Source organism: Neomonachus schauinslandi, chromosome 6 (genome assembly GCF_002201575.2).
Source record: "Neomonachus schauinslandi chromosome 6, ASM220157v2, whole genome shotgun sequence".
Taxonomy (NCBI): Eukaryota; Metazoa; Chordata; class Mammalia; order Carnivora; family Phocidae; genus Neomonachus; species Neomonachus schauinslandi.
The window spans coordinates 32,389,795-32,442,307 of record NC_058408.1 but is presented as its reverse complement, the minus strand read 5'-3'; the positions used below and the strand labels follow the sequence as shown (position 1 = coordinate 32,442,307).

Below are 52,513 nucleotides of genomic sequence, written 5' to 3'. Positions count from 1 at the left end.
TAATTCCCTCTAACCTCTTCCAGTTGTCTAAAATTTATAAGATAACTTCAAGGCTTTCTGAGTCAACTTTACTTCCTCTGAAATAAAGTTGTTAATGTAATATCTATCTTTCTATCACATCATAAAAATTCAAAAACTATCACCTCTTATGCTTGTAGCAAGCATTAGTAAGTATTAATAAGTCCTCTAATGGGAGCCTAATTATTCATCAAGTACTAAATAATGCTTAAAGGCACAAATACACCATCTTCCTCAAGTGAGTAGAAGGCTAAAATATTTACAAATCTTAGTACAGAACTACTAGTATAGTCAAGAGGCGATATAAACATACACAAAGGTAACTATAGTTATAAGTGGAAATTAGGAGGTTACAATATTGCATTTATAGTACTATCTAGATATATATAAATACTTAAAGAATATTGAGAGGAAATACAAAGTATGGCTGTAATAATTCTATGTGGTTTGAGGTTAATAGGCTTAAGAAATTAGAATACTTGCAAATTTTTATATTTCCTGTGTTTTATAATTTTTCATTTTGAATTATATTACTTTTACAGTTAGATGAGAGTTATCAAGAACTGTGATGAGAAACCAAGAAAGTGAAGATGAGAGAGTAAAGACCCTGTAGGTCATGAAACTGATTTCAGGAAAAAACTCCATTATTTTTTGATATACCATAGTTCAGGGAAATATTGAACAGGAACTTTTAGAAATATACTTTGCATGTTCCTGTATTTTAAGTAGCATTTCATAGTTAAAATATTTTTTGGTCAACAGGTTTTCTTTCTTTCTTTTTTTTTTTAAGTATCTATGAATATGCTGACAACAAATACAGGTAAAAATTAAGGCTCAAAATCTTCATGACTATGGATATAGCAATAGATTCTTCCATATGACATCAAAACATAAGCAAGCAAGAAAAAATGGACAAATTGGACTTCATCAAGATTAAAAACCTTAATGCTTCAAATGACACTGATAAGAAAATGAAAGCACAGCAGATATAATAGAAGAAAATAGTTGCAAATTATATATCTGATAAGGGACTCATATCTAGAATTAAAGAACTCTTACAACTCAAAATAGGAAGACAGCCCAATTTTAAAATGAGCAAAAGATCTAAATAGACATTTCTCAAAAAAAATATGTATGAATGGCCAGTAAACACATGAAAAGATACTTAACATCATGAATCATTAAGCAAATATAAATCAAAATCTGTCAGATAGTAACAAGTATTGTTAAGAATATGGACAAATTGGAATCCATATATGCTGCTGATGAGAATGTACAGAGGTACACCCAATTTGGAAAACAATCTGGAAGTTGTTGAAAGGTTAAACATAGAGTTATTATAGACTCAGTAATCTATTTCTAGATATATACCAAAAGAAATAAAAATGCATATTCACACAAGCATTGTAAGTGAATGTTTCTAGCAGTATTATTCATAATAACCAAAGTAGAAACAACCCAGATGCTTATCGATATACATAAAACATATATATTATATAATATTATTTGGTTATAACAAAGGAATAAAATACTATTACATGCCACAACATGGATGAACCTCAGAAACTTTATGTTAAGTGAGAAAAGCCAGTCAGAAAAGACTACATATTATGTGATTCCTTTTATAGGATATGTCCAGAATAGACAATTATATAGGGACAGAAGGTAAATCAGTAGATGCTTAAGGCTGGAGGAGGGAGGCAGGGGCTGATAGCTAACAGTGGTAAATGTTCTAAAATTGATTGTGGTGATGATTATACAACTCTGTGATTATACCAAAAAACACTGAATGCACAATACATTTTAAATGAGTGAATCGTATGATATGTGAATTATATCTCAATAAAGCAATTCAAAAAAATAGTGGCCAACATTTTAAAATCATGACAAATACCAGGAATTAAAAAATAAAATGAAAAATCAAGACAGTATCAGAATTTATAATGAATTTATACTAACTCAAAGATTGATGGGGTTGAATAAAAAAGTAAAAACTTATAACTCACACTGGCTATCTATTAAAACAGCTGACAGGAGGAAGGCAGGTAGAAGTTTCATTTCTCCTCCTCAATTCTGAGGGGGAACTCTTGAAAGGGAACTGTTAAAATTTTAGAATGATAAAATACATAAAAAATGTTTTATTTAGAGAATAGGAAACAGTATTTTATTTAAAGATTTTATTTAATTATTTATTTGAGAGAGAAGGAGCATGGGGGGGGCAGAGGAAGAGGGAGAGAGAATCTCAAGCCGACTCCCTACTGAGTGCAGAGCCTGCCATGGGGCTCAGTCTCACGACCCTGAGATCATGACCTGAGTCAAAATCAAGAGCCAGATGCTTAACTGACTGAGCCACCCAGATGCCCCTGTAACAGTATTTTAAACTTGGATATTCTCGCTCAGTTTCTGAGAATTTCTTTCTCAAACTAATTTGTGGCACATATTTCTAAACAAGTTGCTTGAGCAGCAGTATAGTATTTGAGAAGCTTTGCTATCCTTAGCTTACTACTCTCCTCTAAGATGTAAAGAAAGGTAAAAAAAAAAAAGAAAAGGAGTAGGATTGGAAATTCCAGAAAGCATTTCTTAGTTGTCGGGTGAGTAAATTATGTGATATACAAACAACTAGAAGAATGTGATCCAGACCCATTCTCAAGAGAAAGACAATCAACTGATACTGAGTGTGAGATTATCCAGATATCAGAATATACAAGTATTTTAAACAAGCTTTATAGCTATTCTAAAGGACAAAATTAAAAAAATTGAATAAAAATATAAGACATTAATAGAAAAATAGAAACCATAAAAAAAAGAAATTCTAGAACTTACAGTTCAATATCTGAAAAAAAAATCTTCACTGGGGAGACTTAAAACAGATGGAATTGATAAAAGACAGTGAGCATAAAAAATAAATGGAAATAATGGAAATAAACAATGGAAATAATCCAATTTAAATAAAAAAGAAAAAATTATAAAATGAGTTTGTGGGAATGGTTGGACAATAGGAAAAGGAAATATGTACATGGAGTCTGAGAAGGAAAGGAGAAAGAGAGAGTATGGAAAAAAAAAAATACTTGAAGAAGCAAGACCATCAATTCCTCAAATTTGATGACTGACATAACTATATAGGATCTAGAAAATTAATAAAGTCCATGCAAGATGAATACAAAGAAAATACATTATATACGAACTACCAGAAACTAAATATAATGAGACTCTTGAAAACAGCCATAAAAAAAAATGATGCATTACATACAGTGGAACAATAATTTCAATGAAGGCTGACTTCTTATTGGCAGATATGGAGGCTGGAAGATAATGGAAAACAGTTTTTAAATACGAAAATAAAACATTCTGAACTCAAAATATGTCTAGTGAAAAAAATCCTTCAAGAAAAAAAAAAAGCAAAATAAGCGCATTTTCAGAAATAAGAAAAGTAAAATAATTAACCAGGGCAAGCCATTGCCAGGAGACCTGCACTACCAGAAATAAATGCATCCGGAGTTAGGAGGCAGAGAAGTTAGGGGGACCCTAAGTTTGTCTGGTTCCTCTAATACAACTAGATGGTTATCACATCATTCTGAACACCTGAGGAATCAATCAGAGATCTGAGAAAACAAATACTGCAATTCTACAAGTAGAAAAACAACCACTGTTTGGAAGGTAGGAGGTGCTGAGACTTGAATCTAGTGTGACATAGCTGAGGCTAGGCGGAGGGGAGGGAGCCTGCTTAAGGAGGCTACCACGAAGTGGTAGAAGGAGCAGAGTGCAAAATAGGAACTTTTAGAAGTCTGCTACAGTGGGGGACGTGCCTGGCTTAAATGTGCTCAGATGGCGAAGCGGGGTGGAATCCCAGGTGTGACAGGGTGGTCTGAGGATCCCTGGGGTCTCAAAAAGATCAGGTGGTGCCTGAGTGCAGCCGAGTCCCCAGGAATTCGAGCGGAGAAATCAGCTAACAGTGAATTAGGCGCCAGCTATCTGCTCTGTGTTGCCATAACCAGCGAACCACCGCAGGGTCATGCGACAGCTTTCCAGGGAGGGGTCTGGCAAAAGGCAGAAGGGTTGAAAGACCCTCCCCGGGAGGAACAGCAGAAGTCCTTAAAATTTGGAGTTTTGAAACTCAGTTGCATGGCCCAGATAAAAACGCTAGGCCACAGGCTGGGTGAACACAGAGTTCTGACGGAAACTGGGGATACAAGAGTGCTTGATTGCTCTTCTGTGAAGGCTCAATGAAGAGTGGTGGGTGCAAATTTTCAGGAGCGGGGCTAGAGAGCAGGGCACAGCCATATTCGTCCCACCCATCAGTGCTGAAAGCTTTCAGGGATCAAAACAGCACCAGCTAGTGGAGTCCAGAGCCGCTTACACCGAGCGCGGCCTCCCTGCACCGTGGAGGCTCCTGTCCGCTAGGGCAAGTCCATCTGAGAATCAGTACAACAGGCCCCTCCCCCAGAAGACCAGCTCGAAGAACTCGTTCACACCAAGTTTACTGATCATGGAGGGCTCCAAAGCTTCAACCCTTGGGGAAAACAGTATATAGCAATCTTTGTATTTTTATTCTTTATCCTTTTAGTATTACTTTTTCTTATTTTCTTATTTTTTTCAATTCTTTTTCAATTTTATTTTTATATATATTTTATATATTTTTTCTTATTTTTTGTTTCCTATCATTGTATTTTATTTTATTTATATATAATATATAGTTATATATAATTATAATGTATAATTATATATATACATATATAATATATATTATATACATAATACATCTATTAATACATAATATGTATATTATATAATATGTATAATTATATGTAAAATATAATCTATATTATATTATGGATAATACAATATGTAAATATGTATGATTATATGTAATTATAATACATAATAATATATTACATAATATACATAATATTACATACGTAATTACATACATATATTAATACATAATAATATTATGTATATATATATCTTTCTTTCTTATTTTGGGATCTAGTTTCTTTTAACAAGCAGACCAAAACACACCCAGGATCTAGCTTGTTGTTGTTGTTGTTGTTGTTATTGTTTTTGTTATTTTTTTCTTTTTCTTTCTTCTTTAGAGTGGAAAGAGAGACCAAAAGTAACAAAGACCAGAAAGGAACAGAAACAATCTACAGGAAGAGCAACTCTTCAGGTAATACAATGGCACTAAATTAATATCTTTCAATAATTACTCTGAATATAAAAGGACTAAATGCTCCAATCAAAATACATAGGGTATAAAAAATACCCATCAGTATGCTGCTTACAAGAGATACATTTTAGACTCAAAGACCTCCAGATTGAAAGTGAGGGGGTGGAGAACAATTTATCATGCTAATGGACATCAAAAGAAAGCTGGAGTAGCCATCCTTATATCAAACTATATTTAAAACCAAAGACTGTAATAAGAGATAAACAAGGACACTATATCATAATAAAGGGGTCTATCCAACAAGAAGATCTAACAATGGTAAATATTTATACTCCTAACTTGGGAGCAGCCAAATATATAAATCAATTAATAACTAACTTGAAGAAATTTATTGATAATAATACAATAACAGTAGGGGACTTGAACACTCACAGCAATGCACAGATCATCTAAGCAGAAGATCAACAAGGAAAGAAGGCACACTGGACCAGATGGACTTAACAGATATATTCAGAACATTTCATCTTAAAGCAGCAGAATACATGATCTTTTCGAGTGCACATGGAACAGTCTCCAGAATAGATCACATACTGGGTCACAAATCAGGACTCAACTGTACAAAAAACTGAGATCATACCATGCATATTTTCCTACCACAATGCTATGAAACTTGAAGTCAACCACAAGAAAAAAATTATGGAAGGACTACAAATATGTAAAGGTTAAAGAACATCCTACTAAAGAATGAATGGGTCAACCAGGAAATTAAAGAAGAAGTTTAAAAATACATGGAAGCAAATGAAAATGAAAACACGACAGTTCAAAACCTTTGGAATGCAGCAAAGGCAGTCCTAAAAGGGAAGTATATAGCAATACAGGTATACCTCAAGAAGCAAGAAAAATCTCAAATACACAACCTAACCTTACACCTAAAGGAGCTGGAAAAAGAATAGCAAATAAAGCCTAAATCCAGCAGGAGAAGATAAAGAATAAAGATTAGAGCAGAAATCGATGACATAGAAATAAAAAAACAAAACAAAACAGTAGAACAGATCAATGAAACTAGGAGCTGGTTCTTTGAAAGAATTAACAACATTGATAAACCCTTGCCCAGAGAAAGGACCCAAATAAATGAAATCATGAATGAAAGAGGAAAGATCACAACCAACACCAAAGAAATACAAACAATTATAAGATAATATTATGAGTAATTATATGCCAACAAATTAGGCAATCTGGAAGAAATGGCAAAATTCCTTGAAACATATAAACTACCAAAACTGAAGCAGGAAGAAACAGAAAACTTGAACAGACGCATAACCAGCAAAGAAATTGAATCACTAATCAAAAATCTCCCAACAAATAAGAGTCCAGGGCCGGATGGCTTCCCAGGGGAATTCTACCAAACATTCTTCTGAAACTCTTCCAAAAAATAGGAATAGAAGGAAAACTTCCAAACTCATTCTATGAGGCCAGCATTACCTTGATCCCAAAACTAGATAAGACCCCACTAAAAAGGAGAACCACAGACCATTATCCCTGATGAATATGGATGCAAAAATTCTCACCAAGATACTAGCTAATAGAATCCAACAGTACCCTAAAAGGATTATTCACCATGACCAAGGGGGATTTATTCCTGGGCTGCAGGGGTGGTTCAACATCCCCAAATCAATCCACGTGACATACCACAATAAAAGAAAGAATAATAACAATATGATCCTCTCAATAGAAGCAGAAAAAGCATTTGACAAAATACAGCGTCCTTTCTTGATAAAAACCTTCCACAATGTGGGGATAAGGGGAACATACCTCAACATCATAAAGGCCATATACAAAAGACCAACAGCAAATATCATCCTCAATGGGGAACAACTGAGAGCTTTTTCCCTAAGGTCAGGAATATGTTGGGGATATCCACTCTTACTGTTGTTGTTCAGCATGGTACTGAAGTACCTAGTTTCAGCAATCAGACAACAAAAAGAAATAAAGGGCATCCAAATCAGCAAAGAAGAAGTCAAACTTTCACTCTTCGCAGATGACATTATACTCTATGTAGAAAATCCAAAAGACTCCACCCCAAAATTGCTAGAACTCATATAGGAATTCAGCAAAGTCCCAGCATTAAAATAATCATAGATAAGTCTGTCACATTTCTATACACTAACAAATAAGCAGCAGAAAGAGAAATCAAGGAATCTATCCCATTTACAACTGCACCAAAATCATAAGATATCTAGGAATAAATCTAACCAAAAACATAAAACATCTGTACTCTGAAAACTATGAACAGTTATGAAAGAAATTGTGGAAGACACAAAGAAATGAAAAAACATTCCATGCTCATGGATTGGAAGAACAAATATTGTTAAAATGTCTATGCTACCCAAAGAAATCTATACATTCAAAGCAACCCCTATCAAAATGCCACCAACATTTTTCACAGAGCTGGAACAAATCATTCTAAAATTTGTATGGAACCAGAAAAGACCCCAAATAGCCAAAGTAATGTTGAAAAAGAACATCAAAGCTCAAGGCATCACTATTCCAAACTTCAGGTGTATTACAGAGCTATACTCATCAAGACAGTATGGTACTGGCACAAAAACAGACACATAGATCAATGGAACAGAATAGAGAGCCCAGAAATGGACCCTCAACTCTATGGTCAACTAATCTTTGACAAAGCAGGAAAGAATATCCAATGGAAAAAAGACAGCCTCTTCAACAAATGGTGTTGGGAAAATTGGATAGGCACATGCAGAAGAATGAAACTGGACTACTTTCTTACAACGTACACTAAAATAAACTCAAATTGGGTGAAAGACCTAAATGTGAGACAGGAATCCATCAAAATCCTAAAGGAGAACACAGGCAGCAACTTCTTTGAGCCTGACTGCAGCAACTTCTTGCTAGACACATCTCCAGAGGCAAGGAAACAAAAGCAAAAATGAACTATTGGGACTTCATCGGGATAAAAAGCTTCTGCACAGCAAACTTAACAATCAACAAAACTAAAAGACAACCTACAGAATAGGAGAAGATATTGACAAATGACATATCAGATAAAGGGTGAGTATCCTAAGTGATAAAGAATTTATCAAATGCAACTCCCCAAAAAACAAAAAATCCAGTTAAGAAATGGTCAGAAGACATGAACAGACATTTCTCCAAAGAAGACATACAAATGACCAACAGACACATGAAAAAGTGCTCGACATCATTCAGCATCAAGGAAATACAAATCAAAACCACAAAGAGATACCACTGCACACCTGTCAAAATGGCTAAAATTAACAACTCAGGAAAACAACAGATGTTGGTGAGGATGCGGAGAGCCCTCCTACACTGTTGGTGGGAATGCAAACTGGTGCAGCCACTCTAGAAAACAGTATGGAGGTTCCACAAAAAGTTAAAAAACAGAACTACTCTATGACCCAGTATTTGTACTACTAGGTATTTTTCCAAGGGATACAAACATAGTGAATCAAAGGGGCATATGCACTCCAACGTTTATAACAGCAGTGTCTACAATGGCCAAAATATGGAAAAGCCCAGATGTCCATTGACAAATGAATGGATAAAGAAAATATGGTATATATATATATATATATATATATATATATATATATGGAATATTACTCAGCCTTCAAAAAGACGGAAATCTTGCTAATTGGAACAACATGGATGGAATTAGATTGTATTATGCTAAGTGAAATAAGTCAGAGAAAGAAAAATACCATATGATTTCACTCACATGTGGAATTTAAGAAACAAAACAGATAAACACAGGGAAAGGGAAGGAAAAATAAAATAAGATAAAAACAGAGAGGGAGGCAAACCATAAAGGATGTTGAACTCTTGGAAATAAACAGGGTTCCTGGAGGAGGGGGTGGTGCGATTGGTAGTGGGAGATGGGCATGAATAAGGGCACTTGATGTAATGAGCACTGGGTGTTCTATGCAACTGATTAATCACTAAATTCTAACTCTGAAATTAATAATACACTATATGTTAACTAAATTCTTAATTTTAAACAAAAAAATTTTTTTAAAAAGAAATATGTGTGCATCTAACATGAATTTTCAGCTATACTCTCTTCCTTCTCAGGGTTTTTTCCTGGTAACCAACCTTCAGTCACCTGGTTTGAGAAGGAAAATATAAGTCACTCTTGCAAACCAGTAGCTCTTCTCAGGTGTCCCAAAACCTGCCGGTCCTATTACTTACTGTTGGTTCTTAAATGAAATACATTTAAGAAGATGAAAATCATATCATGCATCTTTTCAGACCACAACAGTATCATACGCATCAAAATATTGTTAGTAAACCACGTTGAACAATACATTAAAAGATCATTCACCACAATCAGGTGGGATTTATTCTGGGGATGCAAAGATGGTTAAATATTGGCAAAGCAACGTGATACACCATATCAATAAAACTAGAAATTAATCACAAGAAAAAAAACTAGAAAAAACACAAACATGTGGAGGCTAAACAAGATGCTACTAAACAGCCAATAAGTCAATGAAGAAATCAAAGAGGAAATAAAAAAATACATGGAGACCAATGAAAATGAAAACACAACAGTCCAAAATCTTTGGGATGCAACAAAAGCAGTTCTAAAAGGGAAATCTTTAGTGCTACAGGCCTATCTCAAGAAATAAGAAAAAATCTACTAAGCAATCTAAACTTACACCTAAGGAACTAGAAAAAGAACAATAAACAAAGCCCAAGGTTAGCAGAAAGAAGGAAATAATAAAGATCAGAGTAGAAACAAATGAAATAGAAAGTAAAATCAAATAAAAAAACAAAAAACCATGGGAAAGAGCAATGAAACCGGGAATTGGTTCTTTGAAAAGATAAACAAAATGGATAAAATTTTAGCCATACACAGCAAGAACAAAAGAGAGGACAAAAATGAATAATACCAGAAACAAAAGAAGAAATACAAATGATTTTAAGAGACGCCTATGGAGAATTATATACCAGCAAATTGGACAACCTAGAAGAAATAGATAAATTCCTAGAAACATACAATCTTCCAAAAGTGAATCAGGAAGAAATAAAGAATCTGAACAGACCAATTATTAGTAACAAAAAAAATCAGTAATCAAACAAAACAAAACAAAACAAAAGCCCAGGACCAGATAGATTCATAGGTGAATTCTACCAAAGGAAAAGAAGAGTTAATAGGTAAAACACCCATTCTCCTCAAAGTATTCCAAAAAATAAGAGAAAGAAAACTTCCAAACACATTTTACAAGACCATCAACACCCTGATATCAAAGCCAAAGACACTACCAAAAGAGAAAATTATAGGCCAATATCCCTGATAAGCATAGATGCAAAAGTCCTCAACAAAATATTGGTAAACCACATTGAACAATACATTAAAAAGATATTCACCACAATCAGGTGGGATTTATTCTGGGGATGCAAGGATAGTTAAATATTGGCAAATCATTGTGATATATCATATCAGTAAAAAAAAAAAAGTAAAAATCATATTATTATCTCAATAGCTGCAGGAAAAGCATTTGACAAAATTCAACATCTGTTTATGATAAAAACACTCAACAAAGTGGGTTTAAATGAACTTACCTCAAAATAATAACGGCTGTATATGAAAAACCCACAGCTAACATCATACTCAATAGTGCCACTGTGGAAAACAGCATGGAGTTTTCTCAAAAAATTAAAAATAGAAATACCATATTATCCAGTAATTCCAATACTGTATTTTTGCCCAAACAAACAAACAAAATAACTAATAAAGATATATATATCGCTATGTGTATTGCAGCATTATTTTCAATACCCAAGATATGGAAGCAACCCAAGTGTCCATTGATAGATGAATGGATAAAGAAGATAGTTCTTCTTATAGTTATATAGTTATATAGTTCTAGGGCCTAGAGGGTATTATGTTAAGTGAAATAAGTCAGACAGAGAAAGACAAATGCCATATGATTTCACTTAAATGTGGAATCTAAAAACAAAGAAATCTAAAAATCTAAAAAACAAAGAAACAAAAAGCAGAAACAGATTCTCAAATACAGAGAGCAAACTGGTGGTTGCGAGAGGGGAGGATGGTGGTGGGGGAGGCGCTGGGCAAAATGGTATAAGGGGAGTGGGAGGTATAGGCTTCCAGTCATGGAATGAATAAATCATGGGGATAAAAGGTACAGCGTAGGTAATATAATCAATGGTAATGTAATAGCATTGTATGGTGACTGATGGTGGCTAGGTTTGTGGTGAACACAACATAATGTATAGATATCCTGAATCACTATGTTGTATACCTGAAACTAATGTAACATTGTGTGTCAACAATACTTCAATTAAAAAAAAAATTAAGGCTGAGATGCACATATGTTCCCTGAATTTTCCAGATTAGAATAAACTGAATAATGGAGCAAGAAGACAATTTGCAGAGTTGAGGAACTATTACTGCATATCATTTCTTGTCATTTATATTTGTGCTTTACTGTATCTTTATTTATTTTTCTATCTTTTTTTAAGTCAATTTTTATTTACTTACTCTTTGTATGTTTCCTATTTTATTAAGGTTTCTATTTATTTGGGTTAATTTCTTCCTTTTTTAAAAGATTTTATTTATTTATTTAGGAGAGACAGAGAGAGAGGGAGAAACAGGCTCCCCACGGAGCAGGGAGCCCAATGCGGGATTCAATCCCAGGACCCTGGGATCACGACCTGAGCTGAAGGCAGACACTCAACCGACTGAGCCACCCAGTCACCCAATTTCTTCCTTTTCTTTTTGTTTTACCTACTGTTCTTTCTCCAACTATTAGGTTGTTTAATACGTTTTTAAGAACATTAATTGATATAGTTTTTAAGCTAATATTTTCTCTGAGCACTATTTTATCTATAGCCCATGAAGTCTGATATGTAATGTTTTCATTATGTTTTCTAGAAATCCTGCAATTTTAGTTCATATTTCCATTTCAACCCAACTTGTCTAAGAGAAAGTTTGTACATTTTTAGGATAGCCTTTTTTATTTTGCTTAAGTTGTAAATGCATTGCATATAACCAGAGAATTTTTCTTATATAATCTATTTGGAATTTAATTAGACTTTTTTATGGCTTAATATATACAGCCAGTTTTCATGACTGCTTCATGCCCCCTGTTATTTGGGTACAAAAATTAACATAAATTTATAAGATGTACTTTATTGACTACTTGTTAGAATGTTCTATATCCTTTACCTATATTTTGTTCACATGAAGTATTTTAGACTGAAATAATTACTCACTTGCCTTATTACCTGTCTGACGTAGTTCCTGCTTTATAAAATTTACTCCAACAAGCTTCAGGCAATCTCTATTTGTCCTTATGATGAGAAACAATAAAATTAGCTTACAACTTCTTCCTTTCTTCTTCTTCCCTCCCTCTCCTCCATCATTTAATTTTACTGAATGTTAAGCTCTTTCTTGGTGTTTATATTTGTTGTTTTACATGTATTTAGAATTCGATTTCATTTCAGCTTTAAATTGTATTATTTGATTTCCACCTACAACCTATGAAGGAAGGAAGAAAAAACAGAAGGAAGGTAGAAAGGAAGTGAGGAAAATGAAACTGAAAAGTCCATCAATTAGAGAATAATTAAATATATTATGTTACCACCAGCTTTTGAAATATTATTGACATCTTATAAAGAATGAGATCATGTGTATTGATATGGGGATAGGTCTATCATATACCAAGTGAAGATGAAAGTCTTAGAATATATGCAATGTATGATATGCAATATATATGCCACCTTATATAAAAACAAAAATATGCACGTATGTATAAAAATACACTTTTAAGTGTGTATAGTAGCATCTGGAAGACAGAGCAAATTCTTTACAGTCAGAATCTCCGGACTGAGGAAGTAGATAAAGTTTGGGAGAAATAAAGGGAATTTTCATTCTTTATCCTGTTTACATTTGTATTGTTGAAACTGTTTTACAATGTGGAAGAGTTGGCTCTTACACGCGACAAAAATAATACATTACTTCAAAATTGTAACTTAAAAAATACCTGGTCATAGAAAAATTTACTTGATGAATTTTTTAATCTTTTCTAATCTTTGGAAAATTTAATTTGGACCATACTTTCTTTCTCTTGCTGAGAACATCAACTACATCTGTATGTTTTGGGTTCCACGGACCACAAAGGGGCAGTGGGTTTCCGGCAGTTACACTGTACCCAACTTTCTATAGAAAGATCAGACATTTTCCAACCTTGCTTTAGAATGTTTCCTTAAAAATGATTTAAAGTTTTCTTACAATAAATGGCAAGTAAAACAAAGTAAGGCTTTATTTTCTCCTTTTCTCTTTCTTTTTTTCTTTTTTGGAACTTACATATATTCAACATTTTATTTACTTTTTATAGGATATTACTTTTTAATGGCATAATTTTTCATGCATGTAATTTTTATATATATTGATACATATACTATAAAATATTATAAAACAATACCTTAATAACGTTAAATATTACTGATAGTGGATTGAAAAAAATAAAAAGGTATTTTTTTTTTTTTTTTTTTGATGTTGCATGTTGGAGGAAGAAGGAAGAGAGACTTGTCACATCAGTGTTGGTCCTCTGAGGAGTGCTCCTGGGTCCCCCAAAGGGCACCCGTGGCACTGAGGCTTGGACGCGCCCCCGCCCTGAGGAACCTGAGGTGCCAGGCAGCCAGTCACGGCACAGGGGGGTCTGCGGACCACCTGGTTCTTGGCGGTGCTCACAGAGCTCCTGGCCTTCAAGAGTAACAACGGAACGAGCACCAAATCATGACCAGAGGTTTCCCACCTGCTACTGCAATACCATAGGTTCCCTTCTGCAGGCCTTGTAATGTAAATTTAAAGACTGAAGTATATAAAATACAACACAGGGCGCCTGGGTGGCTCAGTCGCTAAGCGTCTGCCTTCGGCTCAGGTCATGATCTCAGAGTCCTGGGATCGAGCCCCGCATCGGGCTCCCTGCTCCGCGGGAGGCCTGCTTCTCCCTCTCCCACTCCCACTAAAGATAAATAAAATCTTTAAAAAAAAAAAATACAACACAATGTTCATTTAAAGACTAGAATAGTTCCTGAGAAAATAAAGTATATAAAAACAAATTAAAATCCTTGTCAGTTAAAACCTTGCCTGTTGTCTGATGATTAGTCTTAAATTACATTTGAGAAGAAGTGTATTAGGCAACGTACTTCTCAGTTTGGGTTAGACTTTTTATACTTCTCATGCTCTCCATTTTTCCTCCAAAGGAATCATGCTGAGTTTCCCTGAATTCAGTTTTAACGTGTAATGTTCTCTAGAGTTGCGATCTTTCACTATGAAGTAACAGATATCTATGGTCTTAACTTCCCTTTGAAAAATCAGTTTCTCTCTGCAGAACCAGGCAGCACCCTTTTAAACTTTGGAATACCCTGGGGCAATCACCATGGTAGGGATTCTTTGATCGTTGACTTAGCTGCCCTATACAGCAGAGGTGGCAAATCACCTAAACGCAGTTTGCTTTCATGTTGAGCATCATGCTCAAGATAATCTTACAACCTAACGTTCTCTAAAAAGCAAAATGGCCATTATTGCAACGTTATTATCAACACCTCACACATCTCACTGAAGTGATAACTCACTGAAACAGTTAGTTTGCCAAACCACCTTGTTGGATTGTGCTGGCTTATCACCTCATTGTCTGACTTTTTCAGTTTCTCTGGTCTCCTCAATCCTGCCCACATATCCCACCACATTCCCAGCAGTGACTTCCCTTCCTTCACAGAGGAGACAGAAATGACCTGACATGAATCACCTCCCAGCCAAGGGCCACCCTCTACTTGTGCCTTGGGTCCCATCTCTTCCTTTTTCAAGAATCCTCTGCGATCTGTTGTGCAATATGTTCTCAGTATCTTCCACTTGTCCTTCTTTACTCACCCATTCTCATCGAATTAGAACATGCTCAAATTTCTTCCATTCTATTAAAAAAATTCCTGCTTTATCCCTATCTCCCCCATGCCACCCTACCTCTCTCCCCTTCACTGTCACACTTACTGCCAAGCTCACTATAGTCATGTCTCTGGTTTTTGTACCTTACGTTTATTCCTCAACCTGTTCCTCTCTCAATTTCACACTTAATGATGATGATGTTCCTTTGAAGGTAATCAATAACATCGAAACAGCATTTTCAGTCCTCCTCTCTCCTGGTTTTCATTGGAGCAGTCCGGCCATTCCTTATCAGCTTCTTTCATCATTCCTTTTCCTATGGCAATCACTACACTTCGGATACCCTCAAAGCCCTGAACTCGGCCTGCATCTACCCCTGAAAAACTCATCTATTGCCTTAGTTTTGTAGACATCTGCTAACTGATAACTGCAAATTTTTTCAGAGCTCTGTTCTGACACCCAGGCTTGTATAATGCTCATAGATTGGGTTCCCAGACTGTGGGATGGAAATTAGCAGCCAGGAGCATTTTTAGGGAACACTCTTAGAATCCACATCTGTGGAAGGGAAAGGCGGGAAGCAGTGACGTCTGCCAACTCTGGGTACCTCTGCAACTGGGATATCCCTTTAGAAGTGTCCTCAGTTGGAATGGAGGGTCTTTTCTTAATCATTCCTATCGGGCAGGCACTGGTTAATGGCAGACCACCCTTGGAAGGAGCTATGACCTTGGGAGGAAAGATTTTCTTCAGCTGAATCAACTGCCTTAGGAAGCTGGTAATTGAGAACTTCCAGCAGTTGAGAGAGTAAGTCTTTTGTTTCTGAAAGGAATCTGCGTCGGTCATCACAGCATCGACTGCAAGAATCAACTGCTTACTTAATATTTTTTCTTGGCTTCCCAAGAGATACTTCAAAAATAACATTTTTGATACTAAACACTTCATGTTAAACTCCACTCCTTCACACTGCTTCTTCCTCCGAGTCCTCCTACCACACTTAGATGGCTATCATCCACTTAGTCAAGCCAGAAACCAAAGTGTCCTACTGAACCTTTTGTCTGCCTCACCCCCACCCACATCTGATCAGTCTAAATGTCATGATGACATCACATCCTAAATACCTCTTGCTCCAATCTAAATTGTACCCTCCCTGCTGCTGCATCTGTTGATTTGCAACCCTCCTGGGAGTTTCCCAGGTAAAATCTGAAACTGGCCGCTGTACTCTGTGAGCTGGATAGGGCAGAGGGCAGGGAGACCGAAGAGAGGCAGCCCACTCCAGGTTGGTAGGTGGCAGATGTAATAAGCAAAGGGAACTTACAAATGAAGATTGCCTTGCAGGGCAGCAAGATCACAGGATCCCTGCACCTGCTCATCAGATCTTAAGGTTTATACAGAGGCCTTAACTAGGTTCAGTCATGCATTCCATGCAGGTGTTCTCAATACCCCATGACTATCTATCTATGTCTTTGGAGTAACCTCTGGGAGTGGGAAAGGCGGATGGAACCCATATTCCAAGGACAGGGGAGGGAGTGAGGAGCTGAGATCCAGCTCACAGGTCAACCGGTGGCCATATCTTTTCGATGACCTTCCCCAACAGCCTCCAGTGTAAATTACCATCATAGTTTGCTTGGATGATGGCATTTTTGTCTTAAAAGTGGTTTCTCTATGCCTACATTTCCCACCCTTCAGACCAGTCTCTCCCTACAACAGTCAGTGGTGTCTCTTTAGCAATTACTGTAAACATCTCATTTCAATCAATGACTTCCAATATCTTTAGTTTGGCCTACAAAGGCCTTCATCATGGGACTGCAATCTCTCCAGGTTTACCTCGCTTCACTCTCTCCTTCACTCCTTTCCACTCATTCCACACTGGCTATATACTAACTTCTTGGAAACATCGTGTTCTCTGCACATGCTTTCCATATGATCCTCCCTCACCCAAAATATTTTCTTTCTCCCTTCAAGTCTCAGCTTATATATCACTTCCTCAAGGAAGCCTTTCTTGAGCATCCAGGACTAGGTTGCATCCCCTGGTGTTCACTGACAAAGAGAGTGTCTTTCCTGGCACATGTCATCTTGTATAGATTTGGTTCACATCTTCCTTTCCCACCAGAGCACATGGTCCATAACAGCAGAAACAATATGTCTTATTCACTGTTTTACCCCCAGTGCTCAGCAGGGTGCCTGCTTAATATTTGACTTAGTGTGTGCCATTCCCTCTCTGTGGGATGTCTTCTCTAGGCTTGCAGACCTCAGGCTTTTCCCAGGAAGCTTCCAATACACCCCCTAAAAAGTTAATTACCGCCTCCTCCATGCCACCACTTTACTTTGCATATACTTCCATTGTTACATTTTCACACATTCTTTTATTTAGCATTTAGAGTTTACAAATTGACGGCTCATGAGCCACATTGCTCACAAAATATTTTTAGACTCCCTCTCCACATATAAAAATCAGTAGATTTCACTAAAAAATCAGAAGATATGACAATACTAAATACGTAGTCCCAAGACAGTTACCCACCTTGAGCAAATTTTCTGTTTGCTGGGATATAGCAGGCGCTCAATATTGTTTATTAATGGATTAATTGATTAATTGAAAATGATTAACACTTTTCTATTGATATTTAATTTCAATCAAATTTCAATTTTATAGGATCCACTGTGGACAATGACTATAGAATATTAAAAAAATAATTATGAACTCAAGGACAGTTCTGAAATATACATGTTGAACATTGAATGAATTCATATTTAATCCACAGAGTTAGGTCCAGTTGTCCTTCATTAGCAAATTGAAACTTGAGGGTTTAAAGAATGTCATCAAGGCGCGTGGGTGGCTCAGTCATTAAGCGTCTGCCTTCGGCTCAGGTCGTGATCCTGGGGTCCTGGGATCGAGCCCCACGTCGGGCTCCCTGCTCTGTGGGAAGACTGCTTCTCCCTCTCCTACTCCCCCTGCTTGTGTTCCCTCTCTCGCTGTGTCTCTCTCTGTCAAATAAATAATAAATAAATAAATCTTTAAAAAAAAAAAGAATGGCATCATATTGAGAAGATCTTGAGTTAGGTGAACTGAATGGCTTCCAGATAAGAAAATGTGCTATTCTAGTAACAACAACCAGTCCTACTAGGGGGTTTTGGTAACCTGGTAGTGCTACTACACATGCTTATGAATGAACACTAATAACAAATGGAACTATAACTGTTACTTTAAATGGAAGTGTAACTGTTACTTCAAAATATTACTTGAAAGTGTAAAATATAAAAATGGAAAATGTTGTTCTTTTTTTAGCCACGCTCCTTGGGCAACATTTTAACATGTGGATAGTTCACCACCTCATAATTGGATTAACCTTGAAGCTAATACTACAGTTAATTTTTGAAGCTCTTTACATTTAGAAAGTGTAAAGGGCAGTCTTTTCTCTATTTAGTAAGGTAAATCCTCTAACATGATGTATAGTTTCTTATCTCTAGTGTTTGGTTCTTTAATATTGACAGAAAGATTGAATTAAAAGTACCAGAAAACCCTAATGTTAATGAATATGATAAAAACAAATATCTTGAAGGCAATAATATAACACAATGAATGGATATTAGGAAACAGAAATACTTTGACATGTAGATGAATCTTTTTAACAGAGGAAAAGCATGCAATAAAGGTTAGGTTACATGTCAGATCAGTCAAATTAGAACAGAAACAACATGTTCTGGCTTATTTATAAATAAAAAAATGTTCAACATAGACAATTTAGATTCAAATCTTCAAGCAAGTTAAAACTTAGAGACTTGTAATTTTTCTTCTAAAAATTATGTTTTATAAAGGATTTTATGATGTGTTGATATACTATTCTTCTTTCTGCCATACATTTTTATGTCATGAAGGGTTGTTGATAAGACAGCATCCTTGATGAGAAAGAGAGAGGAAGGAAGAGAGATTTTTGAAATAAGCACCATTTTTGGTCAAGTATTTATTATAACTTAGCCTTTCAATACTTCATATAATTAGTCATTGTTTTAGCTAGTTATTGATAAAAGCAAGTAGACAGACTTGGTGAATTATACTACAAATTTCTTTTTCAAATCTCAGTGTCATTTGATAGAATAATGCCATTTTTTAAACAATTTTTCTAAGTTATTTACCTCATTTTCTCTTTGAAATGAGAAATACAAGATACACTAAGACACTTAAACACATATAAAATTTTTCTGTCCTGATTTTACCATAGTTAAAAATTTTTAAAGTTTTCCACCCATGTGTCTCTTATGAATGTTTTTATAGACTGTTCAAAGTATCTAAAAAGTTATCCTTATGTTGTTCATATAGTTCATTGTTCACGGAACACATACACTTTGCCATTAAGTTATTTTTATAATATTCTTTTCTAAAAAAGATTTTATTTATGTATTTTAGAGAGACAGAGCAAGCACAAGCATGAGCAGGGGGAGGGACAGAGGGAGAAACACACTCCTTGCTGAGCAGGGAGACCGATGTGGGGCTTGATCTCAGGACCCTGGGATCATGACTAGAGCCAAAGGCAGACTCTTAACTCTGACTGAGCCACCAAGGCACCCATATTTTTATAATATTCTTAATCAAATAAGTATAATTTCCATTTTATACTGTATCTTTAAAAGTGTCAAAATCCTGATTCTATAAAATGATTTACATCATTTTATTGTATTATTGTAGTATTTTACTAAAAACAGGATTATATTTCATTCATCAAGAAATATAAAATAGGGTTATTGTTTTTCTTTGTCTGACTTATTTCACTTAGCATAATACCCTCTAGGTCCACCTATGTTGTCACAAATGGCAAGATCTCATCCTTTTTATGGATGAGTAATATTCCATTGTATATATAATATTCTGCATCTTTTTTATCCATTCATCTATCAATAGCACCTGGGCTGCTTTCATATCTTGGCTATTATAAATAATGCTTCAATAAACAAAAAGGTGCATATATCTTTTTGAATTACTGTCTTTGTTTTCATTTGGAAAATACCCAGAGGTAGAATTATTGGTTAGTATAGTATTTCATTTTTAATTTTTTGAGGAACTTCCATACTGTTTTCCATAGTGGGTGTACCAATTTACATTCACACCAACAGGGCATGAGGGTTTCTTTTTCTTCACATCCTTGCCAACACTTGTTATTTCTTGTCTTTTTGATTCTAGCCATTCTGACAAGTGGAAGGTGATATCTCATGGTTCTGATTTGCATTTCCCTGATGATTAGTGATGTCGAGTGTCTTTTTGTCTGTTCATGTGTCTGTTGGCCATTTGTATATCTTCTTTGGAAAAATGTCCTCTGCCCCTTTTTAATTGGATTATTTGGGTATCTATTTATTTATTTTGAGAGAGAGAGCATGAGCAGGGAGGGAGGGGCAGAGGGAGAGGGAAAGAATCTTAAGCAGACTCCACACTGAGCATGGAGCCTGACATGGGGCTCAATCTTATGACCCTGAGATCATGGCCTGACTAAGCCAAAATCAGGAGTCAGACACTTAACTGACTTAGTCACCCAGGCACCCATTTGGGGGGATTAAAATTCTTCATATATTGGGGCACCTAGGTGGCACAGTCAGTTGAGGGTCCAACTCTTGGTTTTGGCTTAGGTCGTGATCTCAGGGTCCTGGGCTCAGGCCCCACATCAGGCTCCATGCTCAGTGAGGAGTCTGCTTGGAATTCTCTCCTTCTCCCTCCACCCCTTCCCATTGAGCTCACTCTCTCTCTCAAATAAATAAATAAATATTTAAAAAGTAAAATTCTTCATATGTTTTGGATATTAACCATTATCAGATATATCCTTTGCAAATATCTTCTCCCATTCAGTGGGTTATCTTTTTGTTTTGTTGATGGTTTCCTTTGCTATGCAGAAGCTTTGCATTTTGATGTAGTCTCAATAGTTTATATTTGCTTTTGTTTTTTTTTCTCAGGAGACATAACTAGAAAAATGTTACTAAGGCCAAAGACAAGGAGATTACTACCTGTTTTCTTCTAGGAGTTTTATGGTTTCAGGTCTCACATTTAGACCTTTTACCCATTTTGAGGTTGTGTTTGTGTGTGTCATGTAAGAAAGTGGTCCAGTTTTATTCTTTTGCATGTAGTTGTCCAGATTTCCTCATACCATTTATTCCCCATTGTATATCCCTGCCCCCTTCATCATAGATTAATTGACCATATAAAAGTATGGGTTTATTTCTGGGCTCTTTATTCTGTTCCATTTATCTATGTGTCTATTTTTATTCCAGTACCATACTATTTTGATTACTATAGTTTTATAGTATATTTTGAAATCTACAATTGCAATACCTCCATTTTTGTTCTTCTTTCTCAAGATTGCTTTGGCTTTTTGGGGTCTTTATATAAGTCAGACAGAGAAAGACAAATACCATATGATTTCACTTATATGTGGAATCTAAAAAAACAAAGAAACAAAAAGTGGACATAGATCTATAAACATGGAGAACAAATTGATGGTTGCTAGAGAGGAGGGGGATAGAGGGATGGACAAAATTGGAAAAGGGGACCAAGTGAGAGAGGCAGGCTTCCAGTTATGGAATAAGTAAGTCATGGGAATAAAAGGTACAGCATAGGGAATATAGTGAATGGTATTATAATAGCATTGTATGGTGACAGATCATGGCTACACTTGTGGTGAGCATACCATAACAATAGAGTTGTTGAATCACTATGTTGTATACCTGAAACTAATGTAACATTGTACATAAACTATACTCAAATAAAAACCAAAAAAGAATGAGGAAAAAAAACAAATAAAAAAGTATAAAATATGTACTTTTAAATTATCTTATGAGGAAACACTTTCGTGTTTCCAAGCTCTTACACAGACATGTGTTCCTGAAAATAACTTAATTTTAATCATTGTTATTAATATGCTCTTCTATCACTAGAAAGATTTGTACAACTTTGTTTCCCATCTTTATAACTGATACTTGGACCTATACTGGGAAGTGGAAGAAAATGCAAACATCTCTCTCAAAATATAGGTTAATTTTTCCACATTTAAATACTACACATATAAATCAGTTTATTTTCCAAATTGCCAAAGTGTCACAAATATGAAATAGCAAACAATACTCTGACTTCAGACAACTCAGACAGTTTGTTGAATTAATTAATACTTCTAGGCCTAAAAAATGAAATTATTTTTTCCTATATAATGACCATGAAGTAGGAGTTTTGTAGAACTTATATTTCTGAAATTTATAACATAAAGAATCTCTTGAATAACAATCTGAAGAAAATAATTAGTTGTAGGCACAAGCTTCTTCTTACCTTTCTCTGTGAATGCATCTTGGATATTTTAAGTGCCCTCTGTCACACTGCACTCTGAGTTCAGATCCAGTAATAGAGAATTCAGCTATATACGTATTTCTCTTACAAAGAAACTCAATATACTCGCCATGGAAAATATGTGGTCTATCATCAAAATCCCATTTCAGGAGTAAATTATTATTTTCCATTTCAACAAAAGATAATGTGCAAGGCTCTGAAAAAATAAAAAGAAGAAAATTATCTTGACACATCTTGGCACTAACAGGAAGCACTGTGGTTCCTATTCATGATGACCTTAAAATTCCCAGGCATTAGAGTGGCAACTAAGTTAGAATTAATATTTGAGTCAGAGAATATGTTCAACGTTCACAGAAAACAATCTGCCATTTGTTTGTGTGGTCCGGGATTTGGAAAAGATGTATGTCCTGCCAGTCACTTAGCTTTATGCCATTATGGTTTTCAAAGATAGTAAACAAAAAAGGTGGGTTTTTAAATTTTTTTTATTGTTATGTCAATCACCATACATTACATTATTAGTTTTTGATGTAGGGTTCCATGATTCATTGTTTGTGCATAACACCCAGTGCTCCATGCAGAACGTGCCCTCTTTAATACCCATCACCGGGCTAACCCATCCTCCCACCCCCCTCCCCTCTAGAACCCTCAGTTTGTTTTCCAGAGTCCATCATCTCTCATGGTTTGTCTCCCCCTCTGTTTTCCCCCCCTTCATTCTTCCCCTCCTGCTATCTTCTCTTTTTTTTTCTTCTTAACATATATTGCATTATTTGTTTCAGAGGTACAGATCTGTGATTCAACAGTCTTGCACAATTCATAGCGCTCACCATAGCACATACCCACCCCAGTGTCTATCAGCCAGCCACCCCAACCCTCCTACCCCACCCCCCACTCCAGCAACCCTCAGTTTGTTTCCTGAGATTAAGAATTCCTCATATCAGTGAGGTCATATGATACATGTCTTTCTCTGATTGACTTATTTCGCTTAGCATAACACCCTCCAGTTCCATCCATGTCGTTGCAAATGGCAAGATCTCATTCCTTCAAAAAAGGTGTTTTTATAAAGAACATTGATAGTTACCAATAGTTATTGAAATAATGTTCTTTTTCTTATTTTTTTCTTCAGAAAGCTTAAATAAAATCCCCATGAGACAAAGTATTTGTTTATTAGATAGATAAAATATTATGGAAATGTAGAAAGAAGCTGGATTGTCAACAATGACTCAAACTCTATGACCTGATGGCATCCAGAGTGGTTGACAATTTCCTCTCTTTGAAATTTCCAGTTATTATGGAATATCAATATTAGATTAAGATGTTTTGAATTCTAAGCATTGAAAATATTATTGTGTCCTTTCACTAATGCATTAAAACAAAACAAAATAAAAACTTAAGATAATTGTTAGGATACTCAACAAATTCCTTTGATTTTTTTCATAATAAAAATATCGCTATTTTCAAAATGTCAAGTTATTTCAGAAAATGAGTTGTTTGTGTCCTTATTTGCCTCCTGGATGACATGGCACCAAACAGTAGGTCCTGAGACAGGTTAAAGGTCCAGAGCTGCTAATAGAGCATATAAATCATATAACTGTAATACATTAACAAACTTCTTTATTCAATATTTTCAGTAAGTATTTATCGATTCCCTAAGTGTCAGATGTTATGCGAGAAGTTCTATAGACAGAATAAAAATGAAGAAAAATAATCAGAAAGACTCTAAGAGAATCTTTATAGTCACTGCAAAATATCTTTGAAAATGAGGTCAAATAGTACTATAATTTAAAATGTTATAGTTCTGGGCGCCTGGGTGGCTCAGTTGGTTGGGCGACTGCCTTCGGCTCAGGTCATGATCCCGGAGTCCTGGGATCAAGTCCCGCATCGGGCTCCCTGCTCTGCAGGGAGCCTGCTTCTCCCTCTCCCACTCCCCCTGCTTGTGTTCCCTCTCTCGCTGTGTCTCTCTCTGTCAAATAAATAAATAAAATCTTTAAAAAAAATGTTATAGTTCTACAAAACATAAAATTTTAATTAAAACAAGTTAAAAATTAATTCATGGACCTTCTGTTCTCAGCTCTGACAGAATAGTCTATATCAGACCAGCTAATCAGAATAGTGACAGAATAGTCTGTATCAGACCAGTTTTTTCTACTAAAAACTAGAAAATTTGAAAACTGACATGAAGCATGTATTTCAAGGAATTAGAGCATTTTGAAGGCACTCAGTACTCAAGATGCCAAGGTTCTGGTAAAAGCTCATTCAGATGAGTCCAACATTCTGTGTGGCATTTCCTCTTTGGGCATTTGTTGATTCTCAGCATGAGCTGAGAGACTGTAGAGAATGGTCAACAGCAAACATAGAGCTAGCAGAGCTTTTGGAAATCTCATGTTGTTGAGGATAGAAAAACAGAAGTTTAGGTCAGACATGACAGCCAGGACTTGAGTGGTCAAGAACCCAGAGGAATGGGAGATACAGAGAATGAATGTGATACTCTGCACTGGCTGTTTGCTCCCTTGAAGCATTTGCCTATTCTCGGCTTGTGCAAAGAGAGAGGATAAAGAGCCAAGCAGAAAGTGAATGAAAAGCTACATTAAGCTTTTTTGGCAGTCTCCCAGTAATATGAAAGGCAGTCAAGAAGGAGGAACCTTGGTATAAATACCAAACTCTTCGTGAAAAATCCTGCAGGGTTATGTTCTATTAGTAGGAGCAAACAAAGGTCTGAAAATAAGCTTAGAAAAAGCTGCATTTCTAATTAGATTGAAGCCAATTTCCCCTACACTATCAGCCAAAAGAAGAGATGCGTATTCTCTGGAACAAGATGACATCATCGTTTCAAGTCTCTAAAATTTTCCATACATAATATTTGATATTTAATCAACTGTTTACAGAAATAGCAAAAAATTAGGCTAGAAATCGAAGTAGGCCTACAGATGATCCAGATAATGGAGTTTGCAGGCAAGGACTTAAAGATAAGTGTGATTAACATGGTGAAGAAATAGATGTTAAGATAAAGTTTTTCATCAGACAATTGAAATCTACAAAACAAAAAAGGCATAAAACGATATTCTAGAAATACAAGGATATTGAGAGCTCAGTAGATGAGTATAAAGCAGATTGGACACATCTAAAGAAAGGATTAATGAATTGGAAGATATATCAGTAGAAAATTACCAAATGGGAACAAAGAAGATTAAAGGCACCTTCCAGAACTATGAAAAACATCAAGCCACAGATTCAAGAAGTGCTACCAACTTGAAGTATGAAATGCTCAGGGGCGCCTGGGTAGCTCAGTCAGTTAAGCATCTGCCTTTGGCTCAGGTCATGATCCCAGGGTCCTGGAATCCAGTTGTGCATCAGGCTCCCCGCTCAGTGGGGAGTCTGCTTCTCCCTCTGCCCCTCCCCCATTCTTGTGCGCACGCTCTCTCTCTCTCTGTCGCAAAAATAAATAAATAAAATCTTTAAAAAAAAGAAAAGAATGAAATGCTCGGAGAAACACATACCAAGGCCCTGCATAAATAGCCTACTGAAAATAAAGGGGAAAAGAATTTCAAAACCAGCAGAGTACAAAAAGAAACTTAGTTTCAAAGATGTAGCATTAAGAATGGCATTGACCGGGACACATGGGTGGCTCAGTTGCTTAAGTGTCTGCCTTCAGGTCAGGTCATGATCCCAGGGTCCTGGGATCGAGTCCTGCATCGGGCTCCTTTCTCAGCGGGGAGCCTGCTACTCCCCCTGCTTGTATTCTCTCTCTCTCTTTCTCTGAAACATGAATAAGTAAATAAATAAAATCTTAAAAAAAAATAAAGAATGGCATTGACTAACAAAAACTATAAAATGCAGGGGCTCCTGGGTGGCTCAGTTGGTTAAGCGTCTGCCTTCAGCTCAGGTCATGATCCCAGGGTCCTGGGATCAAGCCCCACATCAGGCTCCCTGTTCAGCAGGAAGCCTGCTTCTCCCTCTCCCACTCCCTGATTGTGTTCCCTCTCTCGCTGTCTCTCTCTGTGTCAAATAAATAAAAATCTTTTTTAAAAAAGCTATAAAATGCAGAAAAGGATAAAAATGACATCTTCTAAAGCATGGTAAGAAAAAGAGGGAATTCTATCTCTGGTAAAATTCCTCTTCAAAAGTGAAGGAAAATAAAGAAATTTGCAAGCAAACAAAAACTGAGAAAATAATAAAGAAATAATATTTTTCAGGCATGTGCAAAATGATCCCAATCAGAAATAGCAACAGAAGAAGATGAGAAACAAATCACTGAAAAACATCAACAAGTCTTAAAGAATATTTTTGGAAAACATAATATTCATTGTATCTTTGGGACTTAAACTATATGTAGAATGAAAATCATGACACAGTAATACAAAAAGTGGGAAGGGTAAATCAAGCTAAAGTGTTCTGGGTCTTGGAGAGGTGGTAAAAGTCCTAATTTATATTCAACTGTAGTAAGTCATGGTTGAATTATGTAATTTATGTGATAACAATTTGAAAGGAATCCAAGAGGAAAGTATAATCAACAACCTAGTAGAGAGTGAAATGGTTTAAAAAGAATTGATTTACCCCGAAGAAAGAAAAGAGAGAGAGAGAAGAATAAAGAACAGATAGGATATATATCTAGTACAGTAAGATGGTAGCTATAAACCAAATATATCAGTACTTATATAACATGTATATGGACAAATAATATAAAAATTTGTCAGACTAAATAAGTATGCTTTAAAATAAACAACTATATATTGCTTACAATATACACACATTAAAAGTAAGAAACCAAAATGTTGAAAGTTAAAGAATGAAAAAATGTACGCCTTGTAAATACTTGTTGAAAGCTTGTACATCTAAAGTAGACTTCAGGCAAAAACAAACAAAAACAAAGTATTAGTATAGATAAAGGAAGACTCTTTTAAAATTATACAGGGCCAGTACACCAAGATTTAATATGCTTCAATTTGTATGTACCTAGTAGAATAGTATAAAAAAACAAAAGCAAAAATTGAGAGAATACGAGAAATGTTTTTAAATGCACAGAGTATAAGGGATTTTAACATACTTCTTTTGGTGACTGATAGAAAAACAAACAGACACAAATCAGCACAGATATGAATGAACTTAATATGAAAAACAAAATTCAACTGACATATATGCACCAACAGTGAATCCAACAATGACAATTATTTGTTTATTTCAAGTACAAAAGAATGTGTACCTACAATAAATATATGCTTGTAATAAAGTAAGTATCAATGAATTTCAAAAGATTTATATAATTCAAAGTGTGTCTCAATGGATTCAAATTAGAAATCAATAACAAAAGGAAACTAGAAAATCTTCCAATGCTTAGAAACTAAAAAACAAACTTCTACATAACTCAGAGTGCATACAAGATATCAAAATGGGTATCATGTATTTTTTAACTGGATGGCTGAATAATAATAAAATTCCAAAATATAAAAATGTGTGGGATAAAGTTAAAGTTGTGCTCAGTAGGAAATTTAAAGATATAATTATATCCTTACTGTATCATTAACAAATTAAATTAAATTTTCTTTAAAAATCCTTTAAAAAAGAAAGGCTGAAAATCAGTAATATAAGTATCCACCTAAAAAGCTAAGAGTAATAAAATAAATTTAAGAAATTAGAAGAGAGAAAATAATAAGAATTTAAATTATTAAAATAGTAAGCAACATTTGATGAAAGGGTAACAAATGCAAATACTAGTTGTTTGAAATGCCTAATAAAAGTTATAGACCCAGGGCCTGGATGGCTCATTTGGTTTACTGACCAATTCTTGGTTTTGGCTCAGATCATGAATGATCTCTGGGTCCTGAATTGGAGCCCTAGGTTGAGCTCCAGGCTCAGTGGGGAGTCTGCTTTCTTTCTCCCTCTCCCTCTGCTTCTGATCCTCCCCCTCTCTAAAATAAATAATCTTTTTAAAAAAAAAAACCCAAACTTCAAAAAAAAAAATAGTAATAGACCCTTAGCAAGACATGTCAAGAAAGAAAGAGATACAGCTTAATAGCAGTAAAAACAAATGACATATCACTAAAGGCATTAAAAAGAATGTAAAAGGATGTTGTAAACAACATTATGTCAACAAATTTGACAATTTAGATATTACTGACAAATTTCTATAAACCACCCTACCAAAACTGACAGCTGTCAGGATCTTTCTTTAGAGAGAACTTGATGTTCAAATGGCATGTTCGGTGGATTCCTACAATTATTAAGGAAGAAATGTACCAATCTTACACAAATTCCAGGGAATTGAAAAAGAGGGAGCTTACCAATTCACCATATGAGAAAAGCAGAAACTTCATACCAAACCCAAAGGAAAATAACAGACTGATCTCTCTCATAAAAATAGATGTGAAACTTCTAAGTAAATATAAGCAAATAAAATCCAGTAACATGTAAAAAGCATAATTCATCACAACCAAGTGTGATTTATTACAGGAATGTAATCATGCTTTAACATTCAGGAAGAAGCAATATAATTCCAGGGAGAAAAAGTAATAACATGATTATTTTAATAGACAGTGCTAAAATTAAACACTCACTGAAGATTTTTTTTAAAACTCTTAGAAAAATAGAAATTAAACTTTCTATATTTTTAATTTGATTTTGAAGTATTTATAGCACTATAATTAAAGACGAATTGTTGAAAGTTTTACTTATGAGATTGGGAAACAAGATACCCACTATCTCTTCTATTCAGTATTGTACTCAAGTCCAAGCTGGTGAAATAAGATAGTAAATAAGTCAGATATGGAAACAAAAAGAATTTTCTTTTTATTTAAAGATATGCTTTTTTATGTCTCCTGATAATTTTCACTAATAAGGCATAACTTGCTTCACCTTTCTATCTTTGTTTCCCCATTGCACTCATGTTTTCCATTATAGTACCAGTCACATGGTACTAAATGATAACTGTTAACATATGTACCCATACCACCATGACTTATTCATCTTATAGCCCCATAAAACACCAGTACTTAGTGTATGGTTTGTATTTAGTAAATATTTGTTAGGGCAAGATGGACTATAGTTATTTATGATCTACAGGAGAGAATAGAAACCAGTGATGAAATAGGCACACTGATACACAAAGATAGCAAATTAAGCATTATAATAGTATTATATTAACTAACAGAGAAGAGAAAGTGGGAAAAGCTATGGTTTTATTTTATTAAATAGGTGGCTATTTTGTAGTACATACCTAAACACAATGGTGGCGTAGTCCACACTCCCTCTAAACAATAGGACTCCTTAGATCCTTGAAGGAAGTGGTGATCAAAACATTTGTATTCTACCGAGGAACCATTTTCATAGATGTCTGATGTTGAACTAATTATGACTCCATTTTTAATAAGTGGAGGAGATACACACATTCTTTTAGATTCTGAAAAAATGATTTTAAAAGCATACAATGAATTTCTATAATAAACATCCAATACTTTAATAATTGCTATAGATATAAAATAAGATAGGGACTCCTGGGTGGCTCAGGTGGTTAACCACCAACTCTTGATTTCTGCTCAAGTCATGATCTCAGGGGCATGGGATTGAGCCCCACCTCAGGCTTTGTGCTCAGCGTGGAGTCGGCTTGAGGATTTCTCTCCCTCTGCCCCACCCCCACCCCCACCCCATGCTCTCTCTCTCTCTAAAAAAAAAATAAATAAATAAACAAAAAGAAATAAAATGAGATATTTCATGTAAAAGCATTTTTAAGATAGCTGTCAAATTTTAACTATTGAGAGCATAGTTCTACAATAACTTCATACTATAAAATTGATTATTGCAATTAGAATCTCATATTATAATATTGAAAAACATATTTAAAACTGGCAAAGTATTAATAAACATTATTTTATTTTTCCCTTTTTATCTAGATGTGAAAATATATGAAACCCATTTGAAGCCATGCTTTCTGCATGTATTCTCTTCCATTTTTTTCTTATTAAAAGTAATAGTTCCATATCTAAGCAGCACACAAAAACTTTCAATCTGATCAAGCCCTTTTCTGAAACAATAGTCTCCAGCAAACCCCAAGAAAAGCAATGTTTTCCAGAGTTATTGATTGTTCACATTAGGGGGATCAGTCCTCTGATAGTCTGGTGATATCTATAAGATCTAGTAATTTCTCCCTTTATAAAACTGACTTATTGGAATTAAAAGATGTCAGCATAGTCATCCTATTTAGGTGTATGTGCTTACTGGAAATTGATCAGATCATTCCCAATTTATAGATTAGAAGATGATGGTGGTGAGTTGGGTAGGGTCTGTCTTATACTTTGAACCCAAGTGGTGATATTGATCACTTGAGAAATTGTCAGAAAGCATTGTTTTACCTTTTCTAATACATAAGGGATATTTCACTTCTCCTCTATTGCATTGTACAGATAATTCAGACAATGAGGTTGATGGAGATAAGTCATATCCTTGTTTACATACAAAATCTATTAAATCTCCATGTAAGACCTTTCCTTCATACTTCCACTTCATCTCTATATTATTTCTGTACATGTAATCCACATTAATAGTACATGGCTCTGTAAAACAAAATGTTCTTTTAAATTATTTATTCATTTGACAAATATGAAGTTTAATGTATTTTTAAAAGAAAAATTTTGACAGGTATCAAAAGCAATGTTTTATATTTAACATTTACATTATTAAAACTCCTCACACATATACATAATAAAGTATACTTTATTGCTATCAAATGAATTTATACATTTCTTCTTCTTATTATTATATTATAAATTAAAACCACTTAATTTGAACATTAAAAACTATTATTTAAGGGGCGCCTCTGTGACTCAGTTGTTAAGGGTCTGTCTTCGGCTCAGGTCATGATCCCGGGGTCCTGGGATCAATCCCCGCATTGGGCTCTCTGCTCAGCGGGAAGCCTGCTTCTCCCACTCTCACTCCCCCTGCTTGTGCTCCCTCCCTTGCTGTGTCTCTCTCTGTCAAATAAATAAAGAAAATCTTAAAAAAAAATTATCTAAGCTAGAAGAGACACATTTTAGATTTAAATGTGAAGAGATACAAAAGGATATACCATGCAAAAAGAAGCAAAAAAAAAAAAAAAAAGCCAGTGTAACAATACTTATATTGGACAAAAAAGACTTTAAAATAAACACAGTAACAAGAGATAAAGAAGCATTATGTAATCATTATGATTAAGAAATCATTCTAACAAGAGCATATAATAATTGTAAATATATATGCACCCCAAAAAAACAGTCTAACCTTATACCTAAAGGAACCAAAAAAAAAAAAGCCCAAGATTAGAAGAAGGAAGGAAAAAAAAAAAAAAAGAGAAAAAAAAAAAAATGATGTAAAGACTAAAAAAAAAAAAAAACAATAGAAAGGATCAGTGAAACCAGGAGCTCTCTGAAAAGATAAACAAAATTGATAAACCTTTAGCCAGATTCATCAAGAGAAAAAGAGAGGACAAAAATAAATAAAATTAGAAATAAAAGAGAAGTAAAAACTGACACCACAGAAATACAAAGGATTATAAGAGAATACTACAAAAATTCATATGCCAGCAAATTGGACAACCTAGAAGAAATAGGTAAATTCCTAGAAACCTATAATCTTCCAAAACTAAATCAGGAAGAAATAGAAAATCTGAACAGACCAATTACTAGTAACAATATTGAATTGGTAATAAAAAAACCTCAACAAACAAAAGTCCAGGACCAGATGGCTTCATAGGTGAATTCTACCAAACATTTAAAGAGGAGTTAATACTTATTTTCCTCAAATTATTCCAAAACATAAAGGAAGAAGGAAAGCTTCCAAGTACATTCTACAAGGCCAGGATCACCATGATACCAGAACCAGACAGACACTACAAACAAAGATAACTACAGGCCAATATCCCCGATGAACACAGATGCAAACATTCTCAACAAATTATTAGCAAACTGTATTCAATAACACATTAAAAAATCACCATGATCAAGTGAAATTTATTCTAGACATGCAAGGATGTTTCAATAGTCATAAATCATTCAATGTGATACACCACATCAAAAAAAAAAAAGGATAAAACTGTATAATCATCTAGTATATGCAGAAAAAGCATTTGAGAAATGTCAACATCTACTCATTTAAAAAACACTCAATAAAGTGGTTTAGAGGGAACATACCTCAACATAATAAAGGCCATATATGATAAACTCACAGCTAACATCATACTCAGTGGTTAAAATTGGAGAGCTTTTCCTCTAAGATCAGGAAAAAGACAAAGATGTCCATTCTTGCCACTTTTATTCAACCATAGCACTGAAAATTCTAGCCACAGCAATTAGAAAAAAAAAAGACATCCAAATTGATAAGGAAAAAAGTTAAACTGTCACTATTTGCAGATGACATGATACTATACACAAAAAACCCTAAAGACTCCATAAAAAAACTACTAAGTAAAAAATGAATTCAGTAAAATTGTAGGATACAAAATTAATACACAGAAATCAATTGCATTTCTATGCACTACTAACAGAGTAGTAAAAAGAGAAATTAAGAAAATAATTCTATTTATAAATACGCCAAAAAGAATAAAATACCTAGGGATAAACTTAACCAAGGAGGTTAAGATCTGTACTCTGAAAACTATAAAACATATTGATATAAGAAATTGAAACTGACACAAAGAAGTGGAAAGACATTCCATGCTCATGGATTGGGAGAATTAATATTGTTAAAATGTCCATACTAACCAAGGCAATCTACAGATCCATGCAATTCCTATTAAAATACCAATAGCATTTTCCACAGAACTAGAACAAATAATCCTAAAATTTATATGGAACCACAAAAGATTCCAGATAACAAAAGCAATCTTTAGGAAGAAGAACAAAACTGGAGGTATCACAATTTCTGATTTCAAGATATATGACAAAGTTGAAGTGATCAAAACAGTATGATATTAGCATAAAAATGGACACATAGATTTATGGAACAGAATAGAGAGCCCAGAAATATATCCATGCTCATATGGTCAGTTAATCTATGACAAAGGAGGCAAGAATATTACAATGGGAAAAAGACAGTCTTCAATCAATGATGTTGGGAAAACTGGACAGCAACATGCAAAAGAATAAAACTTTTTAAGATAATATAGTAAGAGCCTGATCTTACCCCATACCCCAAAATTAACTCAAAATGGACAAAAGACCTAAATGCGAGACCTGAAACCATAAAATTCCTAGAAGAAAACATAGGCAGTAACCTTCTTGGCTTTGGCCTTAGCAACATTGTTCTAGATATGTCTCCTGAGGCAAGGGAAACAAAAGCAAATGTAAATAATTGGAACTACATCAAAATAAAAAGCTTTTGCACAGCAAAGGAAACCATCAACAAAACAAAAAGTCAACTCACTGAATGGGAGGAGGTATTTGCAAAGGATATTTCTGATAATGGGTTAATATCCAAAATATATGAAGAAGTTATACAACTCAACACACACAAAAAACAAATAATCCAATTAAAAAATGGGCAGAGGACCTGAATAGACGTTTTTCCAAAGAAAACATATAAATGGCCAACAGACACATGAAAAGATGTTCAACATCACTCATCACCAGGGAAATGCAAATCAAAACCACAATGAGATATCAGAATGGCTAGAATCAAAAAGAGAAGTAACAAATGTTGGTGAGGATGTGGAGGGGGGAAAACCCTCGTGCTGTGTTGGTGGGAATATAAATTGGTGCAGCCACTGTGGTGAACATTATGGAGGCCCCTCAAAAAATTAAAAATAGAAATACTATATGATCCAATAATTCCACTTCTGGGTATTTACCCAAAGAAAATTAAAACACTAATTCAAAAAGCTGTATGCACCCCTATGTTTATTGCAGCATTATTTACAATAGCTAAGATATGGAAGCAACACAAGTGTCCATGTAATGGAATATTACTCAGCCATTAAAAAGAATGAAATCTTGCCATTTGCAACAACAAATCTTGACATCTACAACAACTAGATGTATCTAGAGGGTATTATCCTAAGTGAAATAATTCACAGAAAGACAGATACCATATGATTTACTTTTACGTGGAATCTAAAACATAAAACAAACGCATAAACAACCCCCCCAGAAATTAAGTCATATGTAAAAAAACAAATTGATGGCTGCCAGAAGGAAGGGGGGTATAGGAATGGGCAAAATGGGTGAAGGGGTGTGGGAGATATGGGCTTCTGATTATGGGATGAATAAATCATGAGGATAAAAGGTACAGCAGAGGGAATTTAGTCAATGGTATTGTAATTGCATTGTATGGTGACTGATGGTATCTACATTGGCGGTGCTCATAGCATAACATTTAGATTTGTCGAATCAATATGACGTAGTCCCCAAAATAATGTAACATTGTGTGCCAACTATACTTCAGTAAAAATATATATATATACATATATGTATACATATATATGTATATTCCAATCACTTAGGTTAAGCATGATCTTCTCCCTATAAAATAAAAATCATGAGGGGCGCCTGTGGCTCAGTTGGTTAAGTGTCTGACTTTTGGTTTTGGCTCAGGTCATGATCTCATGGGTCTTGAGATCAAGCCCCAGGTGGGGCTCCATGCCCAGCACAGAGTCTGCTTGAAGATTCTCTCCCTCTGTCCCTTCCCCCACTCATGCGCATACTCTTTCTTTCTCTCTCTCTCTAAAATAAATAAATAAACCTTAAAAAAATAAAATAAAAATCATGAAATAGAAAATGTATTTACTGTACAATATTTGTGAGACACCTACCACTTGAGGTACATCAAAGAACAAAGCAAAGATCCCCACCCTCATGGAACATACCTTCTAAATGGGAGAAACACGCATGGACAAGCAATAACTATAATAAATACGGGTGTATAATCTGTGGCCATCTTTAAACCACATGCAGTAAATAAGATGGGAAATGAGTAGTGGAGGGAGAGGAGGGGCTATCAAAAGGGATGAGGTAAGAGAAGTTACACTTTTAAGTTAAGTGGTTGTGATAGGCCTAAGTAAGAAATAGTATTTGCACAGATGAGTGAACCATGGCATTTTCTGAGGGAAGGGTGTTCCAGGAAGAGGAAACACCCCTGAGGTGAGAGCATACTTAGCTTATGTGAGGAAGAGCAAGGAGACCAGAGTGGCTGGAGAGAATGAGATGGGAAGATCAGTACTGGGGGGGATTAAAAAGGTTCATAATGTCTGGAACAATAATTCACAGATGGAAGATTCTGCTCTTTATCATACCATTTTTTCCCATTTGTAGTGAGAATACTTGCAGTTCCTAAGGATGAATAAGATGTACCAAGCTCTGCCCTCTTGCCCTGATGACAATAAACAATCTTCCCCCATTCAGTATTTGCTTTGATTTATTAGCACCAAGTCTATGTGTCTAGAGGCAATTTTTCCAGAAACAGAATGATAGATTTCCTTAAACCTTTCCAGTCTTTATCCTCCGAGATGACTGTATTTCCATTCAATGCATTATCAGTCACATCATCAAAAACTTAATATCAAAAACCTTTATGAAAATATGAGAGCAATAGAAAAGCTATAGGTAGACATATCTGAATTTGAACGAGATCAGCAGCTAAGAATGATTTGGAATAGAGAAGCCACAAAGGAGATGTTGAAAGAGCTTAAGACTTAAAATTTAAACATATAGATATATACATAAACAATATAAATAAATAAAATAACAGGAAAATAAAAATGGTTGCAATATACATCATTGTATCTTGTATCATTGTCAAATGAATAATATAATTTATGTAAATAAAACTTTTATTACAAGTATGAAAAATCAAAGTCATTGAATAAAACAACCTCTGGCCACTAGAAAATTGAAAAATGCTCAATTGAGTATACTTAAATAAACCAAATGAAAGATATTAATATATTAAAAAGTTAATATATTAATACTTAAACAAATCAAATGAAAATAAACTCAATTGATTAGCACTTAAATAAACCAAATTAAAATAATTTTAATGTTGGGTTAACAATATATGAAGATTAAAATATTCAAGTTGACAAGGATTAAGACAACTACTCTTTAATCCACTGATGGTAGAGTTGTAAATCAGATTAACTTTCTGAAGGACAATTTGGCAATGTTGAAAACGCACTACACTTCCATCAAAAAGTGACTAATTTAATTATGGCATATCTGCATTATGGAATACTAGGCAGCCATTAAAATGTATATTGTAGAAGTATATCCAACCATGTTCATAATATAGTTTGTGGGAAAAAAACGAGTTAAATAGCCTCTCATGACAGCATATATTTTTTGTAAATATGTGTTGTGTGTGTGTGTGTGTATAAAAAGGTTTAGAAAACCATTATCTAAGTCATTAATAGCATTTGTTTCAGCCCAAGTTACTGATATTTTCTGTTTTCTTCTAGTTGCTTCTACATATTTATTAATTTTTTTGGTAAATAACAATGATTTGCATTTATAGTTTGAAATGCTAATATTTATAATTGACTATTTTATTTTAACATAGAGAAAGTTTATGATACCATTACCTATTTGTAAAAGTCACAACGTAACAAGTTCATTGCAACTGTAGTGACCAATTACATTACTTTTAAATGTAATTCTGACTAGCAAAATTAAAAAATGAGGCAAATCTATAGGCTTGAAATGAAAGGTGAATATTATGTTCTGAAAGTTATCTCAAATGAGATAATTAGTTAGATAGCTCTCCTAATTCTCCACTTGAATCATTAATGTTAGTTACACCATGTCTTAATTCAAAATACATTTAAAATAATCATAAACATGTTTTTATTTGCTCAACAAAATAGAACAAAGGTGACCATTCAAGTGAGGAATTGACAGCCAAGAAAGCTATTAACAATATGCTCTACCAAGGAAAGAATTGGATTGATTATTCTCTCCAAATGACATTCTGGGGACAATATAGGGAGAGATGCTGAGGATATCAGTTAGGAAAAAAGTAATCAGTCACAAAAATGTGAATCTACTTAAGGCCATTGAAATGCACACTTAAAAATGGCTAACATGGTAAAGTTCTGTTGTTCAAATTTTACCACAATTTTAAAAAAGTAGTAGGTAAGAACTAATGTAGTTTTAGACCCTCTGATATTAGATATTCTGCTTACAAAAATGAGAAGGAAAAACACTTTGGAAAAAAAGATTTATACAAAAATCATCATTTCCATGCTATAAAATGTTACATAAAAAATAACATAAAAATACAAATGTAATGGTATGAGAAATTCAATGGGTTGTTATGAAAGGAATAAGTTCTAGGGATCTAACGTACATAATGGTGACTATAGTTAACAATATTGTTTTGAATACTTGAACGTTGCCAAGAGAGTAGATCTTAAATGCACTCATCATAATGACAAGAACAACAGTAGTACAACTATGACTATGTGAAGTGAAGGGAATGTTAATTAACCTTATTGTGGTAATCATTTCAAAACATATATATATGTATCAACTCATGGCATTGTACACCTTAAATTCATATTATATGTCAATTGTATCTCAATAGAGCTGGGAAAATTAAAAAAAAAATACAATGCATTCTCTGTCTTACCTAAGCAAATAGGTGGGGATGACCATCTTCCTTGTTCACAATGAGATACTTTTGCTCCACTCAGTAAGTAATATTCATTGCATCTATATTCCACCGAGGACCCTGTTGTGTAGCTTGCCCGTAATCCGTCAACAACAGCCCCATTTATTACATCAGGTGGAGGCTTACAATTCTCATTATTTACTAAGAAAAGAGGTTATTTTAAAATTAATATGAATTTATAACAACCTAAGGATATCATATAGTTACTCATACTACTGTACCTCATTATTTGTATTACATAGTTTAGGACAGTTGATTTCTAAATTCTCCAGAAATGAGAAAAATGTTATTCAGACCAAATATTCTAAAAATTTACTAACTAGGAATAAACAGTAAATGTTTTGCCTAAAAACACATTATCTGTCACTTTTCTTATGAAGGAATCATGATACAGATATTCTTAAAATGTATAGAAAGGTAAACAATAACCTGAAGATTATGGTCAATTCTAAAACTATTTTTTGTCATTATCCACTTTTATTTTTTAATTCTCATTCTTTTCATCCCAGATCTCAGTCAATCCATGGATGAAATTGTCTACTTTTTCTCTCTTTAGTTTTTCTCTTACTCTGCTCATTTCTTCAGCATCCTTAATAGCTTTTCTCTTATGCAATAAATATCTTAAGTAAACATGTTTGTGGAGATCGTTCTAGGAGAGATCAAGAAATGAGAAGGGTGACAGGAAAGGTAGCACCGAGGAGTGGGTGCGACCATAGCCTGGTTGTGCGTTAGTGAAACCAAAGACCAGGGACAGGTCTCAGAATGTATAGTATAGGGCTCAAACTGGCCAGATGCATAAGTAATATCAGAAGGATTGACCCAAAGGCAGGAACAGAGTGCTCTAACATGACTTTGTAGGACATGAAGGGAGAGAAAGTAGATCATGATCATGGCCAGTCACCCATTCCACCATTACTTATGTGCTTTCATCTAAAGCTCAGAAGTCATGGTGTCAAACAGATCAGATAAGAGTGCTTAGTTAGCACTAATGTATATTCAAAAAAATTTTTTACTTTGCCAATTCTTTATATTGGGTTAAATTCTACAGAAGGCTGCATACACACAAAAAAAGTAGCAGAGTAGGTGCTGAATCAGTGTATTTTCTAAGAAATACGTGGATTAAATAAGGAAAATAAAAAATTTTTACACAACAGGCTTAGCTATTGCTGGTAAGTGTAGCATACATACCAACACACTCAGGAGGATGTGTCCACTTTCCACGTTTACAAGTTATTTCTGTTGATCCACGAAGATGATACCCACTTTTACATTCATATGCCACTTTGTCCCCATTGTAATAAATCGTAGAGTCCAGGTTTGCTGTACCATTCTCAATGAAGGGTGGGTCCCCACAGGCTGTCTTCTCCTTTTCTTCTGAAAAGAGACAAATTAAAGAGAAGAGACCATTTAGCTACACACACAGACTTCATCTTAGGGAAAGCTGATTAAGGTGTTGCTAACCAATGCATTTTGGAGGTTCTGTCCATTTTCCATTTTTACAACGTATTTCTTCTGATCCTTGTATCTCAAAATTAAGTTCACATTCTACATGAACTGTTTCTCCATCACGATAAGTTGTTGAATATGTTTGAATTTTGGAGTTTAGAGGCAGAGGCGGAGGAGGACATCGATTTCTTCTTCCTTATTAAAAAAAATCACCGTATTTAGTCATATAATTACAAAAAATAATATGTAGATTTAATAAGCACATTTGTAGAGCCAAGTACCATAGGAAGTATGGAAGACAGACCCTAGGGTCACCCCTTGATCTCCACTTTTGATGTTTTTGATGTTCACCTCCTTGTGTGATAACCCTCCTCATAAGCAGGAATTGTGACTTGCTTCTAACCAATGAATGCAGCAAAGAAGATGGGAGTATGTGATTATGTATGCATGATATGCAACAGAGTATGGTAAGGCCATTCTTGCTGAGAGACCCTTTTCCTGCTGATTTTGATAAAAAGCAAGCCCCCACATTGTAAGCTCCCAAATGGGGAGGCAAGGGGCAGAGGGCTGCCTCCAGCTGGCAGCCAAGAAGAAATTGAGGCTCTCAGTTCAGCTGTCTGCCAAGTACTCAGTGCTACCAATAACCATGAGTTTGAAAGCAGATTCTTCCCTAGTCAAGCCTCAGATGAGACTGAAGCCCCAGCTGACATTTTATTGCAGCTTTGTTCAACAGGAGGGCAGAGGAACCAGATAAGTTAGGCTCAGACTCCTACAGAAATTATGAAATAATACAAGTGTGCTGTTTTAAGCTGCTAAATTTGTAATGGCATTGTTATGCACCAATAGAAAACTAAAAAAGCAAGAAAATTAAAACAGCATTCATTATCTCCTCTAATCCTAAAATAACTTTATTAAGCAGGGATAATTATTTCTCTCATATTATAGATAAATAAACTGAAACTTCTGAAGTAAGTAAATTAACTATTAAGTGGTGGATCTGTTCTTGTACCTATGTCTATATGAATTAAATAAAATCTCTTCTTCAGTATTCTAAAACACAGACTGTCTTAATTTTCTATTGCTGTTGTGACAAATTATTATAATTAAGTGGCTTAAAATAGCACACATTTATTCTCTTACAGTTCTGGAAGCCAAAAGTCCAGAATCAGTTTCACTGGGCTAAAATCAAGTTGTCAGAAGAGCTGCATTCCTTCTTCAAGTTTTATGAATCAGCTTCTTCACCTTTTCAAGCTTCTGGAGGCTGCGTGCATTCCTAGGCACATGACCTTTCCTCCTATTGCTCCATCCTCTTGCTTCCATTCCATTGTCACATCTCTATTCCACTTCTGTAGTCAAATTTCCCTCTGCCTGTCTCTTATAAAAAGGCTTGTGATTATATTTAGGGTCCACATGGATAATCCCAGAAATTATTCCAACCTCAAGATCTTTAACTTTATCACATGTACAAAGTCCCTTTAGCCATATAAGTAAGGTAACATTCACTGGTTCTGGGGATTAGGATGTAATTTATTATTATTCAGCCAACTGCACTGCCTACCCTACATCTAATGACTATTTACTAGAGAAAATAACAGGCACATTGGCATGCTAATTTGGATGGGGGGGGTGGAGTAGCTATTAAGTAGGTTTACCATTTATTTCTGAAATAACATGCTATAGACAATTTGCTAACAATCTTCTTCTCTACTGTTAGACCAAGGCTCTTGGGCAGGACTGGAAAATTCAAAACAAAAATAAAAACGTTGAAGTTATCATTTGGTGCATTTAAAGAATTAGGATCATTCTGGGCAATCTCATCTCATACCCCTGGTCATCTCCCTCCCCTCCTAGCATTTGCTTCAAATCTTCACCCCCTCTTCCAAGTTCTACTTTCCTGTCTTCCTCTTATCTATCAATAATGACATTAATTTCTATACTACAGAGAAAATAGAGGCTATCAAGACCTTTACCTCTCCCCATCCCCCCAATCCTCAAACTCCTACTTATCTTTCAGTTCAAATGTTATCCATCACCTCCAAAAATGCTATCCCACACCATACCAATCAAAATCTTCAGTGTTTGTTCAAATACTTTATACCTGACTTTATTATATTTGTCACATTGTGTCAATTACTTTTTCAAATTTGTTCCCTCTGGTAGGCTTGGACTTCCTTCATATCTCATTGTAGGGTATGTTTAAATGATGCTTGAATTGTTGTTTCCCAGTAGGTGATCATACTATCTGCTTGGACATGTCCAGTGGTAGAAACTTACCATAGACATTACATTTTAGGAGAGCTCTTACTCGAGGACCATAGTTTTCATTTTTATTCTGGGTAATATTCTGCTGATTTTTCTGTTCTTTACCCCCACCATTTTGAAGACTGTTTTTTCACATCAGGAAATATGTAGCCAAATAGGAAAGAACCCTCACAAAGCTGCCAGCTTGGGATAATTGGGTCTAGTAATTCCCAATAAATAAAATTTATTCATTATAATAAGAGAGTTTAAAAGTTATATCCACTCTACAAACTAATGTAAAATTTAAGATTTCTTCCAGATTAAATATTGCTGAAAATATCTAGCAATGATTTAAAAGACCATACATATTTTTAAAAATAGCACTCCGCATAATACCCTCTAGTTCCATCCACGTGGTTGCAAATGGCAAGATTTCCTTCTTTTTGATGGCTGAGTAATTGTACCTCAGTCAGAGAAAGACAAATACTATATGATTTCACTCATATGTGGAATTTCAGAAACAAAACAGATGAACATAGGGGAAGGGAAGGAAAAATAAAATAAGATGAAAACAGAGAGGGAGGCAAACCATAGGAGACACTGAATTCTAGGAAACAAACTGAGGGTTGCTGGAGGGAAGGTGGGTAGGGGGATGGGGTAACTGGGGGATGGGCATTTTAAGGAAAGCACTTGAAGTAATGAGCACTGGATGTTGTGTGCAACTGATAAATCACTAAATTCTGCCTCTGCAACTTAAAAAAAATAGCACTCAGGACAAGAATTAGATATCATCAGAAACATTTTTTTTATAGAAATTAAAGCTGATGAAGACATGGTATTTTATTTGTACGAGTGTGAAATTTTAAAAATTACCTTCACATACAGGAGATTCTGGGTACCAACCAAAGTTATAGCACTGAATTAAGTCAGATCCACTTAGATGATAATTTGTATGACAGAAAAACTGAACTACATCTCCTTCTTCATATGTTTGCTTTATAGGATGAAAATAACCATTTTCTATTAATCTTAAAGAGCACTTTAATTCTAAAATGAAAGAACAAATAAAATACAAAAGAGTGTTATTTTTTCTGTTGAATAGAATTCACCTACTACTTATATACCATATCTGGAATAGAAATTAGTAAATTTGCCATATGTTGTTATATATAACAAAACTTGTCAATTCCTATATTTATTAAATATCATTAGGTTTATTTTAATTTAATTATCTGAGCTAAAAGAAATTCTTTTTCTATTTGAGAGCTTTAAATGATCAAAGCCTATGATCAAAATAATTAAAACCAGAAGCAAAAAAAACCCAAAAAAAGTATGAAAAATGAAACATGAGTGTGACAATTTATATACACTTCTGGACAAGAGAAAGTTTTTAAAATGAGACTAGATTGTCTTTAAAATGAGAACCTACTGGTACATTTTGGTGTGAGAGACCATCCATATGTGTGACATTCTACCTCCTCGGTCTTCTTTCCTCCAACTGTATAGTAGCCAGCAGCACATTCATATTGTACTTTGTCCTTCACTTTGAATGTTTTCTGCGTTGTGGAATAATTTCCATGGTATAATTCAGGGACCAAACATGTTTCTAAAAAAAAATCAACATTATTTATTTTATGAAATTTATCACTAAAACTATGATATTAAAAAGAAATCTCAAAATGTATTTTCACAGCATATTTGGCTGAATCCACCTCTGGCCAAATTGAAAAATAGCCAGTTTGCCTTTGAGTCTCTATTTCCTTTTTTTATACACCTTGTGTCTTAATGCCACCAGTCTTCTATTCTTTTTTTTTTTTTTTTTTTTTTTTTTTTTTTTTTAAAGATTTTATTTATTTATTCATGAGAGACAGAGAGAGAGGCAGAGGGAGAAGCAGGCTCCCAAGGAGCAGGGAGCCCGATGCGGGACTCGATCCCAGGACTCCGGGATCATGACCTGAGCCGAAGGCAGACGCTCAACCATCTGAGCCACCCAGGCGCCCACCAGTCTTCTATTCTTGAAATTCTAGTCTAGTATACTTGGCAGAAGGCCACAATTCAACTGAAGACATGTACAGCTTTTTTGATTCTGTGCCATCCGAGGATTTGTACAATTTAAACAACTAAAAACACACTAACAAAGTATACATATTCAAATTACTGGATTATTTTAAGTATACCTGATACTGGTTTACCAATAAAGATAATGGGCATTATCTCAAATTCTTCTCTAATAAAGGAAACAGTAATTTATATATGTTGCAAGAAACAGGTTTAAGGTTTTTTTCATCCTATTCCATTCCATTCTTTTTTTTTTAGGATTTCATTTATTCACTAGATCCTATGGTAATTCTATGTTTAATTTTTAGAAGAACTGCCACCCACCCAAGTGTCCCTCAATGGATAAATGGATAAACAAAATGTGTATATATGATATATCTATATATGTATATATATATATTTATATATATACACAGTAGAATATTATTTAGCCATAAAAAGAAATTAAATTCTGATGCATGCTACAACACAGATGAACCTTGAATACATTATGCTAAGTGAAATAAGTCAGACACAAAAGGATAATATTGCATGACTCCTCTTATACAAAGTACCTAAAATAAGGAAACTGATAGAGACAGAAAATAGAAGTTACCAGGTACTGGGGTAGGGTGGGGGATAGAGGGATTTGTTGTTTAATGGGTACAGAGTTCCTGTTTGGGTTGATGAAAAAGTTTTGGAAATAGTAGTGATGGTTATACAACATTGTGAATGTACTTAATGCTACTGAATTGTACACTTAAAAATAGTTAAAATTTCATGTTATGTATATTTTACCGCAATTAAAAAAAAAGATCAAAGTTTGCCAATGGTTGGTGGAAGGGAAAAATGGATGAATAGGTTGAACACAAGGGATTCTTAGGGCATTGAAACTTTCTATATGATATCTTAATGGTGGATACATGTCATTATACATTGGACAAAATCCACAGCATCTATAAGACAAAGAATCAACCCTAAAGTATGAACTTCAGTTAATGTATCAGTATTGGCTCATCAATTGCAACAAATATACTACACTAAATGAAAATGCAATAATAGGGGAAAGTGTATGTGGCCAAGGGCAAGAAGGGATACATGGGAACTCTCTGTATTAGCTGCTCAATATTTCTGCAAATCCAAAACTGCTCTAAAAATAAGTCTATTAATATTTAAAAAATTAAGTAGGAACTAATGGAGTAGGTGAGTTGTGGGAGTTGATAACTCTTGGGTTAAGAAAACACCGAACACTTAAGAAAAACAATATAATATCAACTTCTTGCATTTGCAGACACACTGAAAAATTAATTCTATTAAATGAAAATGCCTATCAATGTAAGAAAGTACTAGCCTCACAGTCTCTTATCTTCAGTTTTAGGAAGTGATTCTTAAACACATACCATGTTCCTTCTTACAGGTAGGTTGCGAAGACCATCCATCAGCAAGACACTGAACCACTTCTTCATCCTTTCCTCCAGTGGTTTTATATCCTGAATTACAACCATAACGCATGTTCTCTTGAATTTTGTACATTAATGTTGCATCAGAGATGTAACCATTTCTCAGCTCAGGCTTAGTGCATTTTTCTATGAGAAAAAAATCTTTGCTTAATTTGGTGAAATTAAGCTTGTCTTTTACTTAGTTGTAAAACCAAGGCAAAAGTTTAATATTTTTCTTGGAATTTAAAGGAGAGAGAAAAATCTCACTCAATTCCTTGATTTGATTTAATTTTGGAATTATCCTGCATGTTCTGCATCAAATTTCTTCAAAAACTGATTCAACTTGACAATGACATTCTTTGTTATTAACTTCAGTTCTTGTAGTGACTCTCACCCTAACACATCTACTTTTAGAAAATATAACAGAGCTCTTTCACTAACTAATGTCATTAATGGCAAATAGAAGGAATTTCATTTGGATTTACTTCCTAATATTTTAAAATCTACTGTGTCTGACAATTTTTAACACCATGTAACAAAAGCACATACCCAGCCTATGGGTCCTTAAATAAGTCTGCAGATACCTTAATGTGAAAACTTTGTTCATTCTTTTTTCTTTTAACTCAGCAAATGATCACCTGGCCACACAGTAAGTCCGTGTAGCCAGTCCATAGTCAGGCTGTGTAGACCGTGACTGAATCATAGACATGTTACTCAAAACCTTTGAGTTTGCAGAGTTATTTTTTAGCAAATACTTGCAACAATGTTGTGTTAGATAATAAATGTACCTCAGCACTGAATGAGCTCAGTAATTTTTTTAAGCCCTACTATTAGACCCTCATAACAAACCAATTCAGAAAGGTTAAGAGACTTGTCCAAGGTTAATATTAGTTTAAATATATGTAGTACTTGCTGTGTGGCAAGCACTTTATATGGATTATCTTAGTGAGCAAGGTTTATGCCCATTTTATAGATGAGAAACTTAGGCTCACAATGCTCACTTTCCAATAGTGGATCAGAATTCAAATGCAGGCAGGTGAACAGCAGAGGTTGTATCTTAACCATTAGACTACATGCTAACCCTGAGTTCTCTTCTGGTGCCTATTTCAAAGCTCTTGCTAATGTTTAATTTATTTTTAAGCTCTAGTTATGAATATTTCTTTCTTTCTTTCTTTGAGTTAATCTGTGGTCTATGTTGATACTAAAAGTGCAATGCTTAAATTTATGGTCTGTTCTCAAGTCATGGAAAGGATAATTATCCTAAATGGATATGTTCACTAGATATATCAAGCATGGTAACCATCATACTCATTTCCTCTTCTAAATGAAACAAACCCAACTGAAGCCTCTACTCTGCAAAACAGAGCTTAGAGAATCTTTTGTTCAAGAGAGGTCAGCTGATCTAATGGAAGCCCATTAATAGTTTGACCACAGGGTAGCCTGGCATGAAATAATGAGATGAACCAATCAGATTTCCTTTTTCTAAATTTGAACTCAAAATTCAGAAAACACATTTTTCTGAATTTGTGGGAGAAGTTGGCACACAAAGGAGAGATGAGTCTCTCAAAGGATAAAACACTGGAGTAACAATTTTATTCTTCCTAAGTCCAGTGTCAAGCATTTTTCTGGCTTCCTATGCATTATTATCTGTATAAGTTCCTCATTCCTTAAAGTAACTCATTTGCATCTGTTTCTTGCAATATGATAATACCATTTTCAATAATTATCCGTATTCTCTTTACAGGGTACTGTTAAAAACAAAGACAATAACATTTTAATAAGAAATATTATTTACAGAATTCCAAAATACGTCTTCATTTTGTAAAAGAGACAGTGGGCCAGTAATTTGTTCTTATCGACCAAAAGGTTTCACCACCCACCAGGTTTTCTTGGACCTTTATGGACTGATCTCTTTAAATATTATAAACATTTTGTGGACACAGCCCACAGACTCACTGAAGCAACGTGGTTCTGGAGACCAGCCCTCTTGGGTACATGTGATTCGCTCCTCTTGTTTCCCAGTTTCAGTGGTATAACCAGCCAAGCAGGAAAACAACAGTTTTTCATTTATTCTCATTGGAAAGTAATAGTTTTTAAAAGAATAGTAATATTGGGCAATCCTTCCATTTTCCACACTAGGAAGACCACAGGGTTTCTCTGAAATGAGTAAATATCAAGCTGAAAACTGAAAAACATATCTAAAACCATGGAATGTGTGATCAAATGGCAGTAAATTTTTAAATTCAAAGTGTTTGCAGTGACTTTAACTTGTACTTATTTTTATTACCTGACTTTTTAAGGGGATTCTGTGGCAATCTTTTTCAGTCAGAATTAATCTGCTAGCAACCCCAATAACCAACAGTCAGAATAAAACTGGTCAGGCTACTTCCTCAGGGAAGCTTTCCTTAACTTTGTAACACAGCACTTTCTCATAGACATATAATGCAAGCTGCATATGTAATTTTAAAATTTCTAGTAGTCACATCAATAAAAGGAACAGTTGAAGTTAATTTTAATAATATGTTTTATTTAACCCATTAAAATATTAAAAATGTTTTTCATTTTTTTCTTACTAAGTCTGAACTCCAGAGTATATTTATACTTACAGCCCATCCCAGTTTGGACTAACCACATTGCAATAGCTGTATGTACCTAGTGGCCACCATATTGGACAGCAGGGTTCTAGAATAGATGAAGTTCTACTTAAATAGGCAAACCCACAAAATTTTGAAATGAATGGTTTTTTTTAAAGAAAAAGACAGAAAACTAATTAAAAAATAAAAATTATAAATAATAAGAAAATAATTAAAAAATAAAAAAATAAGTTTTAAAAAAAATCTTATTTAATAAATTTAAAAATCTTGTTCGAGCAAGAGCTTTACAAAACAGGACATGTAAATGGTCACAGACCTCATAAAAAGTATTCGGCTTTCTTTGGCAATATTAAGGCAGAATGTATACATGCCATTTTTAAAAAGCACTCATCCCTTATGAAACCTGCTGCAAAAATTCTCAACAAAATACTAGCAACCAGAATTCAGCAGCATATTAAAAGGATCCATGAGTAAGTGGGCTTTATCCTTGGAATGCAAGGATGGTTCAACATATGAAAATTGGTCAATGTTACACACCACATCAACAAAATGAAAGAAGGAATAAAAGTATTTATCTGTGCACTCAAAGACATGTAAAAGAATGTTCACAGCAGCACTATTCATGTAGTCCCAGACTGGAAACAATCCCAATGCCCATTCCATGGAAGAAGAGATAAACACAATTTAGACATGCATTCAATGGAATATTATACAGCAATACAATGCTGAATATCATGCAGCAGTGGTGAATGCTGAATAGTGAATCTCACAAACATATTACTTAGTGAAAGAAGCCTGTCACACATAAGTAAATATTATATGTACTGGCATAATTTTTTATTGAGGTATAATTGATGTATAACATTATACTAGTTTTGGATATACAGCACAATGGTTCCACATGTATATTTGCATATATTGCAAAATGATCTCACAATAAATCTAGTTAACATCTGTCACCACAGAGTTACAGTTTTTTTTCCCTTGTGATGAGCACTTTTTAGAACTGCTCTCTTAGCAATTTTCAAATAGACAACACAGTATTGTTAACACACATGTGAACATATACAGGACGAATTATAACAAAGAAATAAGGTGATTATATGACACATTCATAATTCTAAACGTTATTTGTGGTTAGAAGGAAATTAGAGGTAATGATGTGTCCATCACAAGTAAGATGGATAAGTAAAATATCTGAAACACTATGCAGCAGTTAAAAGCAACAGAATAGATTCAGCAACATGGAAATGTATTTAAATGATAGCAAGTAAGACAAAACAGTACAGAGGTCGAATTGATGTCAAGCTTTCATTTATGTGAATGTAAAGCACATACACAAAACAAAACATAATTCAGAAAGATAGTTACATATTGTATTTAAGAATATATCAAACACACGATAATGGCTCCATTATCAGTCTGATGCTAGGGGAAACGGAATTCAGGGTCAGGGATAAAGGGAGGAAGTGTATAAATAAAGCAAAAGTGGAACCTTTCATAGGCCAATGATGATTGCCTGCTACAAAATGAGAAATACCATTAATTCAATTCTTGCCCCTAATATTCCTAATGGGGATGAGAGAAAGCATGGAAATATGAGATTATTGTTAGCTTGTTTGTTTGTTTGAGTAAAAGAAGATTATAACCATATAATAATTAGGAAATTATCTGGGAAATGCAATGTCTTTTTTTTTTTTTAAGATTTTATTATTTATTTGTCAGAGAGAGAGAGCACAAGCAGGGGGAGGGACAGGAAGAGGGCTCCTTGCTTGCTCCCGCTGAGCAAGGAGCCCAATGCAGGACTTGATCCCAGGACCCTGAGATCATGACCTGAGCTGAAGATAGATGCTTAACCAACTGAGCCACCCAGGCATCCTGAGGAAAATGCAATGTCTTCATGGTATATAGATGACAGAGAATTATATCAGCTGGTTTTTCCCTATTTAGACAGAAAAATAAAACCAAAGGAAACTATTCATGCAAAAATTATCTTATTATAGAATTGAATGTATCAAATAAGATGAATTCTATTTATTTCACTTTCATAATCTTAATTGCAGACCCTTTTTGGTAGGAAATTTGTAGCAAACTATTACCCACAAGGCAATTATAATCCATAGGATATTTTATTTCAACAGATTCCCTAAGGTGTTTATTTTAGAAAAGTCTTATTGCTGTGGTTTCCTCTTTTGTATATACACTCTTGCTGACACCTAATTATCCTTTCTTGTTTCTTATCCCTACAGCCTAATAACACTATTAACTATTCCTAAATAACCCACACTTATATACTGCCTGCTTCACTCACACTTATTCACACACCGAGCTCTGGCTATAAAGCTTTCTAAGAGTTAGGGAATCCATGGGTTGGTTTGGACAGTCCTAACTTACACTGGTGTCTCACATAACTATTAATAGAGCTCCATTTCACTCTCAAAAGTGTCCTTATCTGCATAACCGATTATACAGCCCTCCTTCTAATCACTACTTACAAATTTCAACCAATGAATAAATTAGGATAAAAATCAAAGGGTGAAGATTCAAAAATCTTGATGATTCATGGCTATTTCTTTTTTAAATTTCCCACACTAAGCTCTTACTTTATGAACAGAGAATTAAAATTGTACAAGCTGTGCAATGTTAGGAATAAATTCTAGTATGAAATTAGAATTAAGGTTAACATATGACTTCTAAATGGTGGTACTGTTAGACTGAAAATCCTTTAAAGTGTTTAGATCCTCACCTCCTATGTCACAAAACCTAGAGATACAAAGCTGTTTTTTTTTTCTTTTTTGTCTCTTGTTTTTCTAAGTTTGTCACTATAAGAATAGTTTACTAGTTATGCCCAAAGGAAAAAAAAAAATCTGCTTAAGTATTTATAACAAATTATAAGAAGTATGCTTTTTATAAAATTGATACACAAAAATGAAAGACTATAAAAGTTCAAGTTAAATGAATGTTAGAATTTCCCTTTATAATTTTTAGAGAATAAGGAATATGAAAAATTAGTTTTACCTTCTGCATAGAGCTCTCCTGAGATGATTAATATGATGATAAAAGCCGACTCTTTTGACCTCATCTTCAATGGTGTGCCCAACAAAGATTTTAACAATTCTAAAGCACTAGGGACTCATTAAGTACACAATACTTTGCCTGAAGAAAAAGTTAATTATTTACAACATCTTTCGAAGTGTCTTTGTAAAAAAACTTATATTTCATTTAAAATATTTTCAAATAATTCTAAAATAATACGACTATGTTAATTGACAATACTTTTCATGCCAGAGTCCAATAAGAACACGATAACTTATAAGGGCAACAATAGCAACAGCACAAATCATTAACTCAGACTGCATAAAATCAAGGTAAATTTTCAACTTCAATTCCCTATTGTAAGTCCATGGAGTAAAGTTCACCTGTGGCCATTGATTTCTTTACCACCATTGATCAAATGGAGAGATGAACTTAGAAACATGAGATAATGGATACCTCATGTTAAAACACAGTTGTCTATGTTACACTGCTTCAAGAGAAAAATGACCTACTTGTCTCAAGCAATGATAAAACTATATTATTGATAGTAATGTGTAATATTTAGAGCATTTGTATTCTGTGGCGGGTGATGAAATCAGCATGTGCTATATGATCATTCATGTGTGAAAAATGTTTTGGGTGATCACTATATACCAGGTCATGCTCTAATCCTGGGTATATAGCAGTGAAAAGAAAAAGATTAAAATTACTGTCCTCATGGAGTTTACATTCTAATGGGTTTTAATTTAAACTATAAAATAATATAGTGAGGTGAGAGCTGTTATTATTTTTATTTTGTAACTTTTTATTAAAATAAAATATATTCAGAGAAAAGTACACATGCCATAACAGCACAGAACAATGAATTCTCACTAGTCGAACACACTTCACAATAAGAAACAGAATATACCAGCATCTCATAGGTTGTGGGACTGAGTCCTGCATCTGGGCTCCTTGTTTCATGGGGAATCTGCTTTAATGATTCTCTTCCTCTGCCCCTCCCCCCCACGTGCGTGCGCGTTTCTCTCTCTCTCCTTTCTCTCTATATTGCCATGGTATCTTATAACACTCCTTTGGTTTAATTTTTAATCAATGAATATAAAATAAATCTTTGTGAACAGTGTCAGAAAAGTACACAACCTCATTTTTTTTTAAAAATATTTTATTTGAGAGAGAGAGCGCGCCCACGTGCGCTCTGGCAATCGTGGGGGAGGGGCAGAGAGGAAGAGACAAGCAGACTCCCCACTGAGCAGGGAGCCCGGTTCAGGCTGGATCCCAGGACGCTGGGAGCCTGACTTGAGCTGCAGGCAGGCACTTAATTGACTGAGCCACCCAGGTGCCCCACAACCTCATTTTTTTCCAGAGAGTTGTCATGTTAGCAAGATTTTGGAGTCACTCAACGCTGATTTATAATCTCAATATCCAGATTGTGACTTTGGAAAATGAGAACTCATTTGTACCTACATTTCTACATTTCTAAAATAATTGTAAAAATAGTAGCTACCTCAAGCACGTTATGGAAATTCTGCTGAGGATAATTTGGTACTCCACATTTTACTGATCCCTAAGAAAGTTGCTATTAAAAATGGTTTTAGAAATAAAATCCTAAGCCAAATTTCATAAATACATTCCAAGGAAGTATATCTCAATTCA

The 52,513-nt window shown here is 34.5% G+C and overlaps 1 protein-coding gene across 1 annotated transcript; it reads right to left on the bottom strand.

Annotated features, from left to right (window-relative positions):
- Positions 1-18,831: 18,831 nt before the first annotated feature.
- Positions 18,832-50,911, bottom strand: F13B (coagulation factor XIII B chain). Its single transcript, XM_021682502.1, has 12 exons — positions 50,843-50,911; positions 47,187-47,387; positions 45,192-45,377; positions 43,184-43,360; positions 42,628-42,801; positions 39,529-39,708; positions 39,256-39,441; positions 38,026-38,208; positions 30,789-30,989; positions 29,657-29,839; positions 22,432-22,645; positions 18,832-19,028 (listed from the first exon to the last, which is right to left on the bottom strand). Exons 1-12 carry the CDS (start codon positions 50,904-50,906, stop codon positions 18,995-18,997), a joined length of 1,983 nt encoding a protein of 660 aa, XP_021538177.1. The 5' UTR covers positions 50,907-50,911; the 3' UTR covers positions 18,832-18,994.
- Between the last annotated feature and the right edge of the window lie 1,602 nt (positions 50,912-52,513).

Coding starts and splice junctions, on each gene's coding strand:
- F13B (XM_021682502.1), bottom strand. CDS start 50,906: ATGAGGTCAAAAGAGTCGGCTTTTATCATCATATTAATCATCTCAGGA. Junction 38,209..39,255: donor ACATCCTCCTGAGTGTGTTG/GTATGTATGCTA, acceptor CTCTTTTCTTAG/TAAATAATGAGAATTGTAAG. Junction 22,646..29,656: donor TACGCCACCATTGTGTTTAG/GTATGTACTACA, acceptor TTATTTTTTCAG/AGCCTTGCACATTATCTTTT.